At 37.1% G+C, this 56,112-nt stretch overlaps 3 protein-coding genes across 6 annotated transcripts; 1 reads left to right on the top strand and 2 right to left on the bottom strand.

The window, feature by feature from the left end:
• Positions 1-16,322: 16,322 nt before the first annotated feature.
• On the bottom strand, positions 16,323-25,833 carry LOC131006950 (uncharacterized). Of its 4 annotated transcripts, none has more exons than XM_057934089.1 (10): positions 25,603-25,832; positions 25,444-25,511; positions 25,127-25,208; positions 23,556-23,639; positions 21,011-21,050; positions 20,506-20,551; positions 17,751-17,809; positions 17,114-17,181; positions 16,566-16,649; positions 16,323-16,464 (listed from the first exon to the last, which is right to left on the bottom strand). In XM_057934089.1, the coding sequence occupies exons 1-10, from the start codon at positions 25,656-25,658 to the stop codon at positions 16,347-16,349; spliced, it is 705 nt and encodes a 234-aa protein (XP_057790072.1). In that variant the 5' UTR covers positions 25,659-25,832; the 3' UTR covers positions 16,323-16,346. The 4 variants fall into 4 exon arrangements, 3 of the variants coding, with proteins under 3 accessions (XP_057790072.1, XP_057790073.1, XP_057790074.1); XR_009095834.1 differs by having other exon boundaries at positions 16,340-16,464; positions 16,566-16,641; XM_057934090.1 differs by lacking the exons at positions 16,323-16,464; positions 16,566-16,649 and having other exon boundaries at positions 17,110-17,181.
• Positions 25,834-31,963: 6,130 nt separating this feature from the next.
• LOC130996413 (uncharacterized) lies at positions 31,964-32,584 on the top strand. Its single transcript, XM_057921819.1, has one exon. The coding sequence runs from the start codon at positions 31,964-31,966 to the stop codon at positions 32,582-32,584; it is 621 nt and encodes a 206-aa protein (XP_057777802.1).
• A 16,822-nt stretch (positions 32,585-49,406) lies between these two features.
• LOC130996084 (uncharacterized) lies at positions 49,407-49,739 on the bottom strand. The gene has a single exon (XM_057921630.1). The coding sequence runs from the start codon at positions 49,737-49,739 to the stop codon at positions 49,407-49,409; it is 333 nt and encodes a 110-aa protein (XP_057777613.1).
• Positions 49,740-56,112: the final 6,373 nt, after the last annotated feature.

Here is a 56,112-nt window from a genome sequence, read left to right as displayed (position 1 = left end):
GATAAAGATATCCTGAGATCTCTGCATTTAATGTGGCTGTACTTTGTGAGTACGTGGCTTCCTCTGAACGTTGGAAGATCAGTCCTAGGAGGAATGTTCAATTGATACTTGACTTTAGTATCAGTCCATTGCGCGCATTAAGTAATCAGTCTTCAACTGATTCTTCAACTGATACTTCAGTTGGTATCTGCAGTCTTCAGTCTTCAGTCCTTCGTTCTTCAGTCTTCAGTCTTTAGTCTTCGACACCGCAAGCTAAACTAGAACCGAACTCTAACACTTGAGTTCAAAGTAATTCTAGTCTATTACAATTAAGTCCTATGAATTTTGGTATCATCAAAACAAGGGTTAGGATATTCCACAAGGTTCTCAACAAATGTTTACTTAAACAAACACCTTTGTACTGAAAGATAGTTTTACTGATTTGAAAGGCGAGCTTCAGTTGACAAGATGTGGCGACTGATACTGAAACAGAGGTTCAGTGGGTGACTTCAGTTAATCGAGCTGATCAATTAACTTCAGTCCAATTATGGATTCAGTCATAAGTAAAATAGAGTAGAGTTACTTATTTAACTGACTATCGAAAGATTGATCAGTTAAACTTATAACTCTAGTAGCGGAATATTAAACTTAGTGAAATAGCCTTGAAAGATTTTCTTCACTGTGAATTCCTTAGTTACTATTTTCAGTTAGTCAGTATTATAGAAACATAGATATGGCAAATACTGAATATAAAAGCAAGTAAGAACACAAGGAATTTTTACGTGGTTCGGAAATTAACGTTCCAACATCCACGGCCAGAACAGATCTGACAATCACTCTGGGCATATGCTTACGGGTGCAAAGCAACCTGTAGTGATAAGGAAACACCTTACAGCAACTAACTCACTAGGTTGAATTTTCACACTTAGCTTGCGGGTGCTAAGTAACCTAACTGTTTAATTTACTGGTACTAAACAATCGCTGAGCTTGGTCTAAGTCTCAAGCTCGATTACAAACACTCTTCTCACTCTTTTGAAAAGGGGGTATTGTAATATACCAACTAGGAACTGAGTACAGAATCTCAAGTAATCGGTAACTAGGCTAGTGATTTATCTATGTGAGAATACTAGTTACAATAAGAGAGTTTAAGTAATCAGTGAAACTGATTTTACAACATTTTAAATCCTCTCTTCATCGATTCAATGCTTAAAGAATATTAAGTTCTATTTGATTTTTTGATGTAGCATTAGCATTGGGAGTTGAATCGGAATCTTTTCTTCTCTCCTCTCTCTCTCTCTCTTCTTGAGAGATCATCTGAGCTATTTATAGGCGTCTCTGAGGAATAGATCTGTTGGCGGAGATCTTCTTCTTCAAATCCTACCGTTGGGAGATAACGTCTTTTTTCTGGCTCAGGTACAAAGACATCTTCTTTTAAAGTCAATGCTTCTGACTTCTTCATTAACTGCGGCGTTTCTTGGAAGTTATTAATGTGCCCTTTCTTTCTTCAGTCATTCTTGATGCATTTTCTTTAGTTAGGAGCTTTCAGTTGAGTCTGCATCTCTGGTGTGTTCTGAACTTGTGTGCGTCCTTCAGTTGAGCAAATCTTCAGTCGAGCTGACATCTTCAGTTATCTTATATTCACTCCAGTCTAGCTATCCAAGAAACTCAAACCATCATTAGCTAGAATGTGTCTTTCAGTGGTTTTGGTATCATCAGAACATAGGATTGGATATTCTTTTGTTTCCCAACATCTGTCATTTGGTTCGATGCACCATAATCTGTATCCCTTAGTTCCCTCTGGATATCCCAAGAAGACACATCTCTTTGCCCTTGCATCAAGTTTATCCTGTTTGATATGTATGTAAGCCAAACAACCAAAGGTTCTTAAGTACTTGTAGTTTACACTTCTTCCACTCCACATTTCTTCTGGTATTTGATGATTAATAGCAGCTGATGGGCTTCTATTAATCAAATATGCAGCTGTAGCCACAGCTTCTCCCTAAAATACTTTCGGCATCCCAAAAGAAAGCAGCATACATCTTACTCTCTCTAGGATTGTCATGTGTTCATTCTCTCCTCAACACCATTTTGTTGTGGGTTGTTTGGAACAGTAGTATGCCTTTTCAGCCCTTTCTCTGCACAATAGGCCATGAATTCATTTGAGAGAAATTCAAGGCCATTATTTGTTCTTAAGCACTTAACTGATAATCATTTTTCTACTTCCACTGACTTACACCAAATTTTGAACTACTCAAAAGTTTCATCCTTGGTTTTTAAAACATAAAGCCATAACTTCCTTGTGAAGTCATCAATCAAAGACAAGAAATACCTGCCTCCTCCCATGGTGTTGGTTCTGCTCGGACCCCAGAGGTCAGCATGAATATAGTCCAGAGACCTTTCTAATATGTGTACTCCTGTTGGAAATGATTGCTTCTTACTTTTGCCAAGAACATAATATTCAGAGCTTTCTATCTTGAAAGTTGCTCCTTCATTTATAGCTCCTTTCTTAGACAAAAAATTCAGACCACTTTCACTTAAATAGCCCATCCTCTTGTGTCATATCATGTTATAATTGCCAGATGCAACAGCTAATTCTCGAACTTGAGTTTCACCATCAAGATGATACAATCCATTCTTCCTTGTACCTTTCAGCAAAACTGTATCTCCTTTCATAACCAGAATAGCTCCTAAATTTGATTTAAAATCAAATCCTTTCTTTTCAAGAATTCCCAAAGATATTAGGTTCTTTCTAATCTCTGGGATGTACCTGACCTCTGTGAGGGTCTTAGTTGATCCATCATTCAGATGAAGCTTTATGCTCCCAATGCCTTCAACAGTGCATGACTGGTCATTTTCTAAAACCACAGTTCCCATATAACTTTCTTTGAGATCAATAAACCAATCTTTGTGTGGAGACATATGGAAAGAACATCTGGAGTCTAATATCCAAGACTCTCCTGCAGGTGATCTCATGATGTTAAGAACCTCATGATTTTCATTTTCTTCAGCCACATCTACTGTATCTTAGCCCTTTTCTACAGGTTGTTGTTGCATGAATAGCAATTCTTCTTTATATGGCCGGGCTTTTTGTAGTAGAAACACATTTTAACATCATCACTTTCAGCCTCCTATCCTTTATGTTGAAAACCCTTCTTGGCTTGAGAATTACCCTTCTTAAACTTTCCTGATTTTCCTTTCTTGACATTCAAGCTTTCATGTTGTGCATTCGGCTTGGGATTTGCAGATTTGTGCATCTCTTTATCCTTTAGCACTCCAATAACATCATCAAAGGTAACTTTCTTCTCTCGTCCAAAATGTATAGCATCTTTTACATGCTCATAAGATTTGGGTAAAGCATTCAATAGCATAATCGCTTTATCCTCATCTTCCATAGATCCATCAACACTCTCTAATTCATCCAATGATTTCTAAAAATCATCTAACTGCTCATTCAAGTCTTTTTCCTCTAAGATCTTGAATTGATAGAGATGCTGCTTGACATAAAGTCTGTTGGCAATCCCTTTAGACATGTAGAGTGAGTTGAGCTTGTTCCATACCTTCATAGCCGTATCCTCCTTTGCAACTTCGCGAAGGATGCGATCACTTAAACATAAGATAATCGCACTGTGAGCTCTCTGATCCAAATCTTCCCGATTGACCTTCGATTCGACATCTCCTCCGGCTTTAAGCTTAGAATCATCATTGATCTCCTTCAGAGCATCTCCTAGTCCTTGTTGTATTAGCAGCGCACGCATCTTAATTTTCCATAGTGAAAAATCATTTTTCCCATTGAACTTTTCTGCTTCAAATCTGGTCGAAGCCATTGTCGTGAGCTCGATTCCTATAGACGACGCCAAATGTAAACAAGAAACCAAAATTCGAAACAGAAAATAGAAATCGAAGAAGGGAAAAACAGGACACGCGATATACGTGGTTCGGCTATGAAAGCCTACATACACAGAGGGTCAGAAAAATTCCTTTCACGATCAATCGCCGGAGCTAACGCAAGAGTTACAGTATACACGAGCGTACTCTTAATCTCAAGAAAACAAACCCAAGATTACAATGTATCACACCCCATGCTCAATCTCTTTCTCTTTAGACTTGATGAAGAAAAAAGTAAATCGAAAAATAAAATAAGCTACAACCCTTAACTAATTCTGGAGCTAATTAACAGAATAAAAACACTAAACACCAAAACGACGTCGTGCTTCATAACAGCTCCTAATAATAACAACAGAGCCCTCCAAGCAATAGTAATTGCAGCAACATCCCCAAAGAACATAATCTTTGCAGTCACTTCGATCCACATGAAACTTTAGAATATTGTGTATTGGCCTAGTGGTAGACCTGAGGTCCTAGGTTCGAGTCTTCTGTCGTGCGGTCTTTAAATTTCTTTATTTATTTATGTAATTTATCAATATATATATATATATATATATATATATATTCAGTTATGTATCTTATCAATCATGCAAAGTAAATACCCAAAAAATAAAATTTGAATTTGTTTGCTACAAAGTGATGATATGCTATTTGATTTTTTTAGGGAATTAAAGACTAAATTTATTAAATCAAAGAGCGAGTACACCCGTAGAGAGACGGATCAACCACAAAGATTCAGGATTCAATCTATAGAAAAGAGTTAACAAAATCCCTATATATGCATTTGATTCTCATAATGAAATTTAAACACCAATAACCCTTCTATAGCATAATCAATATATATATATATATATATATATATATATATATATATATATATATATATATATAGGGTACTTGTTACAATTACAAATAGTACTGAACATTATATATTAGTTAAACCTATAAGAATAATTGCAAAAAAGAAAAGAAAGAACAAAATTACATTTTAATTGTGATCATTAAGTTTAGGTGATGGACTATTTATCTTTTGCAAATGTTAGGCCCGGAGGGTCTCGAATAGGTGTATGGGGGGGGGAGAATACACCTATTGGCTATTTTTCCCAGTTGAAACGAAACTTTAAATACAAATTAACTCAACCTGTTTACTGAAAAGAGTTTTGTCAAAACAGGGTTGACGACTGATACTGAATACTCGTCAGTAAGGAGTTATCACTTAAGTCAAAGACTTTAACTGATACACGTAAGACTTCAGTCGAGTTTGATAAACAGAGAGATGTTATGAATCTTACTGACTATCTAGAAGATAGATCAGTTAGACTGATAACACACGCAGCGAAAAACTTTTATTTTGAAATAGTCTGTGATATAATTCACGTTGTCAGCAGTTAAGTTTCTCTTTGCAATTAATCAGTTTTCAGTTTAGGAAAGTAAGAGCACAAGTAAGAAGGTAAGTATTGAAAGCTGTAAATAACACAGAGATTTTTACGTGGTTCGGAAAACACTTCCTACATCCACGGTCGGTTGATCAGACCAACAACTTCACTGGGCAAGTGCTTACGAGTGCACTGCAAACCGATGCGTGTGCTTACGGGTGCACAGCAAACCTGAACGTGTGCTTGCGGGTGCACAACAAACCGAGACGACTGAAGATCCTATCTTCAGTACAAACACACTGGGTTGGATTTTTCACTCCTAGCGCGCACTGGGCACTAAGATCTCACGGAGACAAAGCACTGGTCTGAACTCCTTTTCGACACAAACACTCAATTCGGTTCGTTGAAGAGAGGTTTGAAAACTTGCCAACTAAACCACAAAGAACAGGTTCTTTGCAGTCAGTTTTACCTAGGCATTGGATATACAATATTTGCCTAAGTTCTAAGAGAATGTATGTAATCAGCAATGACTGATTTTTGGCTTTGTGATTCTCTTCTTAGATTCAAACTTTGGGGAGGCTTGGTTTTGCTGAGTAACGAATTCAGCAGCGTTTCAGCTTATGTTGTTGAATCGGTGAAGATTGAAGTGATCCTCGAGCGCAATTTATAGGACATGCTTGAATAGATCCGTTGGCGGAGATGGTCTTCAATATATCTTCTGTTAGAGAGTAATTTGAACTTGGGCTGAGGCTTCAATCTTCGAGGTTCCTTGTTTGGTGAGAATGGCTACTTTGAAGAGCAGGAGATGCGACATCTCTGAAAAGGTGATCACCAAAAAGGAATGGCCTCTGCAGAGAAAGGACGATCCTGAGATCTCTGCATTTAATGCGGCTGTACTTCTGGAGTGCGTGGCTTCCTTTGAACGTTGGAGGTTCAGTCCGAGGAAGAATGTTTAACTGATACTTGACTTCAGTATCAGTCCGTTGAATCCACGTGGCGCGCATTAAGTAATCAGTATCAGTCCACTGAATCCACGTGGCGCGCATTAAGTAATCAGTCGAAACTGATCCTTCGACTGATAAGTCAAATATCAGTATTTGACTTCGCCTTAATCGTTACATCAGTCGGCATCTTCAATCTTTAATCCTTCGTTCTTCAGTCTTCAGTCTTCAGAACAGCAACTAAACTAGAAAAAGAACTCTAACACTTGAGTTCGAACAATTCTAGTCTATTACAAGTGAAACCTATTGATTTTGGTATCATCAAAACTAGGATTAGGATATTTCATTAAATTCCCAACAACAAACCAATTAATAAATTAGTTATTTATACAATTTGATTTATATGTATATTAATTAGATGAAACATATATGAATTAAATGAGTGATCACATCTATATCTATACTATATTAAAAAGGCAGTTTCAATTTGAAATCAATTTCAAAATTGTGTGACAATTTTGTAGTTATAATAAAATTGAAGGTTTATGTTTAAACTATATTTTTCTTTGTATTTTCAATTTCTTTGACTTCTTGTTTGTTGTTTTATTTCTTTCCAGAATTGTGAAATTCGATTAATTATAAAATATTTAATATGCACATCAAATTAAAGATCACGATAAGAGCTTTAATTTGATATATTTTATATAATTATTTGATTTAAAATGTACAAATTAATTTTTTTTAATATTAAAATTTTATAAATATCTCTCTCCTCTCTCATCTTTTTGAAAAAAAAAAATGTATTTTTAATTCTTTTTTATTAGTATTTTATTTTTTAACTTTTTTTTCGCTTTCCACAATATCAAATTTTATAATTTAAAATTCTTATTATTTTTTATTTTTTTAATATTCAATTCAAATATATTTAGTTAAAATTAATTTTTATTATATTTATGAGTATGATAATTAAATTAGTATTAGTTTTTATATAAATATAAAAAATAAAAAATATTTTCCGGTGCATTGCACGGGATGCAAATGCTAGTATATATAAAATGAGAAGTAAATGTAAATAAATTCAATTTAAAGGACATAATTGGAATTAGAAAAAAAAAATCCACTATCTAACTTAAAAACTAAAACTGCCGAATTTTTTTGCATCACTAAAACTGCCGAATTAGTTGGTTGCTTTTGTTGTAGAAGTTGTTTAAAATTTTAATTATCTTCCCATTTATCTCATTTTGAATATAAAATATATTTTTATCATTTTCATACTCCTTAAATAAAATATTATGAAATGAGTCTTAATTTACTACTCCATGCTATGTAAAAAATGAATTTAAAATGAGCTACTTATAGTAAATGAAAGTTTTAACATATTAAACTATTTATATTATTTTTCTAGAAACTAGAAACTATATTTTAAACTTCAACAATTTTCTAATTTTTTGAAATTCTAAAATTTTAATTTTCTCAAATTATGTATTCCTATTTATTTTATAGTATTTAAAGTTATTAATACGATTTCCTAAAAAAAAGTTATTAATAGGACATTATGTAATTTATCATAAAATGGTATCATATTATATATATATATAAATATATATATATATATATATATATATATATATATAAAGAAGTGTGTCGATATAAATTTAATTGGAATGATAAAATTAAATTTAAAAAAATGAGGAGTTAAAAAATAAAAATCAAATTCAATATATTCACTTCATGTAAAGATAGAAAAAAGAGTAAAATTTTGAAGTAGCCAAAATGAGGCATAAAACACAATTTGTGGCCACACATTGAAAAAACACAAAATTTGGCCATTTTTATTGATTTGGACGTTTTTACCCTTAATGACGCGGACCGGGTAGGATCAGGCACGCGGGTCGCGTGCCGGGTCGGGTTAGGCACTTGTGGAACTATTAGTGCCATAAGTGCCAAGATTTTACTTTGGTTTTATTTTGGATTTCCGTTAGTGCCATAAGTGCCAACGAAAATTCAAAATAAAACTAAGTAAAATGGTCATTTGGGCACTTATGGCACTAATAGTGCCATACGTGCAGCACAAATACAAAAACAACAACATCATTTAAACCCTAAATGGAACATCTAAACCCTAAATGGATAATCTAAACCCCAAATGGAATATCTAAACCCTAGGGAGAAGTGTGCACTTATGGCACTAATCAGATCAGATCTGATTTGCCGACACCTGGTGCTCCTCCGCCGCTGTCCTCCCCAACGGCACCGTCCTCCAGATCGGCGGCTACAACGACGGCGATCGCGCCGCCCGACTCTACAAGCCCTGCGCTGCCGCTGACGCCTCCTGCGACTGGCAGGAGATCAACCCCACCCTCGCCCTGCGCCACTGGTACGCCACCAACCACATCCTCCCCTATGGCCGGCTCATCATCGTCGGTGGCCGCCGCCAGTTCAGCTATGAGTTCTACCCGAGGAGATCGGAAGCCGAGAGGCCACACAACTTGTCGTTTCTGGAGAGAGAGAGAGGGATCGAAGATGAGAAAGAGAGAGGAGAGAGAGAGAAGGGTAGAATAGTCATGACATACAAAAAATGGCAAAAATTTATGTTTTTTCAAATGGTGGACAAAATTTGATGTTGTATGTTGAATAGGGCCATTCGGCCCTATTGTTTCTAGAAAAAATGTCGTCAGCCGATACCTAAAGGAAACAACTATCGAATTAATTTGGTGTTGAATATATTATTTAAATAATTTATTTCTATCTTTTCTTATTTTATAGATAGAATATTCTTTTTTTTCATTTTCAAGTAATTATATGTTAGATAAAATCTATAATTTATATCTTGAATGAAAGCTCATGAAATGACCTTTAATTTGATATATAATACGTGAAAAATATATTTAAAATAAATAAATTGTGATAATTTGAAGTTGTAATACATAAATTAATTTATATTTATAAACAATAATATTTTCCTTCAAAAAGTTATGATATTTTACTTGGAATTAGAACAAAATTTCAATCTTATAAAATTATCCAGTTATGTATTGAGTAGTGATAATTTTGAGCAAGTTATTTTTGGAACCGCATTTTAAGATTTTTAGTTTTAATTTTTTATTTTTAATATTTAAATTTTTTTAATTATGTAATTATATTTATTTCGAAAAAGACATGGAGTGTGTAATTTTTAAAATTTTATTTTTATTTATATTTTGCATGGTTTCATCTTGAATTATATATGCATCTTAAATGAAAGATTGTGGAAAATCATTTAATTTAGTATGTATTGAATCTGAAATAAATAAATAAATTATAATTATTAAAATTCAACAAAATAAAGGGTTTTTTTACTTATGATATTTTGATTATTATATTTGCATTTAGATTTATTTAATGCATAAAATTTATTAATAGAACAAAATTACATAATATAGTTTAATTTTTTATGATAATGTATTATGTATCTATATATGGTTCTTATTTTATTTTTTATTATTATTTTAAATATATAATCTGTGTGCATCGCACGAGTGGTATACTAATATATATAAAAATGGAAGAGTGTGTAAATAAATTCAATTAGAAGGATATAATTGAAAGTTTACAGTTAAATTATTCAAATATAAATTATCAACGATTTTGTATCATCACACATGTAATATAAATATTCCAACTATCTAATGCTCAAACTAAATTCATGTTTATTTCAAAATTGAAAAAGAACAAATGAATTCACTTATCAAATCAACAGTTAGGATGTGACAAATTATGTTTTTTTTTTGCATAGATTATTTTCTTTTTTGCATGTAAATGTGTTTTGAATGAAATATCAAAATGTATATTAAATAGTAACAGTTTATGAAAATAGGTTTAATTAGATATACGATATTTATGAATTGAATTCGTTATGATAATTTAAATTTTCAACATATTATTTGAATGAAATAACTTTTTATTTTTTATATTTTTCTTTATATATCTGGTTTATATCATTAGCAACTTATTATATAAGTGATACTATATCTATATATAAACAAATGTTATATTTTTGCATAAATTACATTAATTATATTAAAATATTAGATCAATTTGCTAATAATAAATTTGATATTAAAATTAAAAAAATTTAGGTTATACTAATAATTACTCTCTACGCCCACAAAAACAGTCTATGTTTCCCATATAAGGACGTCCACAAAAATTAGTCTCATTATAGTTTTGGAAAGTTTGCATCACATGATGGATCTGATGGATCTTTTTCTTCACTCACAATATAATTAATTATCATTATTTACATTACTTTTTAAGTGTGATCATTTATTCATTCATAATACACTAACAATTTTTATTAGATTTGCATCATCTCTTTCTAGGACTATTTTTTATGGACGAAGAATATATATATATATAGAGGCGCGCTCCAGTGAGACCCTCTATTTTTCGTGTAACATGAGTACAATAAATAAGATATATAATACTAATGAACAAAACGTACATCTAATGAACAAGCTGTATATACCGATGAAAAATAAAAATTAAAAAATTCGTAATGAATAAGACATATATACTGATGAATAAGGCCGTATAGACAGATGAACAATGCAGTATATACTGATGAATAACAAATTTTAAAATATTCTGCTCCTTCCAGGATTCGAACCCTGCGAAAAAAAAATCACACTCCAGGTACAATATCAGCCATAGGATTGATAAAATAAATGCACCAGATCGTGCCCTATATCTCACTAAAATTAGGGGGTCTCATTGGAGCGGCCCCCTATATATATATATATATATATATATATATATATATATATCTTGTTCATTAATATTATATGTCTTATTCATTGTCCTCACTGTTACACGAAAAATAGGGGGTCTCACTGAAGCGCGCCCATATATATATATATATATATATATATATATATATATATATATATATATAGGGGGGGCCGCTCCAATGAGACCCCCTAATTTTAGTGAGATCTAGGGCACGATCCGGTGCGTTTATTTTATCAATCCTATGGCTGATATTGTATCTGGAGGGTGATTTTTTTTCGCAGGGTTCGAATCCTGGAGGGAGCAGAATATTTTAAATTTTGTTATTCATCAGTATATACTGCATTGTTCATCAGTATATACGGCCATGTTCATCAGTTTATATGTCTTATTCAATAAGAATTTTTTAAATTTTATTTTTCATCAGTATATACATCTTGTTCATTAGATATACGTTTTGTTTATTAGTATTATATGTCTTATTCATTGTCCTAGTGTTTCACGAAAAATATGGGGTCTCACTGGAGCGCGCCCCTATATATATATATATATATAATTTATGCGAGTCTAAAATCACAATCATCGCGCATAGCGCGGGAGATACACTAGTATCATATTACGAGTTGATCTGCAAATGAAAAAATTGTATAGAACTGTTAAATTTAGAAATTATAGATTATATATTAAATTATGAAGCATGACATAAATAATTATCTTTGTCACAAATACTCATGTGCAATCGGTAGCACCGTGCAACTGGTTTTCAAAATGATACTACTTCATTCGGAAAATGACACTTGAACATTTTTTAACGACACTACTTCAACATGCAAATGACACTTGAAGATCTTCAAGTGTCATTTGTATGTTAAAATAGTGTCATTTAGAAACCAGTTGTACGGGAGATCCTCTTATTTTGTAATCAATTTTATTCGACCATAGCTACTTCATCGATTTACACATTTTGTTCATTGACTGAAGTTTCAAGACAAATGCACTATCTTATCCTTTCGAGTAGAAAAACCAAACTAGTAAATGCCAAATTATCTTGTACAAGTTCACAATAGAAATTACTCCTAATTAACAACCACGTCAAATTAATTACTAGATTAATTGTTCATGAGAATCACGGTTAATCTATCTATCTATCTATACATATATAAAAGTTGGTCCATCTAGCCAAAAAAATTTCCCGCCCTTTTACTCAATTTATTTTTAAAAAGTTGATCTATATTTGGAAAGTTGACTAATTTATAGGATGATATATATATATATATATATATATAGGGTGTGGTTCTAGAGAGAACTATATTATTTGTGAGAACGGGAGAACCATCAAATCTAATGCATTCACTGTAAAAATTAATGCATTCGCTGTTAAAATTAATGCACTCAAAAAAATAAAAAAAATTGCTGCCTTCAGGATTCGAACCCAGGATCTGCATTCATCCAACAAGATCATGCATCCACCGTAGATCTTGATGATCGAATGGCTGAAAATGGTTCTCCGTTCTTTTTTTATTTATGGTTCTTTCCTGAACCTCTCCCTATATATATATATATATATATATATATATATATATAAGCTGGTCCATCTAGCCAAAAAAAATTCCCGCCCTTTTACTCAATTTATTTTTGGAAAGTTGATCTATATTTGGAAAGTTGACTAATTTATAGGATGATATATATATATATATATATATATATATATATATATATATATATATATATATATATATATATTTATATTCTTAATTAAATGTAATTAAATCTACATTTGAACGACATTTATTCCCATCATCTATATATGAAATTTATATGTAAAAATTTGTAGATCACTAATTTCAATTAAATCTTTTGTGAGAAATATTCATCCAATAAATAAAATTCAAAATATAAATACATATAAATTGCATGGGATCTTGTAGTCATTTGCAAAAGTGAATATTCTTTTTGATTTACACGCAATTTTAGACTATAGATTGTTTTTGAATTCAAGAGAATAAAAAATTATTTACGAACTCGTAGCAATATCTCATATAAATTATTTTTGATTTACACGCTATCTCATAGATTGATTTCTAATTATTTTCAATTAAATCTTTTGGAGATAAACAAAAGAAGGGCTATATAAGGCGGCTATTAATTTTTTGTTGTGATTTTGCAAAGTATGACAAATAATAATAATAATAATAATAATAATAATAATAATAATAATAATAATAATAATAATAATATTCTTACTAATGCTAAACACGACACAATAGATCATCCAATCATATCTCCATAAATCATGACCCACATTGATTATGTTTCTATGTTTTGTCTAACAAATCAAAATACCAATATACCAATCAACTATCAACGAAATTATGAAATACATATTAAGTAGAGTAAGGTATTGATTGGTATGCATGATTAATGGGAGTTTTGTATCATCTTTACAGCTAAACAAAGGAGACGAAGAAGAAGCACTATCTCAGGCATGCATGACATCAGATCTAAGAGAGAGAGAGAGGTGATAGTGTGAAATGTGTAATTTGACAACATTCCATATATATCTCCAAAAAATGTAACAACTTTTTATTATCGTCAAACCAAAATCAACTCCATTATCAAAGCATCTCATTCAATATAATATATTAAATATATAAGTTTCATATATATTTCCCATCAAATGTGTATCCCCGTGGCCTATATAAACTAACTTTTGGTGTGAAATTTTTACTTGTACTCACTTCTTCTTTTGATATTCATCATTTCTCTAATCACAAACATGCCGACCATGTGGTCTTTAGTAAAAAAAAATTGCAACCAAATAATGCCAGATCTGCAATGAATTAAATATGAGGCTATTTTATTTTGGAAGGGAAAGTTCTCACAGACCATAATGCAGGATATCAAGTATTGATACTAAGGATGACACTGATACCAGTTGATCCAAGACTACCGCTCAAGTTTCAACGGCAGCAGTTCCCTATTATTGTTTCTTATGCAATGACTATAAACAATTAAAAGTCAAGGTCAATCACTCTCTCATGTGGGTTTATTTTTTAATAAGCCTATTTTTAGTCACAGTCAGTTTTATGTAGCTATTTCTAGAGTTACAAGTCGAAGGAGTCTGAAAATCTTGATATGTAATGAAGACAAAGTAGATTATTAATTCTACAAATGTTGTATATAAATTATAAAGAAGTGTTCCAAAATTTATAATAATAAGATGACAAGTTTGCAATTGTCTTTTCATGTATTATTATTTTCACCTTTATTTTTAAGCTATGATGCCCGGATTCTTCAAAAATTAGCATGTACGGCGAATCGGATTCTTTTAGGGTGCGATTTTCTCGGATTCTCGTCGGATTCGCACCCGATTCGCCACGTGGCGTATCTTTTAAAACAATTTATAAAAATAAACCGGATTCGCAAATTCCATAAGCGAAATTCACGTATCTCCTGCACGAAAGGCCTACACAAGGTTATTTTGATAATTTTATTTTCAGTTATGACTTATATATTGGACTAATAATATTTGAATCGTTATATTGTTGCTCAATTAACTTATATAATTGAAAAAGCTTAACTTTTGGGTAAAATAAAATGTAAATTACATATAATTAATTTAAGAAAATTTAAATTGTATATATTTTATAAGCATTATATATCATAAAATTTTAATAATTAGATGTATCATTGCCGAATCGCACCCTATAATTTTTAAAAATCCGTATCCACGTACTCGTATCGTATCGCCCCCGCATCCGCACCCCCGTACCTATGCAACATAGTTTTTAAGTAATTTAAAATGTTAGTCTTAAATACATTTTAGCAGTAACATAGTTGGTATAACAATTGTATAATAAAATATTTTAAAATCATTTATTTTAGAGATTATACAAAAGTGTCTTTCAGAATGTTACAATAAAATGCTTATATTGTTCGATGTCTTACTTAATCAGGTATAGACATCCTATGAACTTTTACATAAATGGATGAATTTTAAAATAAGTTATGATATTTTTTATTATTTTATATCTTTATTTTAATTTTAATAACTTTCAACAAAAATATATTCATATTTCTTTTAAAAAATTAGTTAAGCAAAACCAAATTTTAACAACACATGTAATCCCGTGCATCGCACGGAAAAAACACTAGTTATTCTTAATTTACTCGATGCCGGCAGTTGTAAAAGAGGCCATGACCAAATCAAAAACAACTAAAGGTAGTGTTAATTGTAATCGCAATTACTAGTTGATGTAGGTATCATTAATATTTAATCCAATATATATTGACCAATTCAATAGCAGCCCTTGTTAATTAATTTTTTTTTTTCCTTCTAAAAGTCATTTATGGTTCTTAATTTTCGTACATACTCATTGATTATAACTTTATCTGTCTCAGTTCTGTGTATCAATAACATTTGGAAATATGTTTATGAACTTTGTTTTTAGGGGGAATATGTTTATAAACTTTATTCCAATGAAACCACCGTCGCCTTTTAATTATATATGGTCGCTAGGGATGGCAATCGGGTACGACGGGTACGGATAGTGACTATCCATACCCATACCCATACCCACGAACTAAATGGATAGTGGTTTTTAACCACGAAACTATCCATGGATATCAAATGGTATCCAAACCCGCTATCCACGGATACCCGCTACCCGTCGGGTATCCACGAACCCGCTATCCGGCGGGTATCTGTCACCCGCTATTCGCCGGACCCGTCACCTATTATCTGCTGGATACTCACGAAACAAAATTTAAATATAAATTTACAACAAATTTAATAGAAAAAAAAAAATCAACACAAATAACATAGTTCAAATCCATATATTGAAATCCACAAAGAACAATGTTTAAATTCAAATTCATCAACTAAAATATAAAATCCAACAAAATTCTATAATTGCTCAACAAAATTCAAATTTAAATTAGACTATTAGAATTTGGGCCTTAGTTCAGTTTCTGTTTGGGCCTATTTTAAGATATAATATGCTAGCCCATAATCTCAAAATATATATTCAAAACCCATATTTTATGGATTTTTTTGTGGATATTTGACGGGTAATTCACGGATAATTGACGGGTAATTGGCGGGTATTTTTCGCGGGTGTGGATAGTAAGTATCCAAACCCATACCCACGAACTAAATGGATAGTGAATTGCAACCACGAAACTATCCGTGGATATCAAATGGTATCCAAACCCACCCTAAGGATCTATATTACACTGTCATAGAGTCAAAGACCATAGTGTCTTTATCTTCCCTAATTAGAGGACGGGAGTAGCTAGGTTATACTATTTAACCTGTCTAAATATTAGGTATCTTAACCTACCACCTTTTCATTTAAGAAATCTTAGGTTGTAATAATTAAAATTCTCCATCCCGCATTCATAAACCATAAGTGATAGTATTCAGGAGCATAATTCTGTGCAGCATAATACCTTTTCTCCTCTCTTTGCTTTTGCCATGGTTGATACTTGTGTCATCATCACTCTCAGACCGATCCCTGAAAGCAAATTAATTAGCCCAAAAGCAACAATTTTTTTGGATGTCCAGTCTCGTTCAGAAACATGTACATAATATTAAAATGATTTACAGGATGCTCACCTTTTTCTTTGGTGTTTTTCACTCTCTTTTCGCTTCAATTGTTCCTTCTCCTTTTGTTTCTTATAATAAAGCTTCTCTGCACATCTATCGGGTAATCAACTTTGATATAGAAATTCATGATCTAGAAAACTCATCAATCAACTTCTATATGAAATTCATGTTATTGCGAAGATAACTAAGAGAATATAGAAGTAGGTCCGAACTGAAGCAATTCCTGCTAAAGTTCATCTTGATTGATGATTTTGTAATAATATTTAAGAATACATTTTAATGGCCATTGAGAAGGCCTTATTAAAATTAAACTTAATGAGCTGTGCATCAAACATGCATTAATAAGGAATGACATGAGATCACCAGCATATCAATAAAGCACTATATCAGGTGTATAACTAACATGATACGGAAAGGAATAATATTAGTAACCACTATGTTAACTAGGTGAGAATTAAAAAGTTCCTTTGCTTTAGAATTATAACTGTACAACAAAAGATTAACCAATAAGATGATAAGGACCAACATTTAAAATGATGAAACTGTTAATAATTTACCTCTCACACGCTACTAACTTCACTAGAGCTTGTTTGTTTTCCCCAGCTTCAAAATAGGAAAAGTTCACCTGGAAATGCATAGTGGAGACGGTTAGCTAATGCAACAAAAAAGAAGAGAAAAGAAAGCCTCAATGATGGATGAAGTTGCATATCTCAAGTACAGAATAACAGTATCTATGTTGCATTTTAATTTAACATGTTGAGTATCTTTAACAATACAACGATACATAATAATTTTGTTATGTGGTAAAGAAGGAACATGTTAGTCTTGTACTTGAGATATCTGCCATTAAAAGCAGCAATTTTGTATGAACGGGGAAATACAGTCAGCTGGGGAACTCTTTATTTGGAACAACATGCTAGCTAATTGCCTCCGTCATTTTCAAACCTAAATCTTACAGTACAAATGGTAGTTTTTGGAATTTGGGAGTAACTAGAGCCTTTTCGAGCATATTTTCCAATGTCAACTTCCCACTTATATTTTTATCTTTCCATTTAGCTCCATTGATTCAGAAAACGAGGCAACACAACCAATGTCACCTAGAAATTAGAGGTGAAAGTTACCAAAAGAAAGTGGTTTCTCTTCCTTATATATTTACGAAAAATAATTGGCAGATAACCTTGGCCAAAAACTTGCCTCATAGCTTGACAAACCATCTTCTTGGTCGCAGTGCTTATTACCACAAACAAACTGTCCTGACAGTTAAGAGGTATTCAGTCAGAATTAATTCCAAACTAAAAGAACAACAGAAGCAGAGAAACTCCATAAGCTGAAATTGAAAAGCAAAATACTATAATGCATATAGAACTGTTGAAAGCACCCAAAGATCATTCATGGGTGACACTTCATATCTAGAAAACATTATTAAACTTTTTTTCTTTTTGAAGTTATTCTTTTTCCCGATGACACCTGGCTGGCTTCTATCCTTTCATTGTCAAAATGGTTATCCACTTATGCGGATGGCGGCTCTGGCTCACCACCCATTGCACACAATGAAGGGTGCTCATGTCATGCTCATTAGTGGTGAAGTTAACCAGAAAGGCAGAAACCATAATGAATTTTATACAAAAGGGAAAACCATTCAATTGTTCCCAAGGAAGAACTCCAAAATAATTCCATCAGGTATAACACCGATAAGGAAGAACTCTTGGTTTTAAAAGACGCAATGCGCACCGAGGCGCAAACTAGCCTGGAGCCTAAGCGTAGAGCCTGAGGCGCAGGTACGGGCTTTTCGTAGGCGAGGCGCACCTAAAATATAAAAATTCCAATATATTTATCTATAATATATTTTCTACTAAAAACACAAATACTTAATTTAAAACACACAAATACTCAAAACAGTATCATGCAAAGTTTTTTGCTTCTGAATTTTTTTTTTTTTGTATCATGCAAAGTTATACTCCCTCCATCCCATAAGAAAGTATCACTTTCATTTTGGGACATGACCCCACACATTATCACTTTTTCTAAAAAGTAGTGGGTTCCTTTCTCCACTTAACATATTATCTACCAAACATTTCTTAAAACTCGTGTCATCCCTCAAGTGATACTCTCTTCCGGGACGGAGGAAGTATATTTATACCTTAATATATTATTTAGGGTTAGAAATTCTTTTACAAAAAAAGTTGCGGATGATGGGTCCCTTTCATTCAGAAAGTTGCGGCTGTTCCTTGGCCTCTTGAAAAAAAATATATATATATATATATATATATATATATTTTAATAACAAATATTGCAGCTGTTACATGACCGCCTCATGCAAGCCTTTACACCGCCTCACAGCCTTTTAGCCTTGAGGCACCGCCTCAATTACTAATACGATAATTTAAAAAGAAAAAAAAATTGAAACCCTAGTGATACCCCAAGTAGAGCGCCTCCGCGCTTCTACGCCTCGGGCACACCTTACGTAGGTGCATGCGCCTGATGGGAGAAAAAGCACCAGTGGTGCGCCTCGCCTGGATGCGCTTTTCAAAACCAAGGAATAACTCAAAATTAATTCTGTTGAATCCTAAATGTCAGACCAAACGCCTGCCCAGCATAAAACCGAATTTTCCATTAATCTTCTCCTCGGGTAACTAATTTAATTTCATCATACTTAAATACTAGTACCTACAGGTTCAGGGACAATACAACACTTGACTGGTGCCCAAAATGGTACCCAAAATACACAAAAATAAATAAACAGCAATTACAAAAATAATCTAAAAAATGCTCAGTAGTATGGCTGATTCCTATCATATGATGCGTAGCTAATAAGAGATCCCTAGCCATAGTATGAAAATGCCATAGAACTGCACTTGATCAATATTTAAATGGCCAATCCAACACTAAGATGGGAGCCCCAAGGATTTATTTGATTGTTCAGGAAAGAAAAGTATTTCCAACAATCGTAACTTTTACTGAGAAAGAAACTCAAGCATCAATTTTCACTAATATTTGACTCCCATGATCTCAGAAAATGAATGGCTTTCAAGAAACCTCATGGAAACCTAGAAACGAATTCATAATTAACTTTTACAAGTTCATAACTAAATACTCCCTCCGTCCCACTCCAAATGTCCCACTTTCCATAATGGGGTGTCCCACTCCAAATGTTACATACCTTTTTTGGCAATACACTCTCTCTCTATACTTAATATTTGAACAATTTCCACCAACCCATTTTATCTACTTTATACCCACTTTATCTACTTTATACCCATTTCTTAATCTCCGTGCCCAAAAGTAAGGGGACATTTGAAGAGGGAGTATAAAGCAAAGAAAAAGAAGTAACATAGCAAGATGTGGTAGTCACAAACAAGATAAGTTTTTTGCTCTTGCACTCAAAACTTGAGATACAAAATACAGATAAGCACATATACTCAGGATGACATGCTTCAGAAGAAAAAAAAAGTATTTACGATATGCAGAGAAAACAATTTCTTACAAAAGGGAAATGCAAGAGAAACTTTCACCAGAACACAATGTATTATAGCTATCTATACCTGGTTCTATGTATTCTAAAATAATGCTTTTAATTTATTTTCACTTGCCTACTTATTTTTTTATTGAGAAGATTCTATTTTGAATTTACCAAAGCATAAAACATAATCATTTTTTTACAGAAAGACTTATAAGAGAATGAATTGGTAAGTCCTCCCAAGTATGTTCTCCTTTCTTTTCATTGGCTGTGAAGATATTGAGTTATCAGTATAAATTATAATTACAAGAGTAATGCAAAAGCTAGAAGATTGTGGGATCCCCAAATCCCCACAACTTCTGCTACAACAAAATGCAGGGCAGAGGAAGAATTGCGCTACAAGCATCATTTTGAGTGCTTTGCGTAAAAATATTTTCATACGAACACTAATAATTGAAAACAGTGAGAAAAGGAATTTGAAGTAAACTATACCTTTCCCAGATATTACTTCCTTTTCAATCCTCCATCTAAGGCCAATCTAAAAAGAGAATAAGCTATGGTTTAGCAAAAGGTTTTGTATAAATAACTAAAACATGCAAAACTGCAGAAACAATAGTTACATGCAAGTAGGTCACTTAAATGTACGGTATAGCTAAGTTGGCAAGTCTTAGTAGCTATCAGCACAAAGCAATTAGTTCTGAAATATGCTGAAAGAGACAAGTGCTTGTTACAATTCTTATATTATGTTCCATAGGGTCCTAAATATATCAATAAACAACAAGCAGAATATAGGTATAAGATGGACTTCTACATGCATATACAAGCCAAAACTTTTAGCATTCTTTGGGTAAATTGGGTTTAATCAAAGATACTGCAGTTCAAAATCCACCAACTGGCTGAAGTTGAAACATCTATCAGAACCCATCTGTTAACGAGAGGTGGGGGATCCTATTGACTATAAAATGCCTGCAAGATACTAAGGTTAGGAAACTCATACCTTGCCAGTCTTGTAATGGGACATGTCAGCTATGCAGTATCTTCAAAGAGTTAAGAGGCATACAAGTTGGAAAAATTCATTCATATTAAACCAATATAACAGCTAAAGAATCTATTGAGCAACTGTTTCATATACCAACACTATGTATGTATTATCACGTTTGAGAATGCCTGAAAAATATATATTTTGGGGCTGAGAGTTCGTAAGATGACCTGACAAAGATTTTCACTAGGTACTTGATACTTCAACACTTAAGTTTAGAATAACATTTTTATGATATTTGGAACCATCTTTCTGAAAAAACAAAGGTCCTCTCCCTTTACTAGTGATGTTACTTACTAGATGCATTCAACCAAATAGCAACTTTTGTTAATTTTCTTTTGATTTGGCATGAGATTCTGAGTTCAACGTTTTAAGCACAACACACTGTTTGAAATTTCCTGATACTCATTAAAGTAACAGAAAGAAAAAATTATACCAAACAAGTAGAGTTTATTTTGTGGGCATAGCATTCCATCAGGTAACTAGTATCATCCCTTGAGGCCTTGAGCAATGTACTATGATTGTTGAATGTGCATTAATAAAAGTAGTTTCATTAGTTTCATTATATAAAATTTAGAAGCACCCTGCTAGCTTATTTTATTACAGTTAACAAACTATGTCAAAACTAACAACAATATGGTGCGCCCAATGTTGTGAACAGTTTAAGGCGGAACTAAGGGATTTTGCCTCGGCGAGGCGGTGCGAGGTGTAAGCCTCACACCGAAGACAAAAAAAAACCATAATAATTACTCCCTATGTCCCAACGAAAGCGGTGCGTATTCCTTTTTGAGTCGTCCCAACGAAAGTGGTGCATTTCCTTTTTTGATAATAATTTTACACTACAAATAATGTGGCCCCACACACCTTTACACACTTTTACACTACAATCTTATTTTCCTTAAATCCCGTGCCGAAAAGAAGCGCACCGTTTTCGTTGGGACGGAGGGAGTATAAAATAATATAAAATGTATATAAAAAAAATATATACTCCCTCCGTCCTAGCTTTTAGTATCTGTATTTGAGAGTGGAACGGATTTTAATAAATTTGTTGGATGAGTAATGAGTGGAATAAGGGTTCCACATTTTACGTGAGTGTTAAAATAATTAAAGTGGACCAAGGGTCCCACCTACTTTTACTAAAAATATAAATGGATACCAAAATATGGGACGGCCAAAAAATGAAAGATGGATACTAAAAGTTGGGACGGAGGAAGTATAAATTATGGATTTATAGGTTTAAAAATAATCAAAATAAAAGTTGGAAGTATCTTAAAAACACAAAATTCTCTAGTTCATCAAATATTTATCATTTTGATTAGGGTGCTCAATCTTTTCTGACTTTGCAGCGCAAAGCAAACATGCAAATGTCTTTTAATTTATACTTTTAATTAGTAGTAGCTTAAGGTTATAATGTAATACTCCCTCCGTCCCAAACGAAATGTCCTGTTTTCCTTTTTGGGCTGTCCCAAACGAAATGTCCTGTTTCCTTTTTTGGCAATACACACTCTCTCTATACTTAATATTTAAATAATTTCCATCAACCCACTTTATCTACTTTATACACATTTCTTAATCTCCGTGTCGAAAAGAAATGAGACATTTCGTTTGGGCCAGAGGGAGTATATTGCATGGACTTTTTATTTTAATATATAATACTTCCTTCGTCCCACTATTGTTGTCCCTAAACTTTTGGGCATGGGAATTAAGGTGTAAATTGGTCAAAAGTGGTAGGACCCATACCTTTTGAAGAGTTAATGATTACCTTTTATGGAAATGAGACAATAATAATGGGACAACCCAAAATGGTAAGTGGGACAACAATAGTGGGACGAAGGGAGTAATAAATAGGCTAAATAATTAAACCAATTAAAAGAAGTCAGCACCGCTTCACAATCGCCTTGCACCGCTTCTATCATTTAAAGTCATGAGGCATCTGCCTCGCGCAAAAAAGGCATCTAATATTAATAATTATATTGATGTTGTGCGGTTTTCGGTCACCGCGCCTCAAGGCGTCCACACCGCGCGCTTTTCAAAACAGTGGGTGTGCCTACTTAACGTGGAAGAAATATATGTTTCTGCACACAGCAAGCTGAAAATTGAAAAGGCCTTGTGCATTGATATAGATAAGCATAAATCATTTATCTTAAAAAAGGGATGGTTTGGGGGCCACATGTCTTAGCTTATTGGTTATCATATGTCAGCTAGTAACCCAAGAGCCATCTGTTGTCCCCGAGTAAACATTTTTCTAACTACTTTGGCCATGTGAATGTGCAAACTAAATTAATAACTTGCTCAGGGTCAAAGTAAATATGCAGCAGCCATAAAGACTTTGACAGACTCAATCAGGATTAAAGGGCTCAGCTATTTCTCTGTGCTCACCCTCCAACACATGAATTGTTTTTCATCGGCATGATTGACTCGTGTCTACTGATTTTCAATCCCAGGGGGGAAATAGAAAGACGAGAAACCAATAGCATAGTAAGATCACTTATGCAAAGGATACTCCTTGAAGAGCTTGTCATAGTAACGCTTTACTAGCTTGTGTTCCCAAGAAGGATTCATGTCGTCTTCCTCAGTCATTATGAACCTTTTGGCAATATGATAAAAGACATAGTTAGGATCACTGACTAAACATACGAGGACAAAGAATCAAACTGCAGCCAAATTCCTTAGGCTTTAGGTCCTTTGTTAGGGATGGGGCATATTGCATAATTACATGTTGGATTTAGATCTTCAAACTAAAGATGCAAATAAATCGATGATTTCTGAAACATATCATTTCAATTTCTGGATGTATTTCAATGCCAAAAAGAGCTCGAACTTTGTACAATTAGGTAAATTCATATAAATTCAAGTTCAACAGTCTGGTACTTAGAACTTCAAAAGTCTACGGCTAAAAAGAAAAGAATCATATGCATATAGAGCTGTAAGTTCTAATATTTCTACTTCAAGTGCCACAAAAAATAATTCTTGACATATCTCATGTTTAATCTCAAAAGTTGCTGAAGAATGTAGTAGAATAAGAGTTACTAAAATAACTCTAAGGTCAATCTGGTTCTCACAGATATAAACTGGTTTACTAAATACTTAATTATATTCAAGTTGTACCATACTTTTCCGCACAGAACCAGCAAGCCTGTATTGTCTATGTAATAGTAAAAATCAAAACATGGATGAAGTAACTGGCCATAGAGGACTTAAGCCTCCTTCAGTAGAAAATTCAAAGTATTGGCTGCCTGATAGTCGAAATACAAACACTCATTAGCCCTACACTACTAAAGAAGTAAAGATTTTTGTCTGAGTCACATGACTTCTATGAGAATTGTAGTTCAAAAGACACAGAATGACTATTTGCACTTTCTGGCATAAAGTTAGCTTCAAAGTCGAGTATGCTTCAAGGAGAAACATTAATTTTTTGCTTTTGAATAGGGTTTTTCAGAATAAACATTCCTCTTTGTTTCTTTTAATTCTAGGAGTATAGTACCGAAGAAATATCAGATACAAACGCCTGGTACAAATAGTAGTGGTTATTTTTTTGTAAAAAGCTTGCATTGTTCACTAGCTCCCAAAGAAAACCCGTATGGCTAAACAAATCACTTATACTTGGTTGTCATAAGTCATAACAGAACATCTTACAATTCAATGCTTTGAAGCTAGAACTCCCAGGAATATCTATCCATTATCAATATCATCATTGGATATATTACATAGTCATACACAATCTTCAAGGTTTAGTGACTTTAGTCTAGTTCTTTCTCAATCTGGTCCCAGGATTCTACTATCCTAGAATATTGTTTGTCAAGAAGGCATATCGAGCCCAACTATCACGCTAAGAATACGATGTTCTTGTCCAATAAAATGAATTAATAGGCAAAGCAAGAATAGGTTCTAAGACTTCCTGACCCATGTAAAATCATTTCCAGTCATAAAAATAAAATTATGACAGTAATAGATCGAAATAGCAAGGAATGCAAGGCCACAAATATGAAATTAACTCTCGTGAGACGGACAACAATCACCTGATGCATGTAGAAACAACTTTCTCTTACCAAATCAGACGGAAAGTAAACCTACCGATATCCTTCTCTAATGGTGTCTTGGTCAGTTTTAATAGGCAATATTTTTTGAGCCGATTTCTCTTTTCCATAATAAGCAACTGCAACCAGAAAATAAAAATGACATAAAAATTATTTAGCTTATCTCCCCAAATGCTCTTCCCACAGAAGAACTAGAAATGCATATATAGACCCATTGACGTGCAACAACATTTTATTCTATGTGATTGTCCACAAATTACTATTCTACTAGCACATTATAAGGTCATGTCCTATCATATTCATTACAACAAGAAACAAATTCACAAATTCTTGAAACCTAAATGAAAAACTTACCGTAATCATTCAAAAATTTCTTGTGGCGATCGAATGCGTTGAGCCCTCGTATATGGTCCTGATACTGCCTGTTTGTTCGTATATCGAGAGACCCTAATTCAGAATTTCTCTAAACTAGACATAATTAAAACAGAAAAATAAAATAAAAAAGCCACATACTGCTTTCGTGCTTGTTTCTCGAAAATTGCTTGCTTAATAGATCCAAATGACGCCATGAATTTGAATTTCCCAGCGATGGTTCGATTTTGATCAGAAATCAAATGGGAACTCCTGTTCTTTTCTGGCCTTGATTTACCCTTCGAATTTTTCACCGCTTCTGCTTGCTTTGTACTTTCATTACTCTTCCGAAGGAGTGTTAAGTCATACTCTACTGATGGCCACTAAATCCATGACGTATTTCGGTATTTGATTGATTTTGCACCTATTTCTATTTTGAAAAAAATGACTTCTAAATTCACTAGTTCGCTGGCCGTCGAATTTTCGACGGGAATTAATTACTCCCTCCGTCCCGCTAAAGTTGGCTACATTTGTTTCGGCACGGAGATTAAGAAATAGAGTATTATGTAGTGTTATGTTTTAATTGAGTGGGGCCATCAAAATTATTGAGTTAATTAAAATCTGCCAACAACCTCTACAAATCTGCCAACTCACTGCCGCCGGCAACCGGAGCACCACCCCCTCCGACCACCCTCAGATTTAAGAGCACCACCCTCTGAGAACAACCACCACCACCGTAGCCAACAACCACCACCCTCAAACCAGCCGCCTGAAAACAACCACCACCCTTCGACCACCCTCTGAGAACAACCACCGCCCTCCGACCACCCTCAGATTTATCGGCGATGGCAGAGCCACCACCGCCATTCACCAGTTCCACAACTTCGCCTCTCATCAGCCTCACCTCGATCTAGGCGAATCACCCCCAAATCGCGCCACCTCGCGGCGCAGACCAGAGAGGCGGCGGCCATGGGGTCGCGGCGCAGACAGACAGACGGCGCCACCTCAGATCTGGGCGAACCACCCCTAAATCGCGTGAATCGGAACCCTAAGGTAAGCGATTGCTGCCTTGCTCACCGGAGACGACGACAGATTCAGATGGGGAAGCCGGCGGTCAGACGAGAGAGAGGAGAGAAGCGTCCGACGGAGAGAGAGCGGGAGAGCAGAGGCGAGAGAGGTCGGGGGCGCAGAGGAGAGAGAGGGAGAGCAGAGGCGAGAGAGGTCGGGGCCGGGGCGGGAGCCGACGGCCGGCGGCGGTGTCTTCGCCGGAGAAGAAGAAAGAAGAAGATCTTAGAGAGCGGCGCGAGGGAGGCAGAGAGAAATATGAGTGAGGATATGAGTGTAGAAGATAGGTTTAATTAGGTGTAATTAGTTGATTACTTATAGAGTTTAATTTGGTGTAATTTTTACCCAAAAAAGAAAGTAGCCAACTTTAGTGGGACACCCAAAAAGGAAATGTGGCCAACTTTAATGGGACGAAGGGAGTATTATATATAAATTCTATTAATAATTTTAAATATAAATTTAATAATTATATAATATGCAGATTATGAATTTCATATATTCGTATCGTTTTAAACTTAATTAAAAATAATTTTACTGCTCGTTATCATTCTAAATTCATAATAGTAATATCCGTTAATTAACTGAATATGCTTAAATTTATTAAATATTTAAATAATCAAATATAAGTTGTTACGATAATTAGTTATCTATTTCAATAAAAATTCATAACATTTCAAAATAAATATTAACAATAAATAATAAAAGATTAATAAATAGAGAAATTTTCACGTAAGCGTGTAGATAATCTTTTATTTAAATTCAACAAGTAGTGAAGTCTTCCGCAAAAAATAAATGTGAATTCTTGAACATCTATATGTAGACATGGCCACGGTCCGGTTCCCGATTCGAACCAAATCGGAACCGGTGGTTCCATGGTTCCGAAAACGGGATCCAGCTGGAACCGAACCGGAATTAAACCTTGAAGGTTCCGGTTCCGAACCGTGAACCGGCGATTCCGGTTCCGGTTCCGAACCGTGAAAATTGTCCCTTTTTTTGTAATGTTTTATGTATTTAAATGAAATATGCTTTAATTATATGAAATATGCTTTAATAAAATAAAAGACACAACAAAATATAAATTGCATAATTACTTTATTTGAATATTGAACTTAAAAATTACAACTCTTACAAATACAATTTAAGTTACAAAGTTGCACCTTTACAACTCTTATAAATATAATTTACAAATTACAACTTTTGGATGCTAAAATAAAATTACAACTCTTAATTTACAACTTGTAATTTGGGGGAAAAAAAGAAATAAATGAAATAGGACTTGAGTTTAATTATAACATTTAAGTTATAATTAAGTTGCCTACGTATCCCGAAGGAATCAAAGTCCACGTAGTTCTCTTACCTTCGTCTTACCTTTGGTGATACCGCATAATCATGAAGTCTTTTACATGTCGAAGTTGAAGTCATCGTCAAAGTCTTCGCCTTCAGTGGATTGAGATGACTCGCTCACATCGGTGGTGTCGCCTTCGGTCGTGGATATGGGGTACTCTACGAACAAATCATCTCATTTATTTTATTGCTCTCTTGCTTCGGCTAATATATGATCTTTGAGCAATAGTTGGACTTCAAGATTATGCGGTGTCATTTGGGATCTTTGTTCATCGAGCATGTATCCCGTTTCGCTAAAAGCTTGCACGACCACTACAGTTGATGCGAAGACGGAAAAGATCTCTTTCGCCATTATTGCAAGGATGGGGCATTGGCCTTGCTTAATTGACCACTAATTCAACACGTCAACGTCATTTGACCCTGCATTAAGCAATTCCCCTGCCTTTGGCTCCCTAAGGTATTCTTCTAATTCGGAAAATTGTGTTTGACTACCACTATGACCTTTGTTGGCAAAATTTTTTTTGAAGAATTTGACCCGCTTGAGTACTAGTGTCAAATCCATAAGAGGTAGACCCGATACTCCTAACAGTTTGTTTAATTTTGAGAAATATTTGCACTATATTTTGAAGTAAAATCTTGAAAATGCATTTGTAAATCACAATAAAGACTACTTTTGATATTAATAAAGTTTGGCATATCCAAAGCTTCATAAGTAACACCATCGCTATAGGTTATATCTTGAAAAAATTGATGATAAATTTCTAAAAGGTTGCAAACACCTTCGTATTTGAAAGACGGGTCTAAACATTTTGCAATTAAAAAAACGTTAGGAATACATTTAAAATATTTTAACCATTTCAAAATCATAAAAGTAACGGATCTTTGTAACTTTTCTTTAGTACTACAAATACTTAATTGAGCCATAATCATAGTACAATGAACAAGAACACGTGAGCAAGTAGGATAATAGACACCCGATAAATCTTTAGTAGCGGTCTCAAAAACTTTAAGTAATTGCACAAGATCATAACAACCATCCCAATAAGATGGCAATAAAATCATAGAACTCACTTCACTTGTAAGAAAATTTACTAATAAATCCTTAAATTCGTATGTTGAATTCAACATTTCATATGTTGAATTCCACCTAGTGCACACGTCTATGTTAAAGCACTTACTACGTCCAGTTTGAGCTTTACAAAATTTTAGCCATGACCTATGTAATCTTTGCTTATCACGTAACATCTCAACAACTTGCCTAATTGGTTTTATTGATTTATCCAAAGCCTTAAGGCCATCTTTAACACACAAATTTAAGATATGAGCAATGCAACGAGTATGAAAATACTTACCTTGTAGAGAAGGATTACATGCACAAATTAAAGACGGCACACTAGCGGTATTAGCACTTGCATTGTCAAAACCAATTGAAAATATTTTTTCAGTAATCTTGAATTGTTGCAAAATTTTCAAGATAATAAGAGCAATATTTTCGGCGGTATGAGCACAATTGAATTTTTTGAAAGCAATAACATGTTTGTTCAAATTCCATTGCAAATCGACCCAATGAACAATCATACCCATGTAAGAATTATGTTGAAATGCACATGTCCAAATATCGGAGCACACAGAAACTCTATGTGGTAAAGTAGTCAAAATATTACGCAATTGTATTTTATATCTTCTAGCTAATTTAACTTTGGTTCTAGTCATAGTTGTACGTGTGATTCTTTTAGCTAAGGGATTATATGCTAATTTCATGGCATTTTCAAAATTCATGCTATCGACAAATCGAAAAGCAAGAGATTTGGTACTAACAAATTTAACCATAACTTCCCTAGCAACAATATCGTTAAACTTATAAAGAGTGATTTCGAGCGTACCGCCGAGAGTAGAGGCGAATTGCGTTTGTCTACCTTTGCCTTTGGTGGGAGGATGCACATTTTTTATATGCTTGTTGTAGGTTCCATAACCATTCCCCGCGTTGAAAACATAAAATTTGCCACAAATGTTGCACACGGCCTTCGTGACAGTTTCGCCGGTTTCGGGATCTTTCACTTGTACTTTTTTGAAGTACACCGGGAAGACGTTGGACCGCGGAGCTCGTTCCTTCTTGCTCGTTGTTGATCGTCTAGGTCGGAGCGGTCCAAGCTCGTCCATCTCGTCCTCCAAATTGATGGCATCGGCATCGGCTTGTTCAGTTTGGTATGTTGATGGAATTTTGTCATCGGATTGTTGTTGAGCAAGGCGCTCCGCCATTTCCGCATCGGCACGGATTTGTGCCTCCTTTATTTTTTCACATTCACAACGATTGGGCACCCTTCGGAAATGAGAAGTAGGATCCTCACTCCCAAGATAGGTTGATTCGTCGATATCATCTCGAATAACAACCCCACGTTGACGACGAGGGGCGTGGGGTTTATTTCCAATGGTAGCAATGTAGTCAACGGATATTCTTCCCTTGCCACCACTACGACCAGAGTTGGAACCGGAAGCAACCATTTTTGTAGTGAAGATGATAAATGAAAGAATGAAGAAGAGTAGTAGAGTTAATGCAGAGAGTAATAAACAGAGTATTTGTAGAGAGAAAAAGATTAATTGAGAGAGAGTAATATAGAGTGAAAGAGATGCATAGATTAATATAGAGAGAAAGAGAGTAATATATAGAGAGAGTTTTTGTAGAGAGAATTGCTGAGAAAAAGTGAAGAGATGATAAATGGCGTGAGGAAAATGAAGGGAATTAAGGGTGTATTTATAGGAAGATGTTGAGGTGAATTTAACATTCGAATTTGAATTTCAAATTCAAGTCTGCAATGCAGACACTTCCCCTACATATTTGCAGCAAAATAGCCGCCAAAGGGCTGCCAAAAGAGAGCATTAAAGAGCTGCCAAAGCTGCAAAAAAAAGCCTACAACATCTAGACGGTTCCAGCCGGTTCCGACGGTTCCGGTTCTGATGCGGTTCACGGTTCCACAGTTCCGGTTCCGGTTTGGAATTGAGAACCGACGGTTCTCAAAAGTAGAACCGTAACCAAACTGCACGGAGCCGGTTTCGGTTCCGGTTCGAAATCGCCTCTCACGGTTCCGATTCTAGAACCTTGTCGGTTCGGTCCGGTTCACGATTCCGGTTCTTTTGGCCATGTCTATCTATATGTGTGTTAACAATAAATAGTATGAATAATAAAAACTATATAATTTATGCACTCGTTTAAAACTTATATATTTTTACTCGTGTCAAACCCGATTTAAAAGTAATTTCAATTATTCGCCCATCCAAACTGACAAACATATGAAAGAAAGCAACTCTCTTTCCAAACATATACTTCATCTGTTCTTATAAAAAGTAACCATTTGTATTTGGCACGAGTTTTAATAAAGTATTTGAATGTGTTCTAAATGAAGTAAGGGTCCCACTTTATTGTGAGTGTAAAACTTACAAAAAATAGACTGAATACATTTCATGAGGACGGACGAAAATGACAAATTTGATACATTTTATGGGACAGAGGGGGTATAATAGCATCCGTTAATTATCGAAACACATTTAAATTTTATATAATATCTAAATAAACAATATAAATTGTTATAGTTATTGATTATCTAACTCAATAAAAGCTTACAATTTGTTTATGGACATTACGAAGTATACATTTATAATAAATAGCATAAATTATTGATTTGTTGAAAATTGGGTTTGGGAAAATTTTATTCCGGTGAGACGTTCAGTGATTTGTTGGCGTATGATTCATAAGCGTCTTCCCACTTTGGATATTTTAATTCGCCAAGGGTTGATTACTCCGAATGGTTGCTCTTTTTGTTATGAGGCGGAAGAGTCAATTTCTCATATTGCTTGGAGTTGTAAGAAGGTGGTTCCTCTTTGGTGTGAGGTGTTGGGTTGGTTTGGCAAGGAGGAGCTTACTCATTGCTTAGATATTCATACTTTGCTGGTTCAAGCTTGGAATAGCAACTTCAGTTCGCAAATCAATAATCTTTGGAAGGCGACTATTATCAATATTCTTTGGAAGCTTTGGGATGTCCGTAATAAAATTATCTTTGAGCATGGACGGTTTGAGCATAGGGCGATCATTGCGTTTGTTAAAACGGCTATTAAGGAGATGGATGTGGAGTTTCCTCGGTTGGGAAATACAAATAATTCTTGGACGGACTATTTGATCACTCGTCGTCTTGGAGTGCAGAGTAGAGCGGCGGCTCCTCCTTATTTCGTCGACGTTCATTGGTGGCCTCCGGTCAATCATTGGATGAAAGTTAACACTGATGGTTCTGCCCTCGGCGCTCCGGGGAGTATCTCTGCGGGGGGGGGGGGGGTCTTTCGTGATAAATGGGCGGCTGTCCGAGGTTGTTTCCACGTCAAAGGCGGTCTGGGGTTCGCTTTTGAAGCTGAACTTTTAGCGGTAATCACGGCAATCAATATTGCCCATTCTAGGGGCTGGCGTTTCTTATGGGTTGAGTCGGACTCGTCTTATGTGGTTAATCTTCTTAATTCCAGATCGGAAGACGTCCCTTGGAGGTTTGTGGCATCCTGGAAATCTGCGTTGCGGATTTTACCGGAGTTTAATATCATGGTGACTCACATCTATAGAGAAGGTAACTCTCCGGTGGACATTATGGCAAATGGGGAACGCACTGAGGGTTGGTGGCCATACCCTATCGATGAAATCAAGAAGGCGGTGGCCTTGGACATGGCAACGCATAGCCATACAAGGATGGTAAAATAATGGGCTGGTTCCTCTACTGCTTTTCGTCGAACAACTGGTGTGCTGTTAGTGGGATCTGGGCTGGGGTTGCTTTGGTTTGGCATTTGATGTGGAGAGCTGGTACGGACTTGGGTGATGTGAGTTCGTTGTGGTGGAGCTTAGGTGGTCGTCTAGTTTATCATCATTTGAGGAGATTTCTTGATCTTTCGTCGAGCAGGTCGACTGATCTTTCTTTCGCGGATGTTTCGCTGATTTGCAGCGTTTGGTGGCCAGTTCACGTGAAGTGGGTTACAGGTGTGCGACGGGTTGGGCTTCGTCGGTTGGTTAGCTTCATGCTGTTCAGCGGCAATTTTTCAAACAGTTGGGGGACGATTTTGGGGCTTTGTTTCGTGGATTTTTGGATGGAGCTAAGCTCCTGGCTTTCGGGTATGATTGTTGGCTGGTGTTGGGATGGAAGAGTCTTCGGCGACGGCATCTCACCGGCCGTTTTGACTATCTCTCATGAGGTGAGAGAGCTCGGCGACGGCGACTTACCGGCTGAGATTCTCTTAACTCGCACCACCTGGATTTGGTGGCTGCTGCAAGGTTTCAGCCTTCATGAAGGTTTATTCCAGGGCCTCGGCGACGGCGTATCACCGGCTGGGGCTCTCTCTTTGACAGTACGTGGGTGTTGTTTTGAGGCGACGAATTCTTCTTTGACGTTTTGCTTGATTGGTGCCTCTTCTTGGGTTGATCGATGGCTGGAGGAGGGCCTCGGCGACGGCGTATTACCGGCCGGGGACCCTTCTATGACAGACGTCGATACAGCCGGTTCGTTTATTTTTTCCCTTGGGGTTTCTTTGGTTCCTTTTGTTTTCTCTTGTGTTGTGAAGTCGGGATTTTCTAGGGGCGATGGTACGGCCGGAGCTTCTGAGATTATCCCATTTCAGCTTCTAAACACTTTTTTCTTTTTTAGACGAGTACTCTTTTTCCTCTTACTGAGGTTTTAACGAGGCTCGGCCCTTAGTTTGCTCTCTGTGCTTTCAAGGGTTTAGGTTTTTTTTCTCTTCTCTTTTTTAATATAATCCTATTTTAATAAAAAAATAGCATAAATTATAAAAGATTAAAAATTAATTTATAATAAATGTAGAAATTATACATTGTATGAAATCTTTTTAGAATTTATATACTAGTCATGTAGCAAACCCAATTCAAAAGTGTTTTTACTACTAGTTCCCATCAAAACACGTATAGTAATATCCGCTATTTTTTTTCAAACTCGTTTAAGTCTATATATATCTAAAGAGTCAAATATAAGTTGTTACAATAATCGATTATTTGTATTATTGAAAATCAAAACATTACAAATAACACCTCGTATGAATAATAAAAGTGAATTTGACCACCATCATATCTGATTAAAAAATAATTTTATTGTTTGTCCTCTTCCCAAACTCGTGTAGTGATACCCGCTACTTGAAGTCGTTTAAATTTATAAATATTTAAATAATGAAATATAAATTGTTACAATAATTGATTATTCATGCTCAATAAAAATTTGACATTATAAAGTAAATATTTATAAATTGTTTAAATAACACAAAAAAAATTGAAATGGATAAAATACGCTCTTTGTCTCAATTGCGTGGGTAATTGATAAAGCTATGTAATTTAGTGTTGAGAAAATTGAAAATAAAATTATAGTATACAAAATTTTAATATAAATGATTAAGAGGAAAGAGATTTCTCTTTGTCCTTTTAACTACGCTAATTTAAATTTGATCTATTTATACTAACTTTTTTCGAAATTCATTAGATTTTTATTTATTGAGGAGAATTGTTGGTGAATTTACTGATCATAATAAATATATGACTATAATTGGTGAAGTTTGTTAAAATTTCGATGTTGGATTTAAGATAAATAAATTGATTAAAAAGTCAAAGCTATATAAATTTAGAATAAGCACAAAAAATAGAGAAAAAGTCACATAGAATTGGAATCGTATTACATATAAAAGGGTTAAGTATCAAATTCCCCCCTATCGATGGCGTCCCTATCGCGTACAGGACCCTATAGTCAGGGTTAGAGCTATTTACTACCTACGTGGCAAAATCGCACCAAATACCCGCCTGATAGGGGGAATTTGGTACTTAACCCTTTCTAACAGTGTTAACCGCCGTTAAAATGCGGGGGTTATTTGGTGCGATTTTGCCACGTTGAAATAGTAAACAGCTCTAACCCTGACTATAGAGTAATGTACGCGATAGGGACGCCATCGATAGGGGGAATTTGGTATTTAATCCTATATAAAAACATGTACATGATTAACCCAATATCCCAAAGGTGTATAATATTAATATAATGATTTTTAGATATTTGATAGTCTTTAGATATGAAAATTGATTAAAAATTTAGAAAAAAATAAGAATGATTGAGAATTGAGAAAAATTAGAATGGAGCGATTATATGACGCCACGTAGTATAGGATTTATTTTGCTAATATATATATATATATATATATATATATATATATATATATATATATATATATCGATGACATTTCATTTTCGTCATAAATTAATCTGGTGATTGATTTTTTCTTATGCGGACGCCAAAAATGACACGATGACAGTCGAAATTGACACTTTGACACATTTATGACACATGAAAAAAAAAACAAAAAAAAAAAACCTAATTTCCCCTTCCTCACTCACCGCCACTGCCCCCTGCTGCCGCCACCGCCGGCGCGCCTTCTACACCTATAGCAGCGCCTTCTCGTCATCTTACCACCGCCACATCGAAACACATAGGCACACAGACACAGCAAAATTGAGGCAAAATCGATGGAGAGGCTAAAGAGGGCCGTTACGACGTGTTCTTGAACTCGGAAACCCTTGTTGCTCGCTTCAGCCTCAGCGGAATCGGAAACCCTCGTCGTTCGCTTCACCCTCACCGCTCGCTTCAAACTCTAGATTTCCTCAGCCATCACCCTCACTGCTTGCTTCAAACTCCATATTCCGAGAGCCTCCTCAGCGGCTCGCGAAGGAGTCCAGGGATGAGCCTGAATCACGAGCTACGCCGGAGGCGGAGCTGGGGCTTCACGGCATGTTCTTTCCAACGCCACTGTGTCATAAATGTATCCAAGTATCTTTTCCGGCTGCTCTGTGTCAATTTCTGATGTCCACGTAGGAAATTGACCGATCACCGGACAAATTTGACCGATCATCGGACAAATTTGAGATGAAAATGAAACGTTATGGATTTAAAAGTCACTTTTTCAAAATAAGTGCAAAAATCAAATACCGAAATACGTTATGTATTTACAGGCAATTACCCTTATCTTATACGATCTACAAAAATTTTAGAGTAAAACTATGCTATATTAAAAAGTCAAAATTTTAATTTTAAGTTAATTTAAATATTGATTTTAAAATGAAGTGGTAATTTTATAGATATACTAATAAAAATGAAGGTTGATTTATAAATTATATTTTTTGGGGGTAATTGTCTCTAAATCCATAACGTTGACCCCGAATTGTTATTGCTCCTAATTTAAAAACTCTACTTTTAAATACATAACCTTTCGTTTTTGTCACGAATTTGTCTGGTGACCGATTTTTTCTTACTCCGGTGCCGGAAATGACACGGTGGCACATTTATGACATGTGGAAAAAAGATTTAAAAAAAAAGAAAAAAAAACCACCTTATCATCTTCTCATCTTCTCCAACCTCCCCCACTCTCAAACTCTAATTTTCCCTCCCTCCCACCCGCCGCCGTTCTCTTTGTGTGAATCTCAGAGTGTGCTTGCAGTTTTTCGGAATTTTATTTCTTCTGATTCTGTTCATTCCGCCGATAACAATGGTGGAAATCTGGTGAATTGTGAGATTTACGGGAGGAGATTTGCAGTGATGGAGAGGAACATAGATTTACGAAGAGCGACTGTCTCGGTCGTTGATTTATGCTTAATTGTTATAATTTTAGGGGGTTTGCATGTGCATATTTTAAGATAAATATTCTGAAAATTGGTGCGTTTTATGGTTTGTTTTATGCTTTGCAGGAGATTTAGGTTTTATAGATAGAAGAGTGTAATTTTGGAGATTTTGGATGAAAATGGCGTTTTTAGGTGCACTCTGGTGTGCAGAGCTGAAAAGCTCATGCCAGAGCTAAAGCCCGTGTTCAGAGCTAAAAGTCCGCATGCAGAGCAGAGCCGAGCATAGCAGAGCAAAGTTGCGCGGATAGCTCTGTAATAGAGCAGAGCTGACTTGTAGAGTCAGAGCTGAAATCTCCAGAGCTGAACTACCCTATCAAAGCTGAAATCTCCAGAGCAGAATAAACTTGTCAGAGCAGAGCTAAATAGACAGAGCTGACTTACGCGCCAGAGGAAACTTGCATGTGCAGAGCTAAAGATCGACAGAGTCAACACTTTACTTCAGAGTCAACATATCAGAGCTGACTTTCAGCTCTGAACTTTGCAGAGCTAACGATGCAGAGCTGACATTGCAGAGCTGACTTTTAGCTCTGCACTACTCGGCAGAGTGGAGGTAACTTGCAGAGCACGCTGCCAGCTGGACTTACCTATGTTTACACGATTCTATTACCTTTAGAGTCCAATTTTGCAAGGCAAGTTTGAGTTTGATGATGATTAGGATTGAAAGAAATCTATAAAAGGAGGCTTGAACGTGAAGTAGACACAATCCTTTTGCCTCCGGCATTTAGTTTAGCTTAGTTCGATACACATTCCCCTTACCCTAATCTTTAGTTTCCGCTAGGCAGCCAAAGTTTAGGTTTATTGCTTTCATAGTTCTAGTTTCGATTTCTGTTATTAGTTAGTTTATTATAGTTCTTTCAATTCATGTTTTAGATTAGTTCTTCGTTTAGAGTTGTAATTACGTGACAGATTGCTTCTCGAGACGATTTACGGTATTTCTTTAATCAAGTTTATTTATTTGTTTTTACTTGCTTTCTTTAAATTCTGCAATTTAAATTCTGCACTTTAAATTATGCAATTTAGTTTATGCGTTTTTATGATGCTTTCCTTTAAATTATGCAATTTCGTTTCTGCCTAGTTAGATTAGATTAGAAGCCTTTAATTTACAAGTATTTAAATTCCAAGTTCCTTTACTTTATTGCATTTAAATCTTACCTAGGGTTTTATAGTTTATTTCGCCTAGATAATTTTAAGATTAAGTTTTAGTAAGTTTAATTTACAAGCTTTAGTTAATAATTCCTTTTCGCCTAGTTAAGTTTAAATTCAAGTTAAATTTACTTTCCATGTTTTAGTTTAATAATTCAAAGTTTACAGCTTTCGTGTGACATAATTAATTGCCCTTAAAGATCTTCCTTGAGAGATGAGACTGAGTCAACTTACCATCGCTAGGATGTCCTTGTTCTATTGCAAGTAAACTTAGAGGTGTTTCTAGTTGAGTCAGTCGCTAACGGTTTGCCGAGAAGACGATAAAGGATTACTACTCTTAGAGATTCAATCGGTGAGAAAAAATCCTTTGGAAATCTCTAGATTCGATAATTATTTCAATTTTTATTATTTTGTGGTTTTATAATCCTTGTTTTTGGATTTTTTTTCAGCGCAGGATAGATAGATAGAATTGCAGGAAACTGTGAGGTTAGGAGATCGAGAGCAGTTACAGAAGAAGGACCGGGAATGAGAGTTTCCTAAGAGAATAATAATCGATAGGTCTGTGGCGCATAAGAGAGTTGGTGGCGGTGAGGGTTGTAAAGAGAATGAGAGAAGGGGGCGGCGCCCTGCACTGCGTGAGAGAGGGACTCAGACGGAACGGCGACCGGCGGCGGCGGCGGGTGGGGGGAGGGCAAATTAGGGTTTGAGAGTGGGGGAGGTTGGGGAAGATGATGAGGTGGTTTTTTTTTCTTTTATTTCCACGTGTCATAAATGTGCCACTGTGTCAATTCTGGCTGCCACCATGTCATTTCTGGTGCCGCCGTAAGAAAAAATCAGTCACCAGATAAATTTGAGACAAAACGAACAGTTATGTATTTAAAAATAAAGTTTTTAAATTAGGAGTAAAAACCAATTCAGGGTAAACGTTATAGATTTACAGGTAATTACCCCTATTTTTTTATTTTTTATTTTGTAAAATTGTGAAATTCGACTAATTATATAATATGGTAAATATCATATTAAACCCCAAATTATACATATTTTATCAAAAATATCCTCAATTATAAGAAATATTTTTAAAAACTTCAAACTATTAGGTTTGTATAAAAAATGTTGATGAAATAAGTATCAACACCTTTATTTAAATAATATAAAAACTTACGAAATTAAACTTGAGTGACGGAAATTGCCTGAAAAAATAAAGTGGTGAAGCCTCACACCAACACCTAATCTAAAAATATTAAAGACGTCGGAAATCACCTGTGTGGTCGGAGAATCAAAGGGAAAGCTTGCAGGGAACTCAAAACTTTTCTATAACTCTATTTCGTGTAACTTGTCTTGTGAAGAAGGTTACAATAAGTAAATATAAGAATTTACAAGGGCAAAGGGTACATTAGACTTTCTACTCTAATTCACGTACTCCACATGCTAGAGTACGTACCTAGGTCATCATCGGAGGAATATTCTTTACTAACTAACTTGCAGCTTTACAAGTGTTAATGTCCCTCTGAACGACGCAGGCTAGCGTTCCGGCTGTGCAGACGATCACTTTTCTCAACCTTCTTCTTTACTTGTGTTGAGGAACCTTCAATATAGCCTCCGATAACTAATAAAATTATCCTGCGCAGTATAGCATAATTACTTTGTTCTCAAGGCTGCGCAGACGCTTCCTTAGTACGACTTGATTATTGAGCTCTACGACTGCGCAGTCCCCCATTCTCCGCATACTCTAAGGCTGCGCAGTCCCGCGTTCTCCGCATCTTGGCTATTGACTCGTGGTTGTCATAGTCCTGTATTGTTAGTCCTGCACTGATGGGATCCTTACTCCTCATCAGCTACTCCCCCTAGTCTACGAAAAAAGGGGTGGAGCGATGCTTATGAATTTTCGTAGACCAGATGATTATTGTGGATGTTTTATTCTTCCCAGCAATGTCAGCACAGGCGAACAGCGCAGGCTACTTCCCTATTAATCACGTCCCTTCTCATTAAATGATCTGACACCATCGCTTTCCCCCATACACGTTACTTTTTTATCTGACTTAATCTCATCCCTTCGATTATAACCGCCCTTTTTTGGAATAATCGTGACCCTTCTTGTCAAATCGCACGTATCCCAACCCTAATTATTTTCCCCTCCCTTCACCTATTCAAATTCTTCCGCCTATAAATATCTCTCTCCCTTCACTTCATCTTCTTCTTTATACTCTCTGCACTTTTCCACCATTAAACCTCTCCTCGAGTTTTTCCTGATCTCTTCGATCTTCTGTCGCCTCCGGTCTTCCTTGTTAGGTTTCCCGTCCGACCACTACTCCTTCTTTCAGGTTAGGTTCCCCACTCTTCCATCTCTCCCGCCGATCTTTTCTTCTCTTTTGGGTGTGTCGTTGTTGTCTTTTCCTGCAATCTTTCTGTGTATATATCATGGCCACCGTGGGTGCACGCCAACAACAAATAAATGAGGAAGACGACATGACATGCCGCGGCTATCATTTCCCTCGCTCTGTCGTCACCGCCGCCCAGATAGCGGAGATGCGATGGATGTTGCACATTCCGGTGGAAGACCCAGAATTAAAGATCCGTATGCAACGGGATACGGGCGATATGCCTGATGCGGACGGGAAGTGGCGTGAAGATACTATCCTAATCTGGACTGCGCAGGTGAAGGCAGACCTGCGCCTACCTCCTTCGAAGTTCCTCGTAGATGTATGCGAACGCTTCGGGATCCCCTTCTTTCAGATCTCCCCCTCTTCCCTTCGTAGAGCCCACATTCTTCACGTTCTCTGCGCTGTCAATAATTACCCCCACAGCGCAGAGTTGTTCCATAAAACCCACATCCTGAAACGTACTGGTTGCCATTACAACTTCACCGCTAGGCCACATGTTAATATGAAGTTTTTAGGTAATTTAAACTCTAGAGATAAAAAAATTTCGTGATAAGTATTTCTTTGTGCTGGTATGCAACGGTACCTGAGAGGACTGCGCAGGCACCAACGAGGTGGAGTGGCACCAGCTGAAGCACACCCCTCCTCAAAATAAAAACCATATAGATGACCTGGAGAATAGTTTTATAAACCTTCTGAACCAGGCCTTTGTGAAAAAAGATTTTAATGTTATAGATTTAGTTACTGCTCCTTCTGTTCTGGCCGGCGCAGGCCTCTTCTCCCGATACCCTTCCGCTTCTATCGGTATATTTAAGTATTTATATTGTTGTTTGATAATGTTGATAATGGGGTCTCTCAATTGTCTTTGTTTTTGCGCAGGCATGTGGAGGTCTAAGAAACACGGTCAGCTTGACAACTTTCGCTTCCTCACCGGTGCTGAGGCGGAAGAGGAAATACCTGCGCAGACTGGGTCTACACAACGCGTCCCACCGGGATCCTTCAACCCCGGGCAACCTCGCCCATCCCTGCCATCTACCGAACCTCAACCTCTCCAACTGCGTGATGAGAGTGAGGAGAGCTCTGCAGAGGATGGAACCCTCAGAGATTGCCGGCACCGTTAGACACGACAAACGAGCTCCTCCCAACCTCCAAAGAAGAAGAAGAAGCCCTCGGCCCCTACTGACACCGAGGGTAAAGATTCTTCCTTCGAGGGTCTGCTCGAAGATATCTCACGCTGAGCTGCGCCGACATCGAAGGGGTCCGACTCTGTGGTGGAGATCCCAGGCCCACGTGCATTGAAGGATTTGACCGGCCAAGAGTGTTGGCCTCAAATGGAGTCGCAGGTCGCCTCTGTCGACCTGCGCAGGTATGATGTCATGGACATGCAGGATCTTGCCCTTGACATGTGCCTGGACGTGGAGCAGGTACGTCGTCTATGTTCCCATTTTATGACTTATTGTATTCTAATGCCAATTCATGTTATTAACTACTGATCGGATCTGTGCAGCTGAGGGTGAAATTTTTGGCTGCTTCCCGATATTTGACTCGAGCGACCTCCATCATTCAAGAGAAGGAGGAGGAGCTTATGGCCTCTTTGGCCGACAACTCGGACCTGCAAGAGCAACTGCACAGGACCAAAGCTGCGCTGGAGAAGCTGTAGTTAGCTCGGATGTCCAAGAGTAGGGAGGAAGAACTTCAAGCCCTCAGGCACGAACTTACGGAGGAGTGTAGGGTAAAATTGAATCAACTGAAAACGGAGGCTGCTGATCAAGAGAATCAAGCCTTCTTGCGAGGGATCAAGGAGTACCACCAGCAGTACTTCTTGTCTGCGCTACATGCTCGAAGACTCCCTCCAAGCCTTCCGCCACTCGCCAGATATGCTCCTCCTGATGGGGCCTGCCATGCAATTCTTAGAGGAGGAGGGCAGTCGGCTTGTCTTAAACCAAGTAGGCGCTACCCTTGAACAGCACAGCCAGTACAACCCCGATGCTGTGTTGGATCAGGTGGATGATGAGAAGTTGAATGCCTTACTGGACATCGATCCCTCTTTCCCTTCGACTCCGGGCTGGTGGCGTCCGGTCTTGGACAAGGCTCTCCGCCTCTTCACCAAGAACGAGACGAAGGATCCCCTGTCTGCGTAGCCAGTTATCCGATCTTCTTACCTGGACGAGCTGCACAGCACTGTCCGTTCCTCTCGGGGTAACTATCCCGGGGGGGCCATCATCTACACTCCTCCTACCACCTCCAAGACTACTCCCAACCCGAAAAGCCAAGGATGCTCCTCCCGAAAGACAGCGCAGGTGGTGGTCGCGCTGGAAGTAGCGCAACCAGCGGTCGAACCAGGAGCAACACAAGAAGAGGTGATACTGGGGACAACACCGGTGATGTGGCGCCAGCAGCGGTGCAGGACCCAGTGATCCAGGAGATTGTGCAGTCAACGGGTGGGGCCAGTGGTGGGGAGGAAGAGCTTGTCGATGAAGAGCTTGTTGTGGAAAGTCCTTCATCCTCTCAACGTCCCAACTGAATAGTGTTGCCTTGTTTTTGAGGATTATTTTTCATGTAAAAAACAACTTATTCTGTGAAGACCCTTTTGTTGATTCATAGTTTTATCTTATAAAATGCCCTGAGTAATCTTTCTCCGTTCTTGGTATTTCCTCATTGAGTACTTGTTTGCATGATTTTATTTTTCGCGTTTATTCGTTCTTCGTAAGTAGTACCCATGTTTATTTGACTAAGTATAGATGCGATCAAAATTTTGCTAAGTATGGAAGCCTTCGCGATGTTATTCTCTTGTGATCCCCTCCCTTTCCAGGGTCGGATGCGTAGTTTTTTTTTTTTTGTCTGCCTGTGCTGTCCATTGAGTAAGTAGCATATCTGTGATGCCCTTTAGTTAAACTTTTTCATATTTTGAGTCTCTCTGTGTTGATGCATGTAATTGTGATAACAATACCTTATATTTGAACCCAGACCATATTACGGTTGTGCAGGTTTTCACGTGTGTAATGGGCCTATGTAGTCCCCCAGATTGGAATGGAAATATTTATGTATTTCCACAATAATGGTAATTCATTTGAGCGCACTATGGTGTTTTGTATTTCGAGTTTTGCCATTAATGCCTGAAGGATGTAGCCCCACGTGGATCGTTTCTCGGATATCTTAATTCACCATACAACGATTAATTCCTAACATGCTCCTATGAATTTAAGTGCTGCACATTGGAGTAAGAATTACTTACTTGTGAATTGGATGCAGAGGCTCTTAACGGCTGAATCGAATGACTCCAGTTCTGACCTTCTGAACTGTATCCCGCTCAATTCTCAACGTTGGATGGACAACGAACTATGAGAACTCCCACAGAGAATTCGACCAACTAGAAAACGGCGCCCCCTACTGCTCTCTCTAAAACTCTAATTTTTGTGTATATTATTCTGAGAGCAGATAGCTGTATTTATAGACAAAACACAGTCCTAGGGCCCCAATAACTGTAATAGGCGTCCCTTACTCTTTACTGGGCTAAGGAGACTTTGGGCCAGTCCAGGGATCAGATACAAAGAATAAAGATGGGCCTCTAATGAATTAATTCTTAAGATCGGCCCAGATCATAATTAATTCATAAGTATTAATTCATTCCACTAGAGAATCAATACTGACTTACCCCGTTGATTTATGCTTAATTGTTCGTATTTTAGGGGTTTGCATGTGCTCATTTTAAGTTAAATATTCTGGAAATTGGTGCAGTTATGGGTTTGTTTTATGCTTTGCAGGAGATTTAGGTTTTATAGATGGAAGAGTGTGATTTTGGAGATTTTGGGTTAGAATGTTGTTTTTAGGCGCATTCTGGTGGCAGAGCTGAAAAGCCCGCGCCAGAGTAGAAAAGCCCGTGCCAGAGTTGAAAAGCCCGCGTCAGAGTAGAGCTGAAAAGGCGCATGATAGAGCAGAGCTGCGCGGATAGCTCTGTATCAGAGCAGAGATGACTTGCATAGTCAGAGCTGAAATCTCCAGAGCTGAACTTCACTATCAGAGCTGAAATCTCTAGAGCAGAACAAACTTGACAGAGCAGAGCTAAAGATCGACAGAGTCAACATATTTTGCCAGAGCCAACATATACAGAGCTGACTTTCAGCTCTGCTATATTCGCCAGAGCTCGCTAATTCCACAACTGACTTCCAGCTCTGTCATACCTTTCCAGAGTTCGCATACTTTTTCCAGAGCTACAAGAACTCGCCAAAGCTAAGAAACTAAAGACTCACCAAGCAATATGCAATACCCAGTAAGAGACCGGCGAGTGTCGCTACAAGTCCCCCAATCGGCATCACTATAGGTCGTGAGAGTAAACTCACCAGCAGATGGATAGAACAAACCAAGTGAAGGACACCCTTTTAAGTACTTAAGAACATGTAATGCAGCAGCCCAATAAAGCTCAAAAGGAGAACCCACGAACTGACTAAGTTGCTGGACAACATAAGTGATGTCTGGTCGTGTAAGGTTGAGGTAGAGCAATCGCCCAACTAATCTGCGGTATGCATCAGGTTTGAAATAAGCAGGAGAGTCATTATGACTAAGTTTGCAATTTAAGGGCACAGGAGAAGAAACTTACTTGCAACCAAGAAGCCTTGCAGAGTCAACCAAATCAAGTATGTACTTCCGTTGATTCAAACATGTACCAGAATCTCCCCGAGCAATCTCCATTCCGAGAAAGTATTTAGCAACACCCAAGTTTTTTATAGTGAAAGCAGAGTGGAGATACTCCTTCAATTATGTGATCAAGGCCACATTAGGTCCCGCAATGAGGACATCATCGACATAAACCAACCAACAAACAAATAAAGGAATCATTTGTTCCTTTAACAAATAAGCAGTGATCGGAGTGAGATTGAGTGAATCCAAACTGAAAAAGATGTTTACAGAACTCTGCATTCCATTCCCTGGAGGCTTGCTTCAAATCGTATAAACTCTTCACAAGCTTGCAAACTTGCCCAGGTTGGGCTTTGTCATAACCCTGAGGAGGCTGCATATAAATTTCATCATGCAAGAAACCATGTAAGAATGCATTATTAACATCAATCTGATGTATATGCCAAGCTTTACACGTTGCTATGGCAAGCAGAAACCGTACTGTAACAAGTTTAGCAACCGGGGAAAATACCTCAGTGTAATCAATCCCATATTCTTGGTTGTAGCCTTTTGCAACCAAGCGAGCTTTGTAGCGCTCCACTGTACCATCAACATTCAATTTAACTTTATAAACCCATTTAGATCCAATAGCTCTTTTTCCAGGAGGTAACTCACTTAGAATCCAAGTATGATTGGTTTCTAGGGCTGTTAGTTCTGCTTGCATAGCAGTCACCCATTCTGGTGAGTTGCTTGCTTCAACATAAGAATTTGGTTCACGAATGGATTGAATGTTAACAAGAAAAGCAGTATACTGTGGGGTAAGGACAGGAGATGTAATATAAGGAAATGTAGGTAGAGTAAGAGTGTCATGAATAGATGTTTGAGAAACTGGAAGAGTAGCAATAGAACTAATATAATCTTTCATCCAAGATGGAGGCTGACGGGTGCGAGTGCTCGCACGCACTGCTCCGTCTGGAATAGGTTCATCAAGGGAAACAGGAGTAGGAGAAGATATAGGCATATGGTCTTATGAAACAGTAGATATGGGTGGAGAGATGGTATATGATGGAGTGATCTGAACTGGAGGTTCATCAGTGTAGAGAGGTGGTAGGTAGGAAGGACAATTGAGTGGTGGCTGATGAAGAGAAGTATATGGATATGTGGATGGCAGAAACTTAACATCCCTCCAAGAGATAACCTTACACTCGGTTAAATCATACAACAAATAGCCTTTGTTGTTCATTGCATATCCAAGGAAGACACATCGAATGCCTCTTGAGTCAAATTTCTTCCTTGTGGGTGACAAATTCACAACATAAGAAGGGCATCCAAAAGGCTACAAGAGATTCATATCAACTTCCTTATTAAACATAACAGTGAACGGAGTCTCCCATCCAAGGACTTTGCTAGGTAAACGATTAATAAGCCACGTAGAGGTCAACAATGAGACAGGCCAAAAACTAGTAGGTAAGTTGCTATCAAACATCAATGCCCTAGCAACTTGTAATAGGCTTCTATGCTTGCGCTCAACTATTCCATTCTGCTGTGGAGAATATACACAAGTTCTCTGATGGTGTATACCAAACTCAGGAAGCATAGCAGCCACATCTTTGTTAAGAAATTCTGTCCCATTGTCTGTCCTTAGAATTTTAACTGATTTACCAAATTGAGTATGTATCATCTTGATATGAGCACGTAATGTAGAGCATACAAGACCCTTTGAACTCAGCAAATATATCCATGTTAGTCTAATGTGATCTTCCACTAGAGTGAGATTAAATCGCACATTGCAAATATTTTCATCATTGTAAGGTCCCCAAATGTCAGCATGTATAGTTTCAAATAGCACATTGGATCGCCTATGTAAAACAGGAAAGGGATCTCTAGTTTGCTTGGATTTAATACATACCTCACATGTTTTGAGCTTCATTTTTGTAGTGTTTGAGAGCATATCAGCTAGATGTGGAATATGCTTCATCACTCCTGCTGAAGGATGGCCAAGCTCAGTGTGCCATTGCTCAACTCCTTTCTCTTGTGTTTGATCCACAGCTAAGGCTGTGACACCTGATTTTCCTTCCAGCAGATATAAATTTCTTGACAATCTGCCCATGGCCAAGATGTGATCATTGTCTATCCTCTGGCTAAGGTAGTGTGTATGTAGAAATAAACACCTTGCCCCATTATCCTTTGTGAGTTGAGCCACTGAGATGAGATTGTGAGTGAACTGAGGTGCATAAAGTACACCTTTCAGGACAAGCTGCTCAGCTATAGTAGCTTCTCCCACATGAGTAATGGTTCTTATGCCACCATCTGGTAGATGAACATCTAGTGATTCACTCAACCGATGGATTTCATTCATAAGTTTAGGATTGCAGCAAATGTGAGTACTAGCCCTTGAATCTAATATCCACATATCATGAGAACCTCCATTTAATGCGCTGAACGCATAGTGACCTTAAAATTCAGTTTCACACTGCATATGTCCATGAACTATATTAGCATCATTCTTTTGCAATCCATTATTACCTCCTTGATTAACCAAGCTCCCAACACATCTATTAATTTCATTTTGTATCAGTTTCATCAATGAATGATCATCCTCTATCTTTCCAGTTTGTCTAGAGTTCATCTCTGGCTGCACCTCAGCACAATTAACTCTCATTTTGCTATGCCCTTCTTTCAATTTCTTGTACCAGTCTGGAAAACCATGAAGTTTGAAGCATTCCCCTTCTTCATGACCATTGCGTTCACAGTGTATGCAAAACAACTTTAACCTCTCTTTTTTGCTTCTCCTAGGCTTATACGGTTGTTGCTGTTTGGTGAGAGCAATAAGCTCATTTCCTTTCATATTCATCTGTTTTGCTAGTGCAGCAGTTTGCATAACATGTGCATCACCAAAGCTTTCTATGGTTATCTTCTGATCTTCTATTTGTAGAACCATAGAGTATGCCTTATTCACACTCGGCAGAGGCTCTAGAAATAAAATCTGAGATCTAGCACTCTCAAATGAATCATTTAGACCTAGAAGAAACCACATTAAGCATTGGTTTTCTTCTCTATATTGATCCCTGCTTCTCTAGTACCACATACACAAGTTAATGGAGGCAGCAACATATCTAGCTCGTCCCATAGAGCAGTCAGATTGTTAAAGTAAACCAACACACTCTGATTTTCTTGTACATAGCTACCTATTTCCCTTTGCAATCGAGAAATTTTAGGACCATTACTTCTACCAAAGCGTTGATTCAAAGCTTCCCACAGTTTTCTCGAATTTTCAATATGCACAAACGCATTCACAAGTTCTTTTGAAATTGAATTAATGATCTATGAGGACACCATGTAATCGGCTTTAACCCAAGCCTTATAGTAGGGAGACTCATAGCTAGGCTCAAACAACGTTCCATCGAGTAACTCAAGCTTACTCTTAGCTCCTAAAGCTCTTTTAATCGATCTACTCCAATTTAGGAAGTTGTTACCTGTCAACTGAGCTGAGACCAGCTGCATCCCGGGGTGATCTGCATTATGTAGCTGCAGAACTTGGCCTCAATCTGCTTTGGATCCATCGCAGATCCACGTGTCTTCTCAAGGCGATGATCAGATTCCGATCGGTGCCGTAAATCATCGTTATTAACCTCTGGTTCCTCCACCGAATCTCCTATTTCCTCATTTACGAGGACTTTTCATGGTGTGCGTCAAGTTTTCGCCATTAAAACTCAAAATCATGTGGCTCTGGATACCATGTTGATAATGAAGAAATGCAAAAGTAAAGTTGCTTTTGAGAGGAAAATAAATTGCCAATTATTTCTTGAAGCGGAAGTTACACTACCAGCTGCATAGTTCGTGCTATTTATAGATGATAGCACAAGTAGGTTACAACCAGTAGGCCAATCAAGAAAAGACAGATGGCAAAAAAGAAAAACAAACTACGAAAAATAAAAGCAACAAAATACGGTTCTATAGCTCATGCTTACAAGCATACATGCACACTTCCTTTAATATGCAATTGATGCCTGAGAATGCAATTAATGCCTTAGTTTTGCAATTGATGCCTGAGAATGCAATTAATGCCTTAGTTTTGCAATTGATGCCTGAGAATGCAATTAATGGCTTAGTTTTGCAATTGATGTTTGAGAATGCAATTAATGCCTGCGCTACCATGAAGGCCTAAGTTTTGCAATTGATGCCTGAGAATGCAACTAATGCCTTAGTTTTGCAATTGATGCCTGAGAATGCAATTAATGCCTGCGCTGCCATGAAGGCCTAAGTTTTGCAATTGATGCCTGAGAATGAAATTAATGCCTTAGTTTGCAATTGATGCCTGTGTTTGTGTCATCGTGATAAAATAAAGTAGAGACAGATGTTGCCTAAAACCATAGATCTTTATTGATAATGACCATGGTCCCGAACCTCGTTAAAATCCCTGTGGAGAAAAAGAGCATTCGGTCTACATAGTAATAGTTGTGCTGAGAATTTACACATAAAACTTTTGTCAAATGATTGATGTTCCATGGCCTAGTGAGAGGCCTCCCTTCCTGATCAGACAAGTGGTATGCCCCGCCGCCGAGTACTTCTGTAACGATATAAGGCTTTTCCCAGTTAGCCTCAAATTTCCCTGTTGGCTTCAGTGCATCTGCCCTCTTGAGTACCAGATCGCCTTTCTGAAATCTGCGTTGTTTGATCTTCCTGTCATACCCTGCCTTGATGATACTCTTGTATTTAGCCGACCGCAATTGGGCTTATTCCCTTTCCAGTTCCACTAAGTCCAGGTCGAGGCGGTGTAGCACTTCATTCTGCACAGGATCATAACTACACACCCGGTGGGATTCCAATATGACCTCTGCTGGGATAACTGCATTCGATCCATAGACCAAAGTGAACGGGGCCTCTCCCGTAGCTGTTTTCGGGCTGGTGCGAAGCGCCCACAACACTGTATCCAGTTCCTCTACCCAACGTCCTTTGCTTTTTTCGAGACTTTTCTTAATACCCTCACAGATGGTGCGATTTGCTAGTTTTACTTGCCCGTTAGCCTGGGGGTGCGCAACTGAGACGAACCTTTGAGTAATGTCCATCCTGGAACAAAAATCCTCTATCCTTCGGCTTGTAAATTGAGTTCCATTGTCGGTACCCCGTACCTACAACAGATATTCTTCCAAATGAACTTCTCTACTGCGCAGTCGTCAATCTTTGATACAGCCTCTGCTTCCACCCATTTGGAGAAATAGTCAACAGCCACTATTAAAAAGCATTTACCTCCCGAAGCAGTTGGCAATTTACCCACAATGTCTATCCCCCATTTGTCGAAGGGGTGTGCAGAATACATTATTCCCATCTCCTCGCCCGATAGATTAATCCTCAGGGCGTGCTTCTGGCAGGACTCGCATTTTTGCACGAATGCCTTAACATCCTTAATGATTTTCGGCCAATAGAACCCAGCTCTGATAATTTTCCTTGTCAAGTCTTTATGCCCGGCATGGTTCCTGCAACATCCTTGATGAATCTCCTCTATCACAAATTGTGCTTTCTCTGGAGCCAAACACTTCAAGAGTGGGTGAGTGAAATACCTCTTATACAGACGATCATTGATCAGACAGTAGTTTTCATACTTGGCGTACTTGGAAGTATCCTCTTCCATTTTCTTCCCTGTTTTCAAGAAGTAAATTATTGGCATTCTCCAATCATCCTTAGCCTCGATGGTGCAAACCTGTACAGTCGTCTCACTCTTTGGTTCAAATAACAACGTGATGTCATCACTCCATGTTTGTTCAACTGTGCTGGCTACTCTAGCCAAAAGATCCGCCTTCTGATTGGCTTCCCGTGGTACTTATTGTATTTCTAATTCCTCAAATTTTTTCTTGATCTCTTACACCTTATCATAATAAGCACTCATTCTTTCATCTCGAATTTCACATTCTCCGCAGAGTTGCTGCGCTACTAGCTGAGAATCCGTGTTAACGACTGCTCGGTCCACCCTAAGTTCCCTCAAAATATGGGCTTCCCTGAGCACTGCTTCATATTCTGCCTCATTGTTTGATAACTTGTCCTCAAATTTGATGGCAAATTGATATACTCCGTCTTCAAGTGACTTGATGTATATACCTACGCCACATCCCTCCTTTGTAAGTGATCCGTCTACCTGCGCAGTCCACGACCCTCTCAATGGCCATCTTGTTGTCTCTTGAATGAAATCCGCTAAATCTTGTGCCTTAATAGCTGTGCGTGGTTCGAATTCCACATAATACTCTCCTAACTTTATAGCTCATTTTACCATTTTCCCAGCCAAGTCCGGTCTTCCCAAAATCTGCTTGAAAGGTAGAGCAGTCTTCACTGTCACTTTGTGGGATAAGAAATATGGCCACAATTTCTGTGCAGTGATCATAATGGCATACGCTGTTTTCTCTGCTGCCGTGTATCGTAGTTCGGCGCCTTGGATGATCTTGCTCACAAAGTATAATGGCTTTTGAGATCCCTTCTCCTCCCATACCAAGATGGCACTTAAAGATTCCACTCCCACAGATGTGTACAAATACAATGGCTCCCCCAGTATTGGCTTGGTTAAGAAGGGCAGTTCTGTTAAGTAAGCATTGAGATCCTCGAAGGCCCGTTGACATTCATTGGTCCATTCGAACCGACTCCCCTCCTCAAAATCTTAAAGAAATGTAAACTTCTCTCCGCTGATCTTGATATGAATCGGGTCAGAGCTGTTATTCTCCCATTGAGTGTTTGTATCTCTTTGATGTTTCGCGGCGCAGACATATCTAGAATGGCCCTGACTTTGTCTGCATTCACCTCTATCCCCTCGGGTGTAACCTTGTATCCAAAAAATTTGCCAGACTTTACCCTGAAGGTGCATTTCGCTGGGTTGAGCATAAGTTTGTTTTTCCGGATGACTGAGAAAATTTCTTCTAAATCGGCAACGTGTGTGTGCGCTTTGGCGCTGTGCACCAGCATGTCGTCCACATAGACTGACACATTCCTTTTCAATTGGTCCCAAAAAATTTTATCCATCATTCTCTTGTATGTGGCTCCAGCGTTCTTGAGTCCGAATGGCATGCTTGACCATGCGAAAATTCCTGCGCAGACCGCGAAAGCAGTTTTGTTGACATCGTCTCGATGCATCTTCACTTGATGATATCCTTGATATGCATCCATCATTGATAATAGCTCACATCCCGACGTGGCGTCTACCAGTTGATCAATTCGAGGCAAAGGGTAGCAATCCTTCGGGCATGCTGCGTTGAGATCTCGGTAATTCACGCATATTCTCCAAACTCTAACTTTTTTCTCCACCATGATGGCGTTGGAAACCCACTCTGGGTATTGGACTTCTACTATATGGCCAGCGTCTAATAACCCTTGCACTTCCTCCCGAATGGCCGCATCATTTTCTACGCCGAAATGTCTGGTTTTTTGTTGAACGGGTTTAGCTATGGGGTTGACATTCAACCGATGCTCAGCTAGTTCTCTGTCGATCCCCTTTAGATCCGCTATACTAAACGCGAACACATCTGAGTTTCTGCGTAGGCACGCAATTACTTGCTTTTGTAACTCTGGCTCCATATCCACTCCCACTTTAGTGGTACACCCCTCTTTGTCTAAGAATAGCTCGATAATCATGCATGTATCATTGGTGGTGACTAGGGGCAACTTGTCCGTTCCTTCCCTCAGTCCAGCTAATTCTCTCCATTCTGGCTCTAAAGCTGCGACCGCGCCTGTTTTGCCTTTTTTGATAGTATTGATGTTCTGCACAAATCTCGCCCTTTTCTGTCCCCGCATGTTGAGTTAGTACTTGGATGTGACATTTTTTGGACACGGCTTGATTGCCCCATACCTTCCCAATTTGCCATCTTTCCAACGGGAATTTAATTTTCAAATAGAGAGTAGAGATGACCGCCTTGAAAGTATTCAGCGCTGGGCGTCCGAAGATAATATTGTACGAAGGCTTTGGTGCATCAATTACCAAGAATCTAACCATGTTTGTCTTAGTCCCTCCTGTCCGCCCTATCGTCATTGGCAATTCAATTGTGACTACCGGTATTATCGATTTCCCTGAGAAACCGTATAATGGAAGGCAAGTAGGCTCCAATGTTGCGTCCAACCCCATAGCCTGCCAGCATTCTAGGTATAAAATATTGACTGCGCTGCCCGAATCCACAAAAATGCGATGAACTAAGACACTTGCTATGTTCGCCGAGAATACCAATACGTCGTCATGAGGATAGAAAAGGGGTCTAGCATCCTTTGGCCCAAAGGCTATTGTTGGTTCATCAGCTGCCATGCTGACCGCCATGACGGTTTGGTCATAATACCCTGTCTTGACGGCGCAGGCTATTTGTTTCTTTGTCTTATTAGACATGGGTGCATTGTTTTCACCCATTATCATATATACCTCCCTGTCAAATGGCGGACGATCGGGAAGTGCCTGTCTCTCTGCCTCATTCCGTCTATTACCTCCCTCCTCCCTACGTTCTCCGCGCCTGTCTCTCCGGTCCCTGTCATCCCGATTGTATCGGTTGTCATCACGGTCGCACTGATCATTATCGCGATCGCGCCTATGATTATTACACCAAAAATATCCGGCAGTCAGCCGGTATGCCCACACTGCGCAGACAGCAGTAAGTAAAATCGTGTCCCAAGGGATCGGTGAGAATTCTCCTAAAATCCAACCTGCAAAGTAACTCAACAAACAGAATTTATGGAAAAATATTGAGAAAATACTAAAATAGAAATAAATAAATAAATAAAATCCAAAAGAATTGTAAAGGTTCTAATATTAAATATTAAATAGAAAATTCTAACAATTAATAAAGAATTCCAGCAATCAATTAAGTCCACCCTAGCTTAATTATTCTGATCATTGATGCAAATATAACTTTAATTCATGCAAGCAAACCAGTTATAACCACCGAAGACGCTTCTGACGTGATCTTATTTCTCCTTAATTATTCGGTAACTAGGAAGATGCTTCACTAATTGCTACCCTAATCGAATGACAACCGTAAGAGACGCTCTATAGGTTTAATGAGCTGACAACATTAATTACTAGAGAAACCCGATTCAAAACCAATAAACTCTGACGCAGGATTATTGAATTAAGACTGCTTTTCCCTTGACCCTGATGTGTCAATTTACCACTAATCAAACCTAAACCACAATTATGGATGGCCGATTTAATTGGTTGTATAATTAATTCTAACTCACTAAATATTGCGCACTACCTAATGGATTAAAATAATTAATGACAATAAACACAGAGAATCACAGATACAAGCATAAAATAAAGTATAAGAACAAATTAGACCTCACAGAATAATCTTGCTAGTGCTTTCCTAATCACTGCTGGAATAAACGAAATTAGCTAAAACACATAATCAAATAAATAAAGAAAATTAAGAAATAAATTGCGAAGAACAGATGAAGAAAAGAAAACTTGAATTAAAAATTTCAAGGTTTGCGTCCCAAGGTGTGCGTGAATGTCCCTTGTAATTGTGCCAAACTAATAATGTTATATAACTTCATAAGGAAACTAAATAAAACCTAATCTAATTAAAAAAGGAAAAGTGGCGCAAGGCCTAACTAAAGAAAAGCCCAATAAAAAGAATTAAAATGAATAAAGTCAGCCCACATAAAGAAAGTCAAAGTGTAGCCCACAAGTTCTTTTCGCCACTTCAGCACAAACCAAGTAAATTCGAACGTCCAGGCGGTATGGGCACACCGAACTGTATACGCGCACATTAACTTTTCTTTTACGAATTCTTTACTTCCAAAATCTTTCAAAACTGAACTTTTTCTGCAAAACCTATAAAAAATCATTAAAAATATTAATTAGTTCCACAATTAACTTCAAAAGATAATAATAAGTAGGAACTATGCATTAAAAATCCACCAAAAACACTCAAAATATGCGTATAAAATACGCCCAATCAAACTCCCCCACACTTAGACAATGCTCGCCCTCGAGCATAAGAAAAACAAAACAAAGGGAATAACAAAACTCAAGACACAAACAAGGCAAGACAAGACTCAACTAACAACGATTAGCCATGGCAACAATCACAACAAGCAAATCTCAAAGTTAGGACAAGATACAATCATCATTTTTCCTCAAACCATTCTTGAACTCAACAAATATGTGCATTCACCCTTCATTCGAATCAAAGTGTGCAAATCAATCCAGCCTCACCAAGTTCGCTCAATTATCTCAATATCAAAAGGTAAGGTAAATTCACACACATGCAACTCGACTCTATCCATTATAAGTTTGCCACTAGGTCAATATCTCTAATTCGAAAACTGAACTCATCCATGAATCAATAGGTTTTTCCACAAGGTTGTAATGGGGTTAAGGTGCATAGGTAGGATAACAAAAGTGGATAAACAAGGATAATAAAACCAACAAAATGCAAGTAGTTCACCACATTCGAATCCCAAAATCAAACTCAATAAAATCAATCCTTATTCTCAATACATAAGCATTCAAACTCCAACATTTTCTGCTCCACCTCTTCCTTTTATTTTTTGGTTTTTTTTTCTTCTTCTTTTTTCTCTTTTTTTTTTTGCATATGATACTTTTCACGATTTTTTTTGAACTAACATCATAACATCACCTCATTCTTAAACAACCAACAACCTCTTTTGTCAATTTCAATCCTCAATCATTCCAACCAAGCACTAAATTTCAATCAACCTTATTCTTCCAACAAAGTAATATCACAAAACAAAACCACTTGCATCATGTTGGAAAGGGACAAAGCAAGGCTAAAAGAAGGCTAATGGCTAAAATTTTCGAGGCTTCAATCATATATAACAATAAAAAGGGTCAAGGCTTCAAAATGGCTCACTAGGGGATATTGAAAGGTATGACATTTTTAAGGCCAATGAGGTTCATTCCTAATGCCTAAATCACCTTCACAAATGAGTCCAATTCCAAAAAAAATTGATTATGGCAACATGGCAAACCGAATATCAAGAAGTCAAGTATGCATAACATTCATCAAAGAACAAGCAAGGAACATTCAAGTTATTGCTCAAAAGGCTCAATCCTCACTATATGAGTGGTTTTCAACAAAATTGATCAATTTGCACATTCGTCATCCTCAAACACATATGGGTTTCAACACATTTTCATATCATCCAAGAAAACAACCATACAATCCATATCAATATGCTCATCCTAACAAATCAAAATGCTCGCATGAAAAGTTGCCATAGACAGACTCACAAACACCAAACAAAAACCAAAACAAAATGAGCACACAGACTCAAGACAAAAGACATAAAAACTCCCCCACACTTAAACAACACAATGTCCTCATTGTTTGGGGAAATACTAAGAACAAAGACACAAAACAAAGAAAGCATAAAAGACAAGAAAAAGAAAAGAAAAGAAAATAAAAACGAAAGCAAACTAACAATAACTTCCCTGAAACTGGATCAATCATCAGG

The sequence above is a fragment of the Salvia miltiorrhiza genome, chromosome 1 (genome assembly GCF_028751815.1).
Source record: "Salvia miltiorrhiza cultivar Shanhuang (shh) chromosome 1, IMPLAD_Smil_shh, whole genome shotgun sequence".
Classification (NCBI taxonomy): domain Eukaryota; kingdom Viridiplantae; phylum Streptophyta; class Magnoliopsida; order Lamiales; family Lamiaceae; genus Salvia; species Salvia miltiorrhiza.
The sequence above is the reverse complement of the archived record's forward strand: the minus strand, read 5'-3'. Positions and strand labels throughout refer to the sequence as shown.

Bases quoted from the DNA above. Each gene is read 5' to 3' on its own strand.
- LOC130996084 (XM_057921630.1), bottom strand. From the start codon at position 49,739: ATGGACATTACTCAAAGGTTCGTCTCAGTTGCGCACCCCCAGGCTAAC.
- LOC131006950 (XM_057934089.1), bottom strand. From the start codon at position 25,658: ATGGCGTCATTTGGATCTATTAAGCAAGCAATTTTCGAGAAACAAGCA. The intron at 21,051-23,555 runs GTATCCTTTGCA...AACTCTTTGAAG, and splicing joins TATGACAAGCTCTTCAAGGA to ATACTGCATAGCTGACATGT. The intron at 16,465-16,565 runs GTGAGCATCCTG...ATTTGCTTTCAG, and splicing joins GAAAAACACCAAAGAAAAAG to GGATCGGTCTGAGAGTGATG.
- LOC130996413 (XM_057921819.1), top strand. From the start codon at position 31,964: ATGGATGTGGAGTTTCCTCGGTTGGGAAATACAAATAATTCTTGGACG.